This window comes from Pezoporus wallicus, unplaced genomic scaffold (genome assembly GCF_028554395.1).
Source record: "Pezoporus wallicus isolate ANWC-B61680 ecotype Strahan unplaced genomic scaffold, APGP_CSIRO_Pwel_v1 contig_16, whole genome shotgun sequence".
NCBI classification, from domain to species: Eukaryota; Metazoa; Chordata; class Aves; order Psittaciformes; family Psittacidae; genus Pezoporus; species Pezoporus wallicus.
Genome location: NW_026641478.1, coordinates 5,037,025 through 5,109,113, shown reverse-complemented (window position 1 = coordinate 5,109,113; position 72,089 = coordinate 5,037,025). Strand labels below are relative to the sequence as shown.

The window sequence follows — 72,089 nt, the reverse complement described above, 5'->3', positions numbered from 1 at the left end:
GAAATGAAAATGTATACATGTGTGTATATAATTTTGACAACAATCTGCAACCAGATTGTTTGCAGTGGTTTGCACTTCCATTTATTTATTCCAAACAAACATTTTAACTCAATGACATGGATCTATGTAGTATGGTTTTCCTGATTGTTATGCTTTTCAGATTTTTGAAAGAAAGTTGAAATACAGTTGGGATCAAATTAAAATTCCAAAACCAACTAATTCCTTCTCCCTTAGGTTAGCAGGGTTTTCTCAGCATGAACCTAGGCTTGCATTCAATTCTACATTTTGGTGCCATGTAATCAATGGAAAAGGGCAAGCCCCATAATGGGGCCAGGCCTCCACAATGAGCACATCCAAACTTAAAAAAAAAGAGATTTTGAAAGAGTGGCTGGTTGGTTGTAATGCAAGAGCATCTATTTGGAGCTATTCTGCAATACTCTATATATGTGTATACATATATATAAAAATACATACTCTTTGTAAGTATACACTATGCACATATGCATATGTGTATTGTACATATACGTACACACAATATATACTGTAAACTGCTTCTCTACCTGATCGTTAAGATATATTTGTTTGAGCTTAGTGAAGGGAAGTTGGAGCAGTGGAGGACGGAATAAAAAGAGAAGGAAGGGCTGGAATGGTTCAAGGTAAAGCAGACCTCAACAAACATCTGAGGACTGTTCAAAGGCAATGCCTGTACTGTGAGCATGAAAAATACTGTTGCTCCTCCAGCTAACGTACTTACAAAATGGGCTTGAGCAGTACAGGAAGAGCAATGGGAGATCAAAGGAAAAGCAGGTTTGTTTAAAAACTGTCAGCACAGTCATCAATTTGTGTAGGGAAAATCAGGTGAAAGCACAGAGCAAGATTCAGACCACCAAATTCTCCTCATGATTCCCTATATCCAAGTAGCCAAAGGATCCTGAAAGCCTATACTGGCCAGTAGTCTGGGAGTTTTCAGAGCTTCTTACCTAGAGCACACTCCTTTCTGGGATCCAGGGTCCCTTCTGGGAATTGCTCTGGTGCTTCACCTGTGACACAGCCCCACAAAGCTGCAAAGGTAGCAGGAGACACTTCAACCTTTGCTCCTGCCCCACCAAAGAGACATTCAGCCAGGGCATAAGAACAAACAGCAAAAAAAGGTAATGCTCATAGATGCACAGTTATGGAGTTATGAATGCAGTATGTGGGGATTTTTTCAATGTAAAATTGAAAAATTGCTACATTCTGTTTAATCAGATGTGCAAGACCAAAAACCACCCACCTCTCTCAGAGGCTTTTACCTCATAGTTAAATATAGTGGTGAAGCAGTTAACATAGTTATGTATCACCATGTTGGCATGGGTTTTTTATCTTTTATTGGCACCGTTTTACCCCCAGAGACAATAGGAGATTGTTCTTGCCGTGTGTAAAAAGATCTTGTCCTGGCAAGTAGAATTTTCCCAGTCAACAAGTTTGAAACCCTTGGTAAGTGAGCCGTACACCATGTTGGGACCGGCCTGCTAAGCGTCTCCCTGCGGCAGCAATTGCTTTGCCATTAGCTGCTCCTCGGCTACTGCAGCAGGGAGCCCATGCCTGCTGTCAAGTTAGGCAGATGAGAGAGTGACAAACCCACAACCCTCTACTATACTGTTACTACAAATACCAAGGAAGCAAGCTGATTGATCTGCTCTAGACATAACCTATACCATAACTGTTAAAAACTACATGGTGAGAGGAAAATACAAGTGCTTAGAAGCCATTTTGTTTGCTAAAAACCCACACAGTCTATGAGAAAACAAAGGCTTCGATGCTCTGGGTGCTTTTGTGTGCCTCGATATAGATGATGTACAGGATTTCCTTTTTAATTCTTATCTTCCTGGTTGTATAAATAGTGCAATACATAATTACAGCAGTCAGAGGCATTAGGGATAAGAAGGTATTTATATCAGAGATGTACATTCAAGATTATGTGTGCATGGTAAATTTTTATCTTCATCTTTAAATAAATATTATGCTTCACCCACACCCAAAGTCTTGAAAGAAAGCTGTTTTAGTGTAAACAACTAACTTCCTGGCCAATTGTTGAATTATTTGATGACTTGTTGCTGAGAAATTTAGATTCTGTATTGTCGGATACACGTTACAAGTTTTTATGAGACATTAGATAATCCACCCTAGATTCACCTAGACACAGTAGTTTATACGTAGTTATGCCACGGTGTTTGGCTGGTCTAGTATTTCATTGTTCGCATTTGCAGAGGCTACAAAGTGATTTGGTTGCCATCAGGTTTGTCAGCAATTAGAAATACAGGCATGAGTGATGGTAGCCTCTGCTGTATACTTCATGAGAGCCCACAGTTCAACCCTTCTGCAAAACATGCTTCAGATCTCAGATTACATTGAAAAATGAAGTCTTTAGCAGTTGGAGCTGCAAGTCAGCCTTCAAAGTGTTTACTGAGTTTAAGGCGGTGCAAAAGTGGTTACAGATTCAACCAAACCCTCAGGCTCTACAGCGATACAAACTGCCTGGAAGGTCAGAGCTGAACTGCGATCCTATAGCCATGACTGTTTTCCAGATGAAATGAAATTCATCATCTTGCAGCAGACGGAAAATGAAAAGCTATCTCCTTGCCCTGCAGGGATAAACCTGCAGCTGCATTTCCCTCTCTGCCTTTTCTCTGCAAGGCCCAGCTAGCTATAGATGCATCAATAAATTCTTTGGGTTGTTTTGGGGGAGATTTTTTTCATTTTACTTAAGTAAACCACTGGAAAAATTAAGGCTTTTTTTCCCAAAGTAAATGGGACTTGAAGAGGGGTGTCCTCATTGACATTAAACCTGTTGAACAAAATGTTCAAGAGGCTGCGCTTCATCATCGTTTGCAAAGTGAAGGTAGTAGCGCTTTTACTCAACAGCCCATACACAGGATTTGGGAGATACTGGTTCAGCCTCTGTCTTTCCCTACTGGGATGGGAAATCCATCTCTCAGGAGAGGATCCTGCCCACCCTGACAAAGCAGCCCTGCTCTGCCAAGCTCTCCTCCTGGAGCTGTTCCACCCCTTTGTATAAAGTAATTACTTAAATATACATTGAACAAAGAGAGAGGGAAATGACTTTAAGGCCTATCAGTTCGGGCACTCTACTGGGAGATAAAGCAAGCCAGTGAATAATTAGTTAATGATGTTGTTATTTCACTGACCCAATAAATTTTTATTGGGGAAGAAGAAGTCATTATCAGAGATTGCAAAAAGAGCCCTTAGACACCTGTTACTGGGGACACTTTTTTGGGGGTAATTGTCATGGTTCAAATGGATGCAAACTAAAAAAGCCCCTGCAGGTGAAATGAGAATCGAAGACTTCCCAGGTAGGTGCTCTAGTGACAAAATATTTGGACAAAACAGGAAGTGGAGTTTGTTTGGTTGTTTTTTTATTTCAGACCCTTATAAAGCGCACATCTTAAAAGAAAATAACTGCAAGAAAGGCTTTTAAAGAACCGAATCTGCCTACATCTTTAATAAATTAATTGAGCATAGGGCCAAACCACAGAGCTCCTGAGCTAATTGTATTTAAAGCATCTTTCCAGCTTTATTTGGAGGCTCTGGATGCCAGTGGCAGGGTACCTTTGGGTTCCGCCAGTGTCTGGTACAGCTTCTTCACTTGCTGGCACGACAGCTCAGGAAGAGCTGGAGGTGCCGGCTGGGCAGACAGAGAGCAACTTAGATGCCACAAAAATCAATAATAAACACCCACATTTCTTGATATATAAGAAAGGAAGAAGACCAAGGTGCTTGATGGTACTACATTACAGACACTAAGTCTTGCCGAAGAAGGAACTGGAAAATGCAATGTAATACAAATGTCCTCAGGAGTATCTGTCGAGAAACTTTATGCCCATAATGTCTTCAGCTTTGAACCATATAAAGCAAGAGGGTGGCTGGCTACAAAATGTAAGTTATTGCAACAAAAAGCACATTCTTGGCAGAAAGAGGTGACACAGTGCTCCTTGTCCCAACTCCTCCTGGCCATGGAGAAGTCTCCCTTTGCCTTCCAGGGCCTGTAAACTTTGCCATCTGTTCTCACTTGAGGAAAATTCTCATTTTATCTTTTCCATTTGTTTTAAGCTGTTTTTAAACAGGAGAGGCTCAAAATATAGGCTGTGCTATAGCATATGATACAGTTAATTTCTCTCACTATCTAATGTTAACAACATATGGAGACTGGCCTGAGCTGCCAAGGACATAAATCTATCCTTGCCTCCTGGTTTGTTCACTGAATCTCCATTTTTTATTACTGCACATTCCTCCTTAGGACTCACCAAAACACCTGGTGGGGACCTTCCAGAGGAATGAATCTCACTGCACAAAAGAGATCCTCTTCCCTCCACTCCAAAAATAACCCCCCATCTCCCATGGATCTCCTTTCCCTCAGATCCAAATTTCCATTGCCACTGATAAAGCACATTCCATTAATAAAATTGATTAATGTTTACAGTGTTATACAAATGTCTATGAAACACCATGTGTTTTGTTAATGTTGTTGAATTGTGGGTGACTTCAAAGCTCCTGATGGCAAGGGACATTAGCATCAGCTAGAGCAAAACCAACTGCAGGCAGGTATTGCACAAGCTTCCTTCACCACTGTGCCAGCTGACCTCACTCCTGACCCACCAGTTTGCTGCTGTTCCCTTCCCATGCCAAAATATGCAGTGGTTTTGGGATGCACACAAATAAACTTATCTCTTCCAACATGCTGAATTAACCGATGTTTGAATTCAAGTTTCCGGATGAAAATGTTTACACAAACCTTGAATGGCATTGCAACCAAAATTTGGCATTTCAGAGCTGCTTTTTCAAATGGTTATTGCTGTTTTACTTTTTATTAGTTACTGTAGAGAAATAGCAGGTGTAATATTGGGAAGCAAACTGTAATAACTATACTTTATGGAGCTGCAAATGGGCCTACAAGGCAGCTCACTGGAAATCACTAGAAGGAGCAATGCTGCAGACTTGAAATGGGCATTTTTCTTTCACCTTCCAAATCAACTTCAAGACAAATATGAATGTTTTTTCTTTTTATGGTGCCTTTTAGGCACTGTAAACATGAAAGATGGACACTGCTTGCAGTCATGTGCATCTGGTCTCTCGCAGAGCCTGTATGTGAACACTAAAATGGAACAAAGTCCGAGACATGAAGTCCACTTGTGACTCAGCTGAAACCAGATGCTAATTGATGCTCGTTTATTCTTCTATGTATCCTGTCTCTTTACAACATGCGTAATGTACACATTTCATCTTAATTGCTGTGGTACCAGTATCTTTTAAGTCTGTCAGAGATGGAGGACTAAACTGTCACCAGTGCAGCTTATGAGCCCCCTTCTATTAAAGCGAAAGTTAAGTAATTAAAGTTTACTAAAGTCTTAGTTAACTGCCTATGAGACAAATTCTGACCAGAGTTGTCTACAAAAGTTAAATCAGGAATATTTTCACAAAAAACACCTGACTGCATAACCTTGAGCAGTAATTCTGGTTTTCAGTATTTAATGAAATACCATATGAAGAACTGGATTATTAATTAGGAACTTCTTTTGCCATATTTTCTTGCATAGTATGAAGTCACCTGGGTTTTAGAACATGTAATGTCACATTTTAACTTCACATTTTTCAATCACTTTTGTTAATAATTTTGATCCAAGCTTGGGGTTTTCTCCCTTCAGTTCTAGTTCTAAATCCACTTTTCTGGAACACATCAAGGCTAAAGAATATCAACATGCCATAAATATTATTTCAAGAAAGTGTCTTTTCTTTGTATGGAGAAATTAATCACAGAGTTTCCGGTGTTTGGAGGAAAACCCCAACCCTCGGAGGGGCAGGCAGAGGAGGAGGAAGAAGAGGCAAGAACAAGCACAGTTATGACCATCCAGATTGACACCGGGAATCTCTCCTTGTAAAGCATGACATGCCAGATCGAAACCCATCACTTCTGTGGTGCTCAGATGCACTACACCTTTCAAAAGCAGTGACAGAAAGGACGCTATAGGCTGCAAATGTTATTTTTTCACTATGTCACAACAGTGAGAGCCTCAGCGTTTAGGAAGAGCTGTTTACTTAGGCTTGAGAAATCTCTTATCAGCTGGAGCAGGCAGTACACACAACCAGCTTCACTGCAAGGTCCCTATTTTTTTGGTGTTGATACAAGGTGCAGAAATACAGTGTGCAGCCATGGTATTCCTTGGCTAGTGAGTTCAGGTCAAGCTCTTGCTGCCTGAGTTGGGTCCCATAGAGCAGGGAGAAGGAGCGGGCGGCCATGGTGCAGAGGGCATGAGGAACATCCTCTCATCCATGCTATTTGCCAGTGCGGAAAGGAGTCATGCAAATAGGTCACCCATTAAAAATCTATATGGCTGAATTCAGGAAGCCTCCCCTCAATAGAACAATGGCAAAGGGAAAAAAAAAAAAAAGATAAAGGTTTTTATTGAGCCTTCTGGGTAGGGGCAAGCACAAAGCCCAGGTGCAGCATTGCCTTCCAGATACCCATCCACACTCTCAGAGTGACCGGTTATCATTTACCCTTGTGTCCACAGCTCTGCAATCCTTTCTGTGCCTCTTCACAGAAGCCCAAAGGAGGAAAACTTGACTACAATATTAAATGATCCACATTTGCTGTGTCTTCTTTTTAACCAAAACCACTCTTTGAGATTTAAAAAAATGAGACTAAAACCCAGCCCTACAGAGAGCGGCCTCTCTTCTTAACTCCGCCTCTCTTCCAAAGCAAGAGGACCATTTCCAAATGCAAAGCTAAGATTATGTGCTAACATTGGCAGGATTTGAAACCTTACAGCTTGTGAAACTATCCAAAATGTGGTCTCTTTGGCTGGGCAGGGCAAGTGTATTTGGTAACACACCTTTCATACTTGTTGGGACCCAGGGATATTTAAGCTTGCTGCAACTCCCTTTCTTTGTATGAAAGCTGGCCCACCAGAAGATGGGATGTGGAGCACAGTCAGGAGCGGGGAGGCACTCCTGCACTTAACGGGGAGAAAATGAAATATTAACATGCACCGTCTGCTACCTGCCTGGGAGTCACACAGTCACAGCATTTTAATTTGTATAGTGGTCTGTATGGTGGGTATAGGGCAGGTTTGAGCTTTCAAGTGGTGGCAGCCACTCCTGTTCCCCAGTGGCCACAAATGCTCCTCGAGTCCTTTATCTTAACTGCAGCGTTTCAGATTGCTCCTCATTCCATACAACAGACTAAAACGTTCAGGCATAACCTTCCAATTCGCAAAATCCTGCTTAGTTTGTAGCAATTGAATCAGTTTATCAGAGCTGAGAAAGGGAACCTGCACAACTTCTGAAACAGTAGAGGGGCTACATGAGGGTTTTATGTTAGCACCATGATTTGTAATAGGTTTTACGGTTATTCCCATACTGCTCAATGAAGGAGTGAAGGACTGAACATAAGCACCAGAGCCCCAGTCTTCTGCACTGCTTAGCTGTTAGGTCATTCTCTGGCTGTCTCTCCATGTCAGAACTTGGATGCAGTTTTGGCAAGAAATTCCAGAGGACAGGCAGCATGGCTAAGACTACACCAGGTTTGACTCTCTCTCTTTTGCTACTGCCTCGGCCCTCTGAACACTGTCTCAGCAGCCTTGGAACCACAGACCACTGTGGGGTAACGGGGTAACGGGTTAAAACTTAAACAGGGGAAGTTTAGACTGGATATAAGGAAGAAGTTCTTTACTGTTAGGGTGGTGAGACTGGAATGGGTTGCCCAGGGAGGTTGTGAATGCTCCATCCCTGGCAGTGTTCAAGACCAGGTTGGACAAAGCCTTGGGTGACATGGTTTAGTGGGAGGTGTCTCTGCCCACAGCAGGGGGGTTGGAACTTGATGATATTTAGGTCCTTTCCAACCCTAACTATTCTATGATTGGGTTGCCCAGGGAAGTCGTGATGCGCAATCCCTGGTGATGTTCAAAGTCAGGTTGGACAGAGCCTTGGGTGACATCGCTTAGTGGGACAACGTTTAGTATGGTCTAGTGAGAGGCATCCCTGCCCATGGCAGGGGGGTTGCAACTAGATGATATTAAGGTCCTTTCCAACCCTAACTATTCTATGATTCTAAATTGATTCTAGAAAGTGTTGTGTAGCTGCTGAGCAGCACTGCTGCAGCAGGTTTGCCAAGCTACCAAGCTGCAGAACTGGTAGAGTTCTTGCTTTTGAAGGCTGGGATTCAAGAATCTAATGGGGCTATAGGTCTCAGAGCACCTGGGTGACCTCTCAAAATCTCCAGATTACTGAAATAGCAGTTAATTCCAAACCAATAGCTACAAACACTGTTCATAAACTAGCTAAACAAGCTGGGAAGATGACAGATCTTGATTAGCATCTCACTGCATGGTACTCTTGACACACCTGGCCAGCTCTATTGTGAAAACATGCAGCCCTCACAAGAATCCCAAAAGGGATTCTTGCCATGAAAATTGGTTTCTCTGGTCTTTGTAAAGAACTTAGTTGCTCTAATCATGGCAAATGCCAAAATACTGGGGATAGGAGACCCACAGCTCAATGGCATATTTTGTAGAAAAAAAGAGACATTTGCATACTCGCTTCATTATGTCCCCCCAGTCCTTGGATGAGAAGGGAGCAAACAGCTGATCTTTATTTGCTTATGAAACAAAGTCTTTAGGAAAACAGGATTTCACAAAGCCCAAACCATTCCGTTTGAAACACCACAGACTCAAGTCTATTGCCAAATTCAAGGCAGTATCCTGGGAAAACCCAGGGGACTGGTAACTCTGGAAGTTGTGGTGTCCTCAGGCACAAGACAGATGTCCCCAAAGAGCAGAGAACACTGAAAGCTGGGACAAATTGCCCAACTGAACTTCAAAGACAGAAAAGGAATTTTTCCTATAAATGAGGAACTCTTCAGCAAGCGCCAGTGTGACCAAAAGCTATTGTTTGCTTAAGAACCTGCAGGGCATATATTTTAAAAGGTACTTGAAGGTGCAGTCCAAAAGCTTTTCAGTGCTGATCGAGATGACTCCATTTTGGACATATGGCTTTGGGTGGGGAAAAAAACATCATTTGCAGGTGCATCTCTTGATCTGACTACAGAGCAATCCTTGGTGAGTAGCTTAGACTAGAGGACTAAACTTTCAGGCTGATGAAATTAGACAACAGGAGTCCTGCTGCAAGAGATCCAGATATTTAAGCCAGTAATTAGTCTGAAATAGGAATCACCAGGAACACCGAGGTACCATGTATGGAGAAAAAGGCCTCATGGAAGTGTCAGTTTTAGGAACGATTAAGAGACTTCACAGCATCCAGTGCTCTGAGCGCTAAGATGCTTAAACAAGCTGGCAGAAAACAGTGAAAGGCCCACCATCACTTTTCAGTGCTTGAAATGCGGGCAATTTATAAGACTGGACACTTTCTCTCAAAACGCGTTCTCCCCTTTGTCACATGACAGCTGAGCAGTTTCCAGGGCTGCTCAGTAACCCAGAGGCTTGAGTTACCTCCTTCCTCCTGCCAGGATTCACTTGTCAAGAGAGAGCTCAGAGCTCCAGGGTGCTGTGGAAGGAGCCACTGAGCACATTCCTCATCAAAGCTCAGCCAGTGATGATGACAAATGAGGACAATGAAGCACCGGGACAAACTGCTGTGCTCCGGGGGTTTCAAGACCCAGCTGAAAAAGTCTTAAGCAATGCGCTCCAAATTCAGCACTGGCCCTGCTCTGAACAGGAACTTGCACCAGATTAGCTCTTGTGATCCCCTCCAACCTGAATGACTGAATCTGTCATGAGTGTGGAAACTACTGGTCCAAAGGAAAGCTACAGCACACAGATAGGAGCTGGGATACTCAGGGAAGGATATTTTCATTTATGCCAAACAGAAATAATCCTGAGATCAGGAACTCAGCTCCAACTGCTGTACACCCAAATGATATAGCTAAAACTGGGCTCGTAAAGGAACTTAAATGTTATATACATCAGCCTGATACTCATTTCTTACTATTATGAAAAGAAAAATCTATTTAATATGGATACTCCAGATGTGTTTAAGTGCATGTTGCTGATGCTCAGACTGGCCCAAAGGCGTAAGTTTGAGACTGACAAAATCTGTTTTACCCAAGTTGCAGCCAGCCATGTCAGACCCAAGCTGGCTCTATACTGAAATTTCTGCACAATATTTCCCAGTAGTCCAGATACTAGAGACACAGCCTAGGAAACCAAAGACAGCTCTGCATGTACCTAGTTCAGCTGCAAAGGCCTTTCTAGATCAGGATCTGGGACACAGAGTGCCTGTGCTAGCTTTTCCAAACTCAAACCTAAATCAAAGCTCATAGCAGTATAGTAGCTGTGACTGAAGTGAGGAGTACAGAGCTGGGAGCCAAACAAGACCAGTGCAGGTGTCATGCCCATAGCATTCACTGATTCACCATGTAAATATAAGCTACCGCTGGATAGCTGAGAGTTAAGTGTGGCATTTTTCATTTGAAGGGCAAAACTATTCTGCATTAATTAGGAGCACAAACACTACTGGATTGCATTTTATGCATTTCATAAGCCCCAGATCTGGATTAAATCACACGAGCTGTTTAATCCCTTTTGTAACACAGATGCTGTAAAATTAGAAGCTCTATAAAAGATGGGGAGTGTGACTACACTAAACACTGCACAAGCATTAACACAGGCCTCAAAAAAAAAACAAACAGAAAAAACCTCCTAAATAAATGAAGATTAAAAAATCACCATTATCACTGAAATTTACAGTTTATGGCTGAGATGCAGAAGCAGTAAATGGTCTGCAGACACTTCTGAAGCAAACCAAAACCAAACCTCCGTAGATTAAAAAAACCCAAGCAAACAAAAAATATCCAACACCACACCCCATCTTTTCTCTTGATATAAACGGAAACATGTATGCACATAAAATACAGCAAGTCACTTTATAGGCATGGACCACAGAGATCAAATATTACATATAGTACTTATATAACCCAAATATAATTATGAGGAAGACTGCACAAAAGCCACAGGGAAATAGCAACAAACATACATAAGAAGAATGTTTTTTGGATAACATTTGCTGGCAGCATAGGTAGGAATTACTAAGTTCATAGAATCATAGAATAGTTTGGGTTGAGGGAACCTTAAAAATCATGTAGTTCCCACCCCCCCTGCCATGGGCAGGGACACCTTCCACTAGACCAGATTGCTGAAAGCTGCATTCAACCTGACCTTGAACACTGCCAGGGATGGGGCAGCCACAGCTTCTCTTGATGATCTATCACTTCTGAAACCTCCCCAAGTAATTTTCACGTTCACAGTTCAAAGCAGCATGACCCTCTAAGAGCAACCAAATTAAATGACTCAGCCTTTGGGAACTACCATGTTCACCCTTTAGCTGTCTACATCGCCCAAAGGAAAAAAAACTTCAAATGAATTAAATGTAAAAAAAAGTTAAAAAAACCCAAAACACTCCAACATGAAAAATTTAATACGGTACTTGAAATATTTTATTCACTGAAGTAGGAATTAATTTGACACATTTGGGCCTTCTGGGCTACGCTCCTCCTACAGCTGTTGCTGTTGCTGTAGATACGTAACATTTCTAGTCAGCAGTAGTTTCTCTTAAAAAGCACAAATTTTATGAGTAAAATGGTACTTCTTAAGAAGCCAGTCGATAATCTTAGTGACTGTTTTGTACCAGGTAGTTATAAAGAGGTCCATCCAAGACCAGGACCAAGTGTTCATGAACACATCACATCCATCTATGAGATTTTAAAACGCATGCTGGGAGGGATGCGTTTTTCCATCCATAAGTGAAATGGTAAGAAAGCTGCCCAGCATCATGAGATCTGTGACAAAATACAAATTTGAAAACACTAACTTTTTCGTTAATGTACACCTCGGTGCCGTAAAACTTAGGAAAGCTACATGTGCCAGGCAGATTGTGTAATCCAAGACAGCGCTGCAGACTGCATCTCTGCTGGCAAGGCAGGGGAACAGCCAGAGGCATTTCCATGGGGCCAGCTACACTAACAACTGCTGGCCAAGTGCCCTCCTGCCCTGTCCAAGTGGAGGAGAGTTTGCTATTCCAGCTGTCTTCAGGAAGAGAAGAAAACCTAAGGGCCCTTTTCACAGATAACATAGATGCACAAAGCGACTGGTCAACTGGGGAGAAAAGGGATAAGCACTGCACTCAGATGTGCTCCCATCATCTCACCAGAAACATGGACTATGCCAGCTGATGCAAACCCAGAGTTAAAGGTCCAAGCACTCCTCCTCCTCTGTGAAAGTAGTGAATCTCTGCTTAATACACAGCACTCTCATCTTGAAGTCGTGACACAGTCAGGGCCCACAGTGTAGCACCACTCACCATTCTTACATAGGAGGAGTAAGATCAAGCCATACGTAACCTGCCAAGTCCAACACATCACACCAGCTTTCAGTCAGAATTCAGAAACATTTAAGTTTCTGAATGCATAACACAACGTTTTTTAATCACAGGATTATGCTGTCAGGGTTTCTTGCATTTATCATATGCCCATGTTACAACGAAAACCAGCAGAACTAGAATGAGTGTTGTGATTTTCCTACCAAAAAAACCCCAAAACAAAACCTAAACCCCAAAACTTTGACTCCTCAGGAAAAAATAACAAAACTTGAAAATTCAAAGTACAGTAACACTACAACTGGCTGCCAATAATTACTTACAATAAAAATTCCTTGTTTTGCTTAACCATAGTGTTAAGACTATTCTCAAAGTAACAGCTTTTAAGTGGGATGTGGTTCACATTTCAGGTAGAAATAGTAGTATTTCGCTTATCAATTTAATCTGCAGAATTTATTTCCACCAGTCTGTGTATATGGAGAAGTGAACTGACAGGGCTGGCTTCAGAAGATACTTGTTCCAAGAGGCACAGAGGTAGATCTGATGCATCAAAAATTGCTTGGCGTCCTCCAAGATGAAAATTCATATAGAAACTTCCAGTGAAAGTTGCAAGAGATACTGTCAAATTAATTCACTAACTAGAAGTCAGTCAGAGACCAAAGAAGAGCTAAGCAATGGTCCCGCAAGTGCTCATGTTACCAATTACATGATGAATAACACTGGCTTTATTCCAGTAACATTTCTACCAGCAAGACCTGCAGACTTTGCTCAAACACCTGGTCACCACTAATGCAAAAAATACACCTGAGACTTCAGGCTCCAGAAGCAAGCATTCCCCAGCTCCTACAGCAGCAGCCCAGCAACGCTACTGCAATTACATTGAACTACAAGTCTCAATTAATGAACACATCCAAACGAAGTATACCTTATAGTTATTTTATTAATAAACAATTTATAGCAGCAGTCTGTCCATGTGAAACCGGGGATTTGGAAGTCATGGGACTACACCAACCTAGAAAATTAAGAAGGATGGGCATCTGTGCAGCAATGTATAATGATGAATCAATGAACAACTTCTCATATTACACTAAGGATACCCCCACACAGTGTTTCTTTAACCACAAGAAAAATTAAGAGTGAAGACCACAAGAACAGATGTAAAAAACGTGGGGATAACCGTAACCATCCCTCAGGATGAAAGAACCAACGCATTTTAAGATTGTTTAATATATACCTTTCCATTTTACAAACAGAAAAAGAACAACAGCTGGGGAGCCGATACTGTTTGCAATACTTTATGAACAATTATATATCAGAGAAATGTTTCAAGTTGATCATGCAGGCATTTGGGGAGATAAATGAAGATGTACTTAAACCATATTCTGCTGCTGTTTTAATTCCACTTGCATACAAAATACTTATAGCAGGTGTATTTTAAGCATTTTCCAGTTGTCTGAAAGACAAAGATTTAAAAAATTTGGCTTACCTGTAACATAGGGAGGTATGAAAATATAAACCATCATTGCAGAGAAGGAAAAAAAAGCAACTTCATAATTGCCAGGTGGTTTATTTATTAACTGCATACAACATGCAGTAGAGCTGCCCTCTGCCTGTCCTTGTGGGATGCACAGCAAGTGCACAGAGAAAGGAAAAGGGATGTGGAAATGGAAAGAATTTGCCAAGTAAAGACATAGATGGTAAAACTATCCTCAGAATTATCAGAAAAAAAGGTGGAGTCTTGGGACAGTGGAGAACAACATACACAGGACAAACAGTACACTGGGCTCTACTGTTTTGGGGTAGCTTACGCCCAATGCTCTGACTACACCACCCAAGCCTTGGAAGGCAGACACAGGGACTGTGAGAATGAAGACTTTGGGCCAGCTGTAGGACAGGATCTGGCTCAAGATCATCTTAAGAACCTGAATGTTCACAAGTCTGTGGGACATGATGAAATCCATCTGCAGGTCCTCAAGGAGCTGGCAAATGAAGTTGCTAAGCCGCTGGCCATCACATTTGAGAAATCATGGCAGTCAGGTGAAGTTCCCGACAAGCAGAAAAAGGGAAATATAACCCCCATTTTCAAGAAGGGGAAAATGGATGACCCAGGGAATTACAGACCAGTCAGTCTCACCTCTGTGCCTGGCAAAATCTTGGAGCAGATTCTCCTGGAAGGCATGCTAAGGCACATGAAAATCAACAAGGTGCTTGGTGACAGCCAGCATGGCTTCACTAAGGGGAAATCCTGCCTGACCAATTTGGTGGCCTTCTATGATGGGGCTACAGAACTGATGGACAGGGGTAGAGCAGTTGATGTCATCTACCTGGACTTGTGCAAAGCATTCGACACTGTCCCACACAACATCCTTTTCTCTAAATTGGAGGGACATCAGTTGGATAGGTGGACCACTCGGTGGATAAAGAACTGGCTGGATGGCCGCACGCAAAGAGCTGTGGTCAATGGCTCAATGTCCGGCTGCAGACCAGTAACGAGTGGTGTCCCTCAGAGATCGGTGTTGGGACCGGTCTTGTTTAACATCTTTCTCGCTGACATGGACAGTGGGATTGAGTGCACCCTCAGCAAGTTTGCCGATGACACCAAGCTGTGTGGTTTGGTTGATACGCTGGAGGGAAGGAATGCCATCCAGAGGGACCTTGACACACTTGTGAGGTGGGCTGATGCCAACCTCATGAGGTTTAACCATGCCAAGTGCAAGGTCCTACACCTGGGTCGGAGCAATCCCAGGCAGAGCTGCAGGTTGGGCAGAGAAGAGATTCAGAGCAGCCCTGTGGAGAAGGACTTGAGGGTGCTGGTCGATGAGGAAATGAACATGAGCCAGCTTCAGTGTGCGCTCGCAGCCCAGAAAGCCAACCATACCCTGGGCTGCATCAAAAGGAGCATGACCAGCAGGTCGAAGGAGGTGATCCTGCCCCTCCACTCTGCTCTCATGAGACCTCACCTGGAGTATTGTGTGCAGTTCTGGTGTCCTCAACATAAAAAGGACATGGAACTGTTGGAACAAGTCCAGAGAAGGGCCACGAGGATGATCAGGGGACTGGAGCACCTCCTGTATGAAGACAGGCTGAGGAAGTTGGGGCTGTTCAGCCTGGAGAAGACAAGGCTGCGTGGAGACCTCATAGCAGCCTTGCAGTATCTGGAGGGGGCCTATAGGGATGCTGGGGAGGGACTCTTCATTAGGGACTGTAGTGACAGGACAAGGGGTAACGGGTTAAAACACGGAAAGTTTAGACTGGATATAAGGAGGAAGTTCTTTGCTGTGAGGGTGGTGAGGCACTGGAATGGGCTGCCCAGGGGAAGTTGTGAATGCTCCACCCCTGGTGATGTTCAAGGCCAGGTTGGACAGAGCCCTAGGTAACATGGTTTAGTGGGAGGTGTCCCTGCCCATGGCAGGGGGGTTGCAACTAGATGATCTACAGGTCCTTTCTAACCCTATTATATGATTCTATGATATGCTAATCACATTTTAGCATGATTATAGGAATATATTTTTCCTTATTGAGATACATTTATTTCCAAACCAGAGATTCACCTTCCCTTCAGAAGTCAAGAAAGTAATACTAATTTCATGAGATGAGCTTTCTGTTGAAGTGAACAACGCAAGCAGCCACACAGGAGAGACTACGGTGCAGTACTATGGGAAAACATTCTCAGAAAGCGGAAAAGAGATTAAAAGCTTTTTGATGTTATGACAGCATGTTAATAAAACCACTTTTTTCTCACCTGCTGTCATCATTTAAAGGGAGAGAAGCACACCCAGAAAGAGTAGGGTGTTGAAACCAGGTTAAAATGTGTTGCAGGATGAGGGCTGTGTCAGTACTCTAGGTAAGACAGCGAAGTGAGAGCTTGGTCACAACCTCCACTCCATAAGAGGGGTGGAAGTGTGAGCGATGGATCAGTTCTGAAATGCATTAACAGAGTCACAGGCTATTTGAATCATATTCAAGCTGTCCATCTTCCTGTGGTGTCCACATGAATAAAGTAGATGACAAAACTAAAGAAATTATGTACATACCAGTTGCTTGAATAAAATGGCAGTTTCTCTCCCCACCTCCCTTCTCCAACTGTTTTTGCCCCAAACTTCAAAGTCTTATTTGCATTCATACAAAATCTGTTTACAGTCAACTTCATTGCGATACAGGAGTTGCCCATTCCCCCTTCCCCCCCAACTAAGACACAAAGCAACGCTGGCCAGGTGTCTCTAAACCACAGGAAATAGCAAGGAAAATATGCAGCATTTGACACATCTGGAATAGATTGCTGTCTTTGAAAACAGTGTCCCAATTCCCTTCTTCCTGCTGATGAGATTTCAGGCTACCAAACTGCTGCATCAACTACAAAGGATTATATAACATGCATAACTTTTTAACCCTACATATTCTTTCTGTCCAAATAAGGTTTCCCCAGTAGTCCAGAAAAATAACAAAACACAATGAAACCATGAAGCTTTCTGTAAAACAGTGGAGCAAACAATTTCATCAGACGACTGCTACTTAATTTGGGAAAATTGACACAGTTGGGAAATAGCACTGGTTGATATTAGCAAGCATAGAAAATTAATCAATACTGGGTGCTTCACACAGTTGTATCAATTCATTAAGAAGAAATGTCCTTACAGTTGGTTGCATAAAATGAGATGAAAAGTAGAGAGGCTTGGTTAGTACTCATTTGCCAAGTGATTTGTCTAGAATTCCATGTTGACACAAATATTGCAATGTGTATTTTTCAATATGAAATATGAAAATCCCAGAAAATATAAGTCTTAATTAGTAAAACAAAGCAATGTTTTATTATCCACTTCCTTTCTGTATGGACAATGAATGCAAAAGAAAACAGAAATAAACAGATGAGTTTAGAAGGAAATCCCAATCCAATACTGAACATAATGCTAAATTTTATTCTTTCCATAAAAACCTGGGAAGTGGAGATGCCCTTGAAGTTTTAGTCTCCGTCAGTATCTCTGAAAGATCAAGAAAATGAATAATGTGACCAGTTTCTATATGTATATTTTAAACATTCATTATAGATACAAAACTGAATACAGCACTAGCTTAAAACAACATAAACCTCACTGTTCTTAAAGTTAGTAATAAAAAGGCAAAATTCTAAAATAAAAAGAAAAACTGGAGGAAGTATTTGTAATTTTTTCCTCAAAGGTGCAACCAACAGCCAACGTATTTTTGCAACTGAGATTCCAGTTGTGCAAAGGACTGAGAGATGTATTCTCCTACTCAAGGAGAATCCTAAATTTCACAAACTTCAAAGGAAACCACACATGCACGAACAGCAGGCAGTACCCCTTAAAGAGATGATATTTATAAGAAATTAATGGTAAACCTTAAATGAATTTTAAGGAGAGGTGCAACACATTTTCTACTTTCAGAGCTTTAAAAGTAAGATAATTTTTTTTCTACCTTTTTGTAGATTATTTCAAAAATTACCTTACATTTAAATTAGTTTATTCTCAGGAAATGGTGAAGTATTTATTCTAAACAAGCATTGTAAGACAGCTACATGATTTTTCTTTAGAGAAGCCCTCAGTGTGGGCTTTGTATTTATACTAAGCTCAAGACTTCTTAAACAGAACCCGTGTTATACTCTGTCTCAGGAACAAAGGTGCACCTATGGGGATTCAACTGCATGACCAAGGACTAAACATGTAAGGCTGCCCAGCCCTGCTAACACGAACAAAGCAGTGCTAGGTTAGCAGTTGGACTTAATGATCTTAAATGTCTTTCCCAACCTAAACAATTCTATGATTTTAATGGGATCATGCATATGAATAACATACTTCAGGCTCAAGCCCAAACCAGTTAATAACAATGCATGTGAGGAAAGTTAGGATGAGACAAACAACTCAATGCCTTTACCTCCAAAATTACATCTAATAGTAACTATACCCTTAATAGGCCAATTAACAAAAAAAAGTATATAGCTATAAGATTAAACAAAATTTAGAGAATATGCTGTTACAAAATATATTTTGACATATTTCCTAAGAAGCAATTCAAACAGTCATTTATGCAGTTATTTACAGGGGACTCAAAGTGGAGTATTATTTTAAGCAAACCAGTATATTGGTTTGAATTTGATAAAATATTGGCAAATACAAGTTGTGACAACAAGGAATTTTGGGGTTTAGTAAACTTGAAAAGTGTTCTACACGAGCATTAGATGAATCTAAATTATATAAAAAAACCCTGTCTAAATGGGTTAATCTGAATCATTTAATGCAGTTCATTGTATTCAACGTTCAGATCAATAAGTCAGTGGTACATAGACGCTGTGAAACAAGTTACCACTTAAATCTTTCAGACACAACAAGCACAGATCAACCAAGTTTGACTGTACCTAATCTATAGTAACAGATGGTTTGTTCTTACTTGAGTACTTTTTAATAAGCACATATACAAATGTGCTAAAACAAAAGGCAGCAATTATAAATATTTACTAGAATGACCAGAACTGGTATTTGAGCATAAACAATCCCGTCATTTGTTTTTGAAGCCGTATCTTCCCTAATTTGTCTTCTGGTTTTAGTAGTCTTCTATCCTATTAACTTGCAGGGTTATAGATCATCTGGAAGCTTCACACTGGTATAGGAAAGGAATGTCTGTTCGATGCAGTCTGAAGATAAAGAAAGAGCTGTACTTCAGTTCATTGCAGTGATTCACTACAAGGAGCATTGCTAACTGATGTTAAACCTAGAAGCAGCAAAGCAGCAACCTGTTTCCCCCCCTCATTGTCAGAGTTAAGAAAAAGCAATACCTGTTTTTTTTTTTGTCATTTCAAAAGAGCACCTGAAAATATTTTGTACATGTAGAGGTAATATTTGTTATTCATTAAAAATAACAGTCACTGTAGAGGAAGTTACCTGTCTATGCAAGAACAAGGATATCTAAGTGTGACAGCAATTAATCTGAACTTCTTGTTTCAACACTTAAAGATGCCTCAAAAAAGAGGTATGGACACATATTTGTGGGTCCAGCTCTGTCAACCCTCCACAGACCTTATCAGCCCATACATGTCAGTGATGCTTACAGGTAAAGAAAAAATTCAAAGACATTGAACTCAGACAGTACAACTCATTAACTTCAAATAATGCTGAATTAGATAGTGTTTAGTCCCAAAGCAGAATTGTAACCGCAGGAGAGCAGAGTCACACACCTCATTATCCTATACTCTCATTCTCTTCAAGCTACAATTTTCAAATACCAATTAGTCCTAACAATTGCTTTTTAGATAGTACTTTTAAGTTTTACTGTACTGAAAGCTAACAGATATTTTCCATCTAGTCACTAAAACTTTGGTATTCTAAAGAGGTTACCACATTACAAGGAAAAGGAGGAATACGTAACTACTGTAAATAGGAAATGCTGCCATGTAGCAACCAACCTAAATTGGCAACTAAAAGTCATTTTAAGTCCCAGTTATTTAACTTTAACTTATTGTATGATTTTGACCAAACAGCACATTAGAAAAAAATACTATGTTACAGTTACATTAAGAGACTTCTTCTATTATCAAGAACTATACTGTATAGCATAGATATTTACCATCAGCTGTTTCTAAATATCACTGTCTTATATAAAATGAGATTTTTTTTCTAGCCAAATAGCATCTCAAATTTTTTTCAGGCTTCAATAATGTGTTTCTGGTTACTTCATATCAATCCTGTGAGCAATATTGGAGAAAAGCTATGAAAACCTGCTTTATTACAGCAAACATAGCTTCTCAGTTAAGCCAAAATGCAGTATTTAAGCATTTTAAGTAGAGTGCAGAGTAATGTAAATGCTACAATACTAATTTCCAGCCTTAAATTTATTTTGTCATGCAACTTAAATAAAGCTGAACACAGATGGAGACCCCTGGTTTAAATGACATAATGACATAGTGACGTCCAATACGTCCAGCTACAGGATAAAAAGTATTAAAAAAGAAGAAAAAAATTGAGTGGGTATGTGCCAGACTAATTAGTCAGCTACCTAAAGAATATATGAAGCACACTGCTGCATTCACAGTAATCATACTTGTATACAACTGTCTTAATCCAGTCCTGTAAAAACTCATCTATTGTTTGCATGTTCAGAACCATGTCAATCAGATTTAATATGCAGGCAGATTAGCACTTCCCAACTTGCTGACAAAAGGCTGACTACTAAAGCTAGTGTTTCAAGACAAAGGACAGTATTCTGGCAGGCAGCAGATACTGTTTCTTGCTTAGGAAAAACAAGTTTCCTCTTCAGTTTTGTTACTGAATGTTAGTTCCAGGGAGAACTGGAGGCAATGAGGATGCTCTATTTACTTTAAAATTCCATGACTTTAAGAGACTGCAGATATTTCCAAGTCCATGTAGAATATATACGACATTCATGACAGATGTTCAAAAGCCATGCAACTTCTGTTAGGTGACAGAAGTTTGATTATTTATTAAGTATTTCGTTATTGTTTTCCTGGGAAAGACAATATTACCACTAAAAATTGCTTACCTTTAGTACAAGAAAAAAAATCTTGTTCTGTGAGCAGCTGCCATGCTTTCAGACATATTTCTGACTTTGAGATAATTAACAAAGCCTCGAAAGAACAGGAGGAGTCCTAAAAATGTAGAAAATCCACAAAATGAAGAATATCAATCTAAGTACACACTCTCACAGTATTCTTATTTAAGTCATTAAAAATCTAGACTATACAAAGTAAAGCAAGGTCTCTATGAATCATTTACAAATTCAACAGGCAAGTCTCCTGCTTTTATCTTCTGACATAAGGATATCATCTGCTAAAAAGACTCATGAAAATACTTCAAAAGAATGAGGGGGAAAAAAGAATAGATGTTGCACATTCTTTTCAAGTAGAACTTTTAAAACAAGTTACCAGTGTGTTAGAATACCCAAACCACAAAACATATCTTTAAAATGTTTAAGATAAAGGTTTTGAAAGTCAAAGGAGGGGGAGAGAAAAACAAAACCAAAACAGACAGTACAGATTGCTGTAGCAACAAGCCAGTAACAAATTAGGCTAGATTATGGCTTGAGATTTAACTGGTGAGGAAAATGCACCTGTTCAAGAAGAGGAAGAACAACAGTCAATTCAAAGAAAATTAGTAAACACTTTATGATTACATTTTTTTGTCAACTCCACATTTCAAATTATTTTTAAATATTTAAAACTTAATTTGAAAGAATATTTCCATTCTGATGAGAGGAACAATAGATACAGAATAGTCACACAGAAGTTACAGCTGCAACAATGGGACTCACTAACATGATGCTGTCAGCATCATTTTACCAATTCAGAGATTCACTGGACACGTGAACAAACCTAGAAAAACACATTGTTGCATAGCAGATGCAGCTCTCTGGTCCATTTTCCGCGACTAAGTAAACTTCAGAACAATCCATTCATCAGCTGGATCAGGAAGAATTCAACAGAGATAAAACAATCCTCCCAAAGAGTGGGAGGCTGAGATATGAATTCCTCATCCAGTGGAGAGAAACATGAGCATATAGAGCAATTCTCCTCCTTTAATGAACACATATATGATTATATGGATACATACACCTATGTATTAATATTCCAATGTTCAAATGAAAAGCTAAACTTAACAAATTTAGCAAAAGATTTCATCCTTTTCTCTTGCATCTTAATAAGCAATCTCTTTGGTTACACTGATATTTTCTTACCTGATGCACGTTTTGTTCCTGCTGCTCAGTGGCTGAGACACTGACTTTTTCCTATAATCATTTCATCCCTAAATGATTTTTGTGATTTTTTTTTTAACCTTTTGGGTTGTTTTTTTTTTAAACCAAAGCCTCATTAAAACAGACATGCAAATGAAAACAAACAAACAACCCTCCCCAAACCAAAACAAACTAATAAACCCCAACAAACACAAAACAGTGTGCTAATCAGTGGAACTTTGATCTAAGCAAAACAAATTTCTGTGATTAAAGTGAATTCTGTCTGGAGAAGAAGGCAGCAAGATCTGCATCAAAAGTCTGTTACAAAAGCTGCTACCCCAATGCTACCGGAGATAGTCCCATGTCCAACTGAAAAGCAGCTGAAACAGCATAAGGTGGGTAGGCAGCTCTTAACAGTACTTGAAAGCATATTTTCTGCATTACACACATTGGAAAACCAGTCCAAGTTCAACCCATATTTTATATTTCTGTAGTTGGGAGAAAAAAAAAAAACAAAACACAAAACCAACAACAACACAAAAACACCACCCCATTTTCCATTGTGCTCCTCAAAAGAAACACTGGCTAACGTTTAAATTTTAAAGTTAGAATTGTCTCTCTCCAATTTATTAACTGTACATGACAGCTCCTTGGAAGCAGACCACTTCACTTTGCCATGAAGTACAAGCAGATTTTTCCAGATGCTGACAGAAGAGAGGAGAAGATGGCAATAGGTGGGCTCAAGTATGTCAAAGGACTACGAAAAGGAAAGAATCCAACTCAATTAATTCACCTCTAAAAAGACACAGGACATGCTACTTTCTAATGGGAAAGTTACCCGAAACAACGAAATACAGATCTGGCTGGCAGTGCTCCCATGACTTGACAATACTCCTCCATGTTCTGCTAAGTAGCTCTGTTGGGTTAAATCCTTCTATGGTGTTCTAGCAATCTCGTTATATCCATTTTATCAGTTTAAAAACACTGCTGGCTTTATTTTCCACGCAAAACATTTGGAAGAGAAGCGAACTTTGACTGTTGGATGCATACTGCATGCCTCACAATGCCTTTTATTCCATGATATATTACAAATTTGTGAGTTAAACTAAACTAAATTAAAAAATCTTCAGTTAAGACTGAAAAGAAGGCTTTCCCAAATCTAAGAGAGCTACCTTCTGAAAAAGTGATGCAAAAGACAGTAGAAAGAGGAATTACAAATGCACAGGTTTTGCCACAGACACAGTGGAGGAAAATGTTAGGGGAAGAACACACTATTTTCATCCAAGTGAAAAAAGTGTCAAATCTCAATCTCAGGCATCAGAAGGTTTGTACCTGAAGAGTTATTTCACCTCTGACTTAAATACAATCACCTCAGAGTATGAAAGCATTCAAGGGACTGATGCTGTAATGTGTCAAACTGTGCTCAACAGTACAGCAAGCTGAGTATCACGAAGTCTGATGAATGCCCCTGAACTTTACTAAAGGGCAGACAGAGAAAGTTTTAAACATAGTTTAAGATTTCAGGCATTTCTTGTGAGATAAATAATGTTTGTGACTCACTATGTCAGGTTTTTTTCTTAGTTTGTTTTTTAAATTTACTCAACATTTTATTCTAACATTTGCTGCTAGCCACGAGTCAACTGACTCAAAGGAAAGAGTGCCACCTACTGAACTATGCTTCAGAGCTAGAAAATAAAATGGATAGTAGCATTCACTTCTGTGAAACAAATTTACTCCAGATTCCATATTCAAATTATAAAATCCACAGTAAAAAAAAAAGGTACAGTGGCTGGGGTTTGGTATATCCTAAGTAAAAACAGACAGAAGAGCAGATTTTGAGGTATATAAGAACATGGGCAGACAGACCTCTTAGAAGAAAGCTGACATGACAGGAGCACTGTGATCAGGAAGCATGAAGCCATTCTCTTGTCTGGCTGAGAAACTACTGACACAGTATGCATTTCAAAGGACTAGAAAAGGACATTTTGTGACTTAGGTACAAGTCAGCAGACTGCCTTCGTAGGATCACTCACGTTTCTTAATATTGAATACTTGCCATTCAGGTTTATACATGCAAGTATTAGAGAACACTCACTTTTTAATATGTTCTCTACATGAAGCTGAAGTTTCATTATACAGTTCTGCAACCCCAGAGCAGTAGAAGAAGCTTAAAAAGCACAAACTACAAGTCTCAGTTATGCTCATAATTACATATGAACAAAAAAATTTTTGAGCTGTAGGTTATTTGAATACTCCGCAGTTCACACAATAACACCACTATGGTAATCAATAACCTCGTGAATACTATGGAAATAAAAGTAACACACAAAACTATCAGCAGCTTCAGAAAAGCACACAGCTAAACATGATACAGAACTCTTACTTACAATGACATGATTCATCTTTAAATACCTCTACATCAAAAAACAAATGTTTTCAACCACCACTTACCAAGTACAAGAAATATCCACCAGAGCCAGTACTGCCCATTGAAATATCCAGTAAAATAATCTGAAAACTGAAATTCATACACAAAGCTTAGCTGCAGTATGAGATATGATTAAGACATATTTAATGCATTATGCAAATACAGGAAGCACAGAGGAAAAAGCAAATTTAAATACAAGTAATATATTCAACTAAAATGCAAAACGGGTATTTCTGCAGCAATTTAACATACAAGTAACGCTTCCAGTGTCAGCTGGTCTGTGGCAGTCATTTTAAAACTTCTAAAAAAAGTATGCATATGTGTATATACATGTATTAAAAACTTTGTATTACTGGCGAGTAATCTGACATTTTCTACTATAATGAATCACCACTTGTTTTCCTTTTTTCCCCCCAGTGTCTGCATCCCAAACACATTACAGCAGCCTGCTGCTTTAGATATTAACACGAAAAGCCACATTAGTTTAATCTTATCAGACAGGGATGTTCTGCTGACCCCTCAAAAGAAGAGCTTTTGACCTTCTGTATACCCCCTACTGTTAATAGCTGCCAAGAATACCAGCCCCATAAAGACCCCCAACTCATTAAAGTCTTTTCATTTTCAAACCAGCATTCAGTTCCCAGCAGTGAGCTGAACGCAACTAAATGAACCTTGAAGTGGCATTTCAACTGTTCCTGCTAGTGACCATGGTAGACAGTTTTGTCCTCCCTGTGATGTGGGAGGCAGCTGGAGGGCAGGGTGTGATGGCATTGGAGACAGGTATCTGTGCCTTTACCAGACTCCAGACTGCATGCTTCACTGATAAAAAGGCTAATCAAATGTCTCCAAAACTCACATAAGAAGTAGAAATGGGGAGATGTGTGAAAACTTGCCAAAAGGAATAACATAACTATTTAATAGCTTTGCACACTTTTCATATGCTTCCTGTCCTGCTATCACTCAGTATATTTACTGCATCCTGCCACAGTGCTTCCCGCTTGCCATTTCTAGGACATTACAGTAGTATCAACCAAGAAATCAAGTAATCAAGGCATGTAATTCAGTTTAAATAAAAGAGAGAGAAAAGAAAAAAAAAAAGAGAAGGAGAGAGAGAAGAGACTGGGCCACACATGCAACCAGATAAAAATCCAAGACATTTAGAGAACTCTAGGTATAGCTTGATTTTATTTCAAGTAACTGTGCACCAAGATCCACATGTTTTTGCCAGATCATGTGAATTCTTTAGAGGTTTAATCTTGCGGTGTTTTCATTTATATGAGCAATCCAAGAAAAAAAAGTAGCAAGAAACAGAATTCCCAAGTTGAACTGAAAAACTGGTACTTGCATTATCCCTATATAAATACTGGCACTTCTATATTTAGCAGAGTAAGCATTTTAATTTTGACTCTTCATTACAGTATTAAATGAATACTCAATTCCCAGGAAGTTGACAACATTATTAATCCCATCTGGCTTGATAGCCAGTATTTTTAATTCTCTAAACATATATCTGTTCTGGGTTCAGCAGTAGCAGTCATTTTTCTCCTTCTCGGTAGCTGGTGCAGTGCTGTGTTTTGACATTCAGCTCGGGAACAGAGCTGATAACAATGATGTTTTGGTTTGGCCAAGGACTTTGTGAGCCTCATGCTCTGCCAGGGAGGAGGGGAAGCCGGGAGGAAGCAGAAACAGGACACCTGACCTAAGCTAGCCAAAGAGGTATTCCATACCACAGCACATCATGCCCAGGAGGTAACTGAGAGTTACCTGGAAGGACAGGGGCCTTTCTTGGCCAGTGGTATTGTTTCTTGGCCAGTGGTATTGTTTCTCTGCCCTTGTTATTTTCTCTTATTATGGTTATCGTTGGTGGTAGCGGTGGCAATTTGTGTTGTACATTGGTTGCTGGACTGTTCTTGTCTCAACCCGTGGGAGTTGCACTCATTCAATCCTCCTCCCCATCCCTCAGGGGAGCGGGGAAGGGGAGAGCCCCAGGGCGGAGGGTGGAGGGTGTGCCCTCGATTGCTCTCAGCCCAGGACCACTCACTGGGAGTGAGTGAACAAGCTGTCTGGCTAGGGTTTAAACTACAACAATATCTCAATATGCTTTTTTTTTTTTTAAAGTTGTAATTTTATTTAACTGGAAAGAAGATTTACTAAAACCAGCAATCCAACACTGGCACATGTGCATTACTCCTACACTTCCTTTAGGCAGAAGCAGCCACAGCTGCAAAACCTCCCTGAGGGCAAAATTGTGCTTTTGCTCTCTCCCCAGCTCTACACCCCACCCCAAAGTAAAAACTGGCACAGAGAGCATATATGAACTCAGGCTGCTTAAACACTATAACGTTTTGTACTACTGATCCTGAGTGAGAAAGGGTAGCACAAGCCTTTGGAGGAGCTTGAAACAAAGGAACAGAACGATTTTGTGCACACACGTGTGCTTGTGTATCACCATAAAAACAAAATTGTTGTTACACACCTTTATGAGCTTTCTGCTAGTGTCTCTAGAAAGAGAGACAACACAGGAATGTCATAAATCTTCACTGTAACAACTAAGTGATCCAAGATTTCTTTCTTCATCAAACAGGAAGAGTTTTTAAATTATGTGACTCACAGACATATAGACTTGAAGTTCAGAAAGAATCATTGTGATTCATCTAGCATTCACATAATCATGCTAAGTAACTTCCATCTGGCTAACCTACCTTTCTGAAAAGCATCTAGTCTTTCAGTGAAAATATCAGAAACTCAGCATCTTGGATGGTAAAAATGTAACAAAGTTAATATTCAATTTTGACTTGATTCTGTATGCATCTTACAAGGAATAAAAGAATCAGATACAAGGAAGACATTTTTTTTCTGAACCACTCCCTCCCCCAGATAAGTCATTTATAAATCTTTCATACAGAACACCAAAATAACAGTGACATTTTAGGTACTTGCTCCACTTCTTCTGTAGGCCTTAAGTAGTTATGCAAAGAATGAGTCATTCTGCATTTTATTTTAGTGGAAACATGAATTTAAAATGCAGATAAAAATAGATTAACTTCATCTTTAGTAAGCATATATAAAAAAGTAAATTTTCTGCTAAAGTAGAATTTGGCAAAATTCTAGGCACTCTGTTAAGCACTGGAATATACTGGAATTATTATATATCCCTGAATAAACTGTTATGGTTTTGTTCTACAAACAGAGTCTGTACAGCGTGAATCATGAAACTTACCCGAACAATGAGAATCCATTTGATCAGGGAGAGACCAAATCCACAGATTGCACCATACCTTCCAGCTATGGTATTTGTTATACAGAAGGATAAACAAAATCCAATCCAGTTGAAAATAAACGCCACTATAAAATAAAAGAAAAACAGTAGCTTCTGTTAACCTGTATAGCTAAGCAAACAGACTTAACATTAATTTTACTTTTAAACTAATAAGGACATGCTTACACAGTCAGTAATTCCCTTCCGGTAATTCAGGCTTGGAGAGACTGACTTTGAACCCAGACATCCCCCATGGTATAGTCACTTAATAACAAAGTAAATGGTAAACAGGCTGGAACCTACTACTTTAAACAAGAGAAAATTCCAACATAAAAGGAAATATTACACTGCTACAAAAATCTAACCAGTTGACAGTAGACATGAAGGGTAAATGCAAACAAAGGACTGTAACATAAAAGACTTGGATTAAAACAAAGAAAAAAAAACCTTGCTACATTTTTATAACCAAAAATATAGTTATATGCACACATACGTGCATGTATCAAGGCTGCATATTCAGCTTTATCCAGTTTGGATCGAACAGAATAAAAGTATCCGCTCTTGCTCTGTAAACATAGTACAGAAATTACGGTAAGTTGAGAAGCTGATGGTTCATTGGTTACTGTCTTCTCTTTTAGATCTATATTTAAGCATAAGACATAAGAAGCCCTGGAAATTTTACACAGAAGCTTAAGAAATCAAGAAACAAAAAAGGACATTTAGCAGGACTACCACCGTTCCTTCAATTAACACTTTTATACTCCCAGTAGTTTTACAAGTTAAAGTTTCATATGTACTTGCCAGTCAACAAGATCATGTGTATTGACTTCAGTCTGCGTGCACTAGGTCAAAGTACGGGAATTCCCAACTCTAGTGATATCCTAGCTTTGGAAGTAGGTGAGGGCAACTAGAAATAAACACACACACACACCCCACACACAGAGACACACACCCTGCTCCAAACAAAAGCACTGGGAGAAGACAACAATTCAAGAGCTCTGGAAAGAGCAAGATAGTGGAAAACTGAAAACATTAGGGAAGCCCACAGTAAACACAAAAAACACTGCCAAGGCAAGGAGGAATGGAAGGGTGGCAGAGGAAAAAAACCCTGCACACAAATCCTGAATGTTTTCAAGCCCCCAAATCAGGGAAAAAACAAAACCCACATCAAATTCAGGCATTAAATCACCATATAAAAAAATAGTTTGTCTTTTCACTAAAAGTTTGAACACTTACAGCAAAACATTAGGAACAGAAAACTGATCAAGAGGTTTCTTAAGTAAAAGTAAATTTCGGAGGATTATCTATAAACCACCTCTTTTTCTTAATTTAAAACCTTGTTATAATTCCTTCAGCAATCCACATGAAGATGTAATGATTTGCCCACCAACGCAAAATTTGTCTGTAAAACTGCAGTGGGATTCCATGAACTGTAAAGAAATGAAACTTTCAGGAAAGGTTTTGGAAGAGCTTACATCAACACAGTCATTTTGTAGAAGTGAGAAAACGTCTTACTTTAGACAGAGCCAATAGTAACAGATGGTGGCAATGAGAAAGCCTTCTTTTATCCTAGTTACTAATCTTAACAAAAAACAATGCCCCCAAAAAACAACCCAACAACAACAAAGGCCCACAGCAAACAACTTTGAATAAATGCTGATCAAATTTGGCATATAATAGAATCATACAACAGTCTGGGTTGTAATGGGCCTTAATGATCATCTAATTCCAAACCTCCTGCCATGGGAAGGGGACCTTCCACTAGACAACGCTGCTCATGTAAGAGCTACAGAATGACACGGTGACCCTAACATTTACCTATCTTTCCAAAATACAAGTAATGTATTTGATAAATTCTTTTTAATACAGGATTTCACTATCTCAAGCAAGCTCTCAAAATCCACCATCCTTTTAAGAGTAGTATTTCAGAAGCCATTCTTTATTTCATATCTGTTCTTGTCTCAGCATAACAGCTACCGCTCTCCCCCTTTCTCCCCACTATGCCAAGCTATGAAGAGTGACTTTATGACTCCAGTAACAGGCATGCTAAAAAATACAGAAAACAGACATGTTTCTAATGGACTACACAAACTAATGGAATTGCCAGAATACTTAAAAATAGTTATATATATATATGAAAAAAAATTATATAATATATATTTTTATATATAATATAAAAATAGATTTCCCCATCATAACTATAGGAGGGGAAATCAAAGTTGAACACAATTGCAGTTTTACCCTTCCTCTAAAGGAATATTCAAAATAGAATCTACAGTCACTGCAGAAGTATTAGATGGACGTTTAACACTGAATTATTTGCCCAACTCTTGAAAGAAAAGGCGTTGGCATGTTCTAACACTGTTCACAACAAGTTTCTCCATCAAGCTAAGGTTAAAAATAGCATGGGTGGGGGGAGAGACTAGTAAGAGGAAGTATCTACTATCTTCTCTAGAAGTATCAACATCCACTATTTGTACGCATCCACTCACTTTGTGAAATATAAATGGCACTGCTCAGGAGTTAAAGAGATGACCTCGTCCTTCATAAGACTTCAGCTTCCCATAACATTCTCATACAGACAATGCTCCTGGTCTGACACTAATACAGGCTTTCATGAAGAAGAAAGCCATACCTAAAAGTGAGATAGAAAGACAAACAAGCTGCTACAGTCACATTATTATCATAAAATAGTTAGGGTTGGAAAGGACCTGAAGATCATCTAGTTCCAACCCCCCTGCCGTGGGCAGGGACACCTCCCACTAAACCATGTCACCCAAGGCTCTGTCCAACCTGGCCTTGAACATCACCAGGGGTGGAGCATTCACAACTTCCCCTGGGCAGCCCATTCCAGTGCCTCACCACCCTCACAGCAAAGAACTTCTTCCTTATATCCAATCTAAACTTCCCCTGTTTAAGTTTGAACCCATCACCCCTTGTCCTATCACTACAGTCCCTAATGAAGAGTCCCTCCCCAGCATCCCTATAGGCCCCCTCCAGATACTGCAAGGCTACTATGAGGTCTCTGCGCAGCCTTCTCTTCTCCAGGCTGAACAGCCCCAACTTCCTCAGCCTGTCTTCATACAGGAGGTGCTCCAGTCCCCTGATCATCCTCGTGGCCCTTCTCTGGACTTGTTCCAACAGTTCCATGTCCTTTTTATGTTGAGGACACCAGAACTGCACACAATACTCCAGGTGAGGTCTCATGAGAGCAGAGTAGAGGGGCAGGATCACCTCTTTTAACCTGCTGGTCACACTCCTTTTGATGCAGCCCAGGATACGGTTGGCTTTCTGGGCTGCGAGCGCACACTGCGGCTCATGTTCATTTTCTCATCGACCAGCACCCTCAAGTCCTTCTCCACAGGGCTGCTCTGAATCTCTTCTCTGCCCAACCTGCAGCTCTGCCTGGGATTGCTCCGACCCAGGTGTAGGACCTTGCACTTGGCATGGTTAAACTTTATAAGGCTGGCATCAGCCCACCTCACAAGCGTGTCGAGGTCCCTCTGGATGGCATTCCTTCCCTCCAGGGTATCATCCGAACCACACAGCTTGGTATCATCGGCAAACTTGCTGAGGGTGCACTCAATCCCACTGTCCATGTCACCGACAAAGATGTTGAACAAGACCGGTCCCAACACCAATTCTTGTTTAAAATAAAAAAGCATTCTTAACTTTAGTTTGACCATCCTCTCCGTGCAGCCGGGTTCTGTGTTCATCTTCTGGACTCCTATTGCAAGACTAACCTCTCTGTAACAACAATCATTTCCTATGCCAGAGATCGCTAGCATTTAGATTCATACTTCAGCCCAGCTTTCAACTATTGTCCTCTTTTCTTTCACAAGTTTCACACATTTAGATGAAACTCACAGTGACTGCCACTGACATCATGATCTTGGTATCTTTCTTTGCTATTCTAACACCATACAGACAAGTGGTACTGAAAAACATAAGATTTTTGAGTTTATACATTCCTGAAGACAGCAAGAGGAGAAAGTAGGTCTATATTAATGTAATTCACATAAAGAGAACATAACCACTAGAGTTACTGCCTTATAACAACACAACTCAGTGAAAAACAGATACGATAGTTGCTTTTTGGGAGAAGGAGGGTTGGACTAAAGGGTCTTTTTTAATAAAGTCTTCCTGATAGCCAACATAGCATTCACAACAACTACACTGTACTTGTATTTCTCCTTAGATTTTGCAGTAAAATAATCCCAGCCAAAATACAAAGCATGGGATGTTCTAAACCCGATATGCAAAATGAGGCTATCCATCAGCTATATACACAGCAAAAGCCCTCTTCGAAGGGGCAGCAACCAGCATTGGATTTTTCATATCAAAAAATAAAGTTAGAAATCAGAAGTCTTTTGTCTAACAGCAATTCCAAAGAAGCTGGAGTAAAATAATTCTACTTGGTTTTGACAAACAAGCCATTGCCATTCTTCATTCTCAAATAACTGCAGAGTTAAGGCAAAGATTATGTAGAAAGCTGTACTTAGTCATTAATAATTTATTAATCCATGCTAGCTTTTTGTCAGTTCTCATTCAGTTGCAAAGCAATATAGACACATCCTTTCATTACACTCCCACAATGTACAGTAAACAAAAATCGCTTAGTTTGCCAAGTTATTAAGCAATCTTGTGCAAGGTTTTAAGAAATACATATTGCAATACATCAGAAGATGTAACAATAATGACAAGCATACTAAAACAAATCTGTTTTCCTCAACTGCTGTTGCACTTCATTTGCTGATTTGTTTTACTTAGCTTTCCACAGCTACACATTAATCACCTGTTTTAAGTTTATATCCAGTATCATGAAAAGAAGCCAATAAAATTGAAGATTAAGGTTGGTTCCAAATTTTAACAGTGGCTGTGATCAGCCTGTGATAAGCTTATAATGGCAACTATATAAATATATATAAAAATAAATAAAAGCATGCTAAGTTACATCCTTTATTCCCCAATTTGCTTGTCCAATGACTTATTATTTTAATATACACCAAACACCAAAGAGCTTAGTATTTCCTACCTGGCCTAGGTTTACTAAGCATACGGCAATAAACTAATACTTACACATCTTCATGCACCACTAGAAATTATTCTTTCCATTCCTTCAAAGAATTTACTCCATTTTTAAAGTGGTACACATTTTTTGCTCCTTTCTGAAGAGCTCACCTTAAGTCTGAAGATGATCACTAGAAGCATTTGCTATCAACTTCCAACAATTTTTTTTTCTACTCTGTGATGAATGTTCAAAAACTTCCCTAGGCAATTTATTTCTACTGCTCCATTACCCTTGTTGGTAACCTCTTCTTAATGCCCATCTAGAAGCTTCCTTGTTCCAATTATTTTGCATTATATTCAATATGTACGGAGCAACCACGCAAGTAAAATTTTTTCTACGTTAAGAAATGTTAAGTGATGGTGTACGAAAGTCAGCCAGGCACCCCTGATAACCAAAGGGAAAAAAGCATGCCCAAACCAGCTCCTTCATCTCCTACCACCATTTGCAATTTCAAATTACTTCCCTTCCCCTTCTCCTACATGACTGAGGGAAACCTGCGTAACATTCGTGATGTGGATATACAGAAGTCAGGTTTCCTACATCTGCAAGAAGGACCCACCCACCAGAAATTTAGACCATGCTTACCACTCCTGAGGAAGCATACAACCAAGGCTGTGCTAACCCTGAGCCTGTGCTACAACTCTGCCTTCCAACTTGTGCCTGCTTGAAACCCCCTAAGTGGGTATCCTAACTTGTGTGCAGTTTACTGACTGTTTAAAGAATCTTATAGCTTTGAAAACTGTATGAACATTTATGAAATTTTCATATAGCTATTGTATGTTCTAATACAGCATCTAAGATAGTATGTACATTTTTTTCCACATCATGAGATTTATTGGTGAGAGTTGTATATAGTGTTTAAATTGTCCAGATGTTGTTCAAAGAGAACAAATCAGATCTCTGTATGATAACTTAAACTTTGGCTGTATCATCAAGCACTTTTATCCACTTCTTCCTCCTTATTAACCTATGAGGTTCAAACTAATATCCATTATTTCCAAGTTGTAAGGACAACCCAAAACTCCTTTCCATGGTTTCAGAGAATCCAGATGAGGCCTGTAATTCCTTCTGGGACCCACAGGTGAAAAAGCTGGTTGATATTTCTCAAGCTCTCCTTATGTTTAAGGGAAAACCATACCTTTTATCACTACACAGAAAACCTCTTTCACATAATGAACCAGGATAAGACAATCAGATGACTTCCACTACAGGCAGATTCAGCATGAAAATCAAACCCTTTGAGTCACGAATTACTTGCTTTATAACAATTATAGCCATGTTCAAAATGAAGAAAAAGCACAGAATTTCCTCCTTTTTGTTGTGCATATCAATCAAAAAATCATTCTGAGAAACTCGCCTATTGACAAATTCCTCTGACATTCTGGAAAGAGTCTACTATGCTGTATAAAGCACAGCAGAGCTAAACATACATAACAGAAAAACATATTAAGTTATCCAATAGCAATATTTGCTGCATTTCACATTCAATGCAAAATTAATATAGTCACTGATATATTAACTAATGAATATATTCATTTACCTCAAAATCAGAAATGGACAAGCAGCAGCCCTGACCATTACAGAGCAGATTCTTTGCTTATCAACATAATCACGGATTTCATGAGCAACAATTTCTTAAATATGTGATTTTACCATATATAAGAAATAAAATAGGTTGTTTTCTAATCTTTTCTGAAGTTTCTGAATCAAATGCTAAAGGAAAAACTCCACTTGTTCATATGAAGGACTTTTGATTCCTTATATTGGCTCATTCTATTTAGTTATGCTCAACAGAACAGTACTTTATAACTTAGATGGGAAATATGTTTGTAACTCTCATGCACTCAGCTCCTAATGCAAACAAAACCCCCAAACAAACACACGTGGCCACTAGATGGCCTCAAGACAGCAATTTTATGCAAGTTGGGCAGCTACCACTAGATGGTAGCTACATATCACGAGTACATTGCAACAGACTCATAGAATAGTTTGGGTTAGAAAGGACCTTACAGGTCATCTAGTTCCAACACCCCTGCCATGGGCAGGGGCACTTCCCATTAGACCAGGCTGCAATATACAGGTAAGCTCAGCAAAAGGTTTTATTTTATTATACTTCAACTGAATAAAATGTAATTGAAAAATGCTAACTTCACTATGTTATATTTAAAACAAAGGCAGCCTGCCCCTGCCAGCCCTCCCCCCAAAATCTTTCTACCAATACTGTACATAACAGTCACTCACAGGAGGAGGTGGGAGAGCACATCTGGAACAAGTCATTCATTCCACGCTTTTCTCACTAGACAACAGTTTCTGACACTGTTCTCCTGCACTTTAACTAAGGGAGCTTACTCTAGGCTATCTGTGATGTGCCACTTCTACTTGCAGCATTTAAACATATCCCACCATGAAAAAGCAACCCAAAAGATAGCATACTGTAAATTTCATTTTAATTCTTGCTCTCTTAATTTTACATACATCAACTTGACAAAGGCTTTTATCTCCTTATTAGAGGAGAAGATCTCCTTTATTAGAGAGACAGGAATATATCACCCATTAGTTACGATCTACCCTGGTGAAGTTAACCTCATTTTTCAATTAGTTCTGAAGTTTCCCTATGAGAAGCTACTAAAAATTAGTAGTACAGCTAAGTGCTCCGTTTTTTTGTGAACTCATACCATGAACACAAACAAGTACATTTTCTCACAGCAGGTAACACAGATCCCAATTACACATACACGTGCATAAGTATCTTACAATGTGTAAGCATTCATTTTATACATTTCATTCATAGGCAAGCAAAGTTTGCAGTAACAATTTCAGAATAATAAAAAAAATATGATCTACAAAGTATTTTGTCAAATGTATAAGAGCAGTGCTCTGCATAGTCTCAGCTAAACAGCTATTTGAAGAGAAAGTTATCAGTTTATCCAAGTAAATGCCTGCACTCTTGAAGGTGGACACAATGTTTTGCACTCATAGTTTTGGAAAACTGATTTTATGAACTTAAAACACGTTAGAGCCAACAATGCACCTGACCTCCAAGCACAGTGCTAATGCAGAACCTAAATAGGTTAAACACAAAAAGTTATAGCACATAGGGACGGTGAAAAAAGGGAAAAAGAAATGAAGCCATACCTGCCTTTGACACAAGAATATATCCACTTTCTATGCTCCAACTACACAAAGAAGTCAAACTACAGAACTCATTTGTTACCCTATACATGTATTTATGTATTTGTTACGAGAGGTAGACACATATTTTTATCCAAGGATGCAAACACCCGTTGTCCCAGTACATCATAGGCCAATATGAAAAAAAGGATTCTGCTAAAGTTCTGTAACCTGCACCTGTAACAGTTAAATAAAGAGGCTGTGAAAGACAATAAAGAAAGAAGAACTAAGGCGAGATCTATGCTGAAGGACATAAAGGAGATTTCAGTGCATCTCAATCAGCTTTCATTCTGATGAATACTTAAAAGCTACATCCCTGACACCATCCCTGGCTTCCATCCAAGTTGCCAAACACATTTATTTCAGAAAGGGAAAATATCCTCAGAAATTCGGAAGAAATACGCAATTAGCAAAACAGAAGCAGCTTCTTTCTAGAAGCAACTCATAGCAGCTAAATTTAACTTTGCTCAAGGCAGTACATAACTTACAAAACATGCACAGTGCACACACGGTACCTGAAGAAGTGTTATATGTAGTGCTGGTTGTAATCTGACATTACCAAAGACATTTTCATATGATAGTGGTTAGTTCAACCTGAAAATGGGCATGGCTGGATTTGTTCCAAATATCCACCCACAGCTACTTAATTCTCTACACTAGCACCAGCAACTTTATATGGCACATCTCTTTTTTTTTCCCCCCACTCAAAAAATCAATTGCCAGATTTCTGTGAACCAGAGTTTAACGGCTTAATTGGTAGTCCAACTAGAAGATGCAAGAAATCTCCAACTCACAGGTAACAGTGCAGCCTTGGTATGCCTCAAAACATTTATATGATTTTACTTTCTTCCCTTATCTGTGGCAGATACCACAGAAAAAAAAGTGCAATATATTTGCTAAATCTGGAACAGGAAGCATTTATATCTGTGTACAGGTAAAAAATAAATCCATTCATTACAGTACATTAATGCAATTTATCGCAGCTATCTTTCACATTCCATAGAAAAAAAGGTACAATTAAGATATACCTCAGTAGGTCTGGGATACAAGATAACTTACTGAAAAATGCCAACATGAAGATGCCATCATTGCCCACTCTAAGCTGATCTGCATCACTGAAATCATCCCGCGGTGGATACTCTTCTTCCTGGATTTACAGGTTAGTGATAATTTAGTGAAAAGTTTATTTTAGAATAACTATCTGTAGGATTAAAGTATTAATTATGTTTCTAAAGCTAAAAGAAGAAAATTGACATTTCTGTAACACATCCACATCAAGAAAGTTTAAAGGAAAAATAATTCGTATTGATAAAACAAGTCTTATTTGTTGTTTATCAGAGCCAAATTTTTCTGTATATGTTTCTGTAGAAGATATGTACATATTGCCTATTCATTTTCAAATTAAGCTAGAAATTATTTCATATGAGCACTTTGACAATCAAAACCAAAAGAAACCTCTTCTTACTGTAGCTATCTTTACATGCAGCCAAACTATTTTTTTTTTTTTAAGTCACTGCATAGGAAGTTTTATTTTTTTCCTGCCAGAAAAGTCTTTTAATGTTTCCCAAAATACAGAGTAAGGTTAGTATCTTAAAATAAACTGCTGATGCAACAGCGCTGCACCAAACAATTTGACTATCCTGTAACACACACACACACACAAAAAAAAAAAAAGGCAAAAAAAAAGAAAACCGCTAGGGACACTAGAGGGCGCGAAAAGATTGAAAGCATTTAAAAGTCTTCTAAAGTACAGTGCGCTTTTTGAGTTAAGGTCAAACAAAAGCAAACAAAGATGTCAGCCAAAACGATCCAGAGATTTCACCCATCATGTCAAAATACTAGATCTTAAAATACTGACAGTATGAGGGGTTTATCCTTCTCAGTACTTGTTTTTTCAAAAGAACTTGGCAGATCTTAGGTATGCAGTTACATGCATAACTATAGATTGCTGCAACTGCAAACTGGCAAATGTAAAGGTTTTCATAATGACAGCACCTACTAAAGAGAGCTTGATGGAAACTGTAAAACCAGTGAAACACGCCATCTTTATGCTTAAATGAAGAACATCAAAACAATGTAGGATGATACAAATTAAGTAATACTGTCAGTAGCAGCAGTAATCTGGTCTTTAAAAAAGAAACCCAAAAAACAACAAAACAAACCTTGAGTAACATTCCTGAGTAACATTCTTTTCCTGTTTTTCTCCAATAAATCATAATGTATGAGAATTAAGAGAAGAAATGTCATATTAATAAAAATCAAATCAAGGGAAATCAGTTCACGTGAGATTTATCTAGTTATTTTACCCATCACAAACAATTACTACTGAAATGATGTAATTCTGATTTTAACACATTATTTAGTCACTATGGCAAATGTTATCATAGAATCATAGAATGGTTATGGTTGGAAAGAACCATAAGATCACCTAGCTTCAACCCCCCTGCCATGGGCAGAGACGCCCTGTATATTAAGCTCGTAACTAAATGGGCATTAAACAGTCACAGTGATCTAAAGCTCTGTCATATAACTGACATGTTCACCTTTGTCAACACAGCAAAATAATTTACCAGGGTATAGCAATTATGCTAGAACGAGCTATACCAACTCAAGGCAGCCAACTTTGTAACATGCCGTGAAATTCCAGCTGTGCTTTTACTTCAGACTAATTAGCCAAGACTCTGTACTGGATAACTTACTTTAAAAATACTGCTATTAACATACACAATTCCAAGGAAAGCACAAAAAGCTAGCTGAACAACAATCTTGAGGGGCTATAATTCAACTCCACATAATTCCAGATCTCCCAAAACGGTCATCTTAAGTCACTATGAAAGCATTAGTTTATTTAATCAAACGCTGCTGCAGCTACAAGCCGGGGTGCAGGAAGAGGGGGCAGAAGAAAAGGGGGAGCTGAATATGCATTAAACAAAAAGCTGCATTTTAATGTGCTTATCTCTAAAATACGTCACAAACATTCCTTTTTCAAGTCAGGACAACAACAAAAAAATACTGAATTTCAACTTCAGAAGGTCTGTGAAAACCCATAACTCCATTTAAAATAATTTTTGGATTTTTTTTTTAATTGCTAACTACTGAACTGTTCATACTGGCATTTCAAAACCAATTAGTGAACTATGCTCTATGCAAAATGTTGCTTCAGAAAATTTTGCTTAACTACAGTAACAAGTTTAGCAGGTTTCTCTATATGCACAGGTTTCTTTAAGGCTCACACATGTGAGGAATACAGGTCAATGTACATCCCACAGACATGAGAGCAGACATTTGCAAGTAGGCACTAGTGTAGTAAGTGTGAGCAAGTTGTAATTTATCACAGTCCACGTCAAAAGGAAATTGTATTAAACTGAGTTCTATTTACTGTCTCCAAAAACTGGCATATGAAAAGTATCATAAATTGTTTCCTGTGCTTAAATCCCGTTCAACCTCTATCTATATGATTTAGTATTATATAGTTTTATGATCAGTCCTTGTAGATTGAAGACACTAACTGGCCACTGCTCAAGCGCCTCTAATATTGCCTGTCTTTCACAGTGCTCTCATATGATCTAGCTGGTGTCAACTGCCCCAGTCTTTCTTCAAAACATAACTGTTTGCCACCATTCATAGAGGAAAATAGACAGTGAAGAATGACTGCCCTCTCTGCTGATGCTCAGAACTAAGTGTAATTCCATAGTAATAATTTTATTAGGGATATTTTTATCAATAAGAATAATTATATCTTTATATTTCTTTTTAATTAGAAGAATGTCATATAACAAAACACAAATTCATAAAATACATGATATTGTTTCAGTACCTCATATTGATTTTTGACAAATTTAGCCAGGTTAAGGATCATAGACAGTATTTCTTATTTGCTAAATATGCTGAGATCTGTATAAAAAGAAAACTTGCTGTTTCTATGACCAGAGAAAGATCGAAACATGAAAATACATTATCAACATAAATGGCATGTCACACAGAGTAACTGCTCTAAGGAAAAGAACATCAAATGATACACATCATCTCCTGAAGTTACACCTATTAACTCTTCTGAAACTATAGTGCTCTCCCTGTAGTATTCTGAAAAAAAGAGGACTCTCTTTTCCCTCAAATGCTTTTTAACTTCTTTCAAATTGAAACCTAGCATGGTGTACAGTGAGACAAAACTATTTTTAATTAAGTAAAGAACCCAAGTTTTCAGGAACCCCTGGGATAACTAGACTGACATAACTCTTTTCAATGGAGTGGATTTACAGAGAAAAACTTGTGAGAAAAGGGTCAAATTACTCAATAAACCCCATTCAGCATACAAAACAATATAGATTTAATAGTGGTGGGGGAAAGGCACAATGAAACCCAGAAGCATTTGTTTGCCAGCAGAAAAATTCATAGTTAAGTCTAAACTAGAGAGAACTATACCATACCTCTGGACGACTGAGGAATCAAACAGACTCCTAGACTCCCTAAACTGGGCGTGCTAAGCATGTAAAAACAGAGAAACATAAGACAAATGCAACTGAAAAGCATTAAGTAAAAGCCATCCATTGAAACATACAAACAAGTCCTTTAACTGTTAGCAATACTTTTGCCCATGTTAACTGACCTTTCATAATTGACCTTGAGAATTTGAAGGAAAACACCGAAAGCCAAGGTAACTAACTGATGACATAAGACTGCTACAATTTCTTTGATGCACCGAGCTATCTGGGAGCATTTGAAATAAATGCTTATATACAATCTATTCTTGTAAGACAAGCTACACAAAGAACTACAAAAACAAGTACTAGAAGTTTTGGTAAATGTTAAGTTTAGATTGTTCATAAAATCTGTAATATAGGGCTTATGATGAAGAGATATCTTTAATATGATCACATTGATGCTTTTTAAGATCCCTACTTGATCCAAGGGGAAAAAAAAAAAAGAATGCTGTTTATTAAACATCTGCCTTTTTATATCATTTTCCTCTCTTTTGCTCAATGAGGTTTTTGCCTTCTTTACTGCACACTTTGGATTATACCATGAAACAATTATCAGCTTCATGTATTACTCAAGGTAACATAAGGACAATTAACCTTTTCCAGCTGTTCACATTATTGTAGTGAAGAGGTAAGCACAGCAGAGTTCACATTCTTAAGAGCAATGGTTTCAAGAGGCTGAAAATAAAAACTCAAAATATTATAAACTTTATGTTTTGCAATGTAGATAACATACAAGTCAGATACTGCCTGCAGCTGTCACTGCTTGTGATCTTCATGACAATGAAAGTGAGAAAACAATCAACTGCATACCAGTAGGGCAAAGTTTAAGTCACTTAACTGCTCCTCCACAGGTATTCAGAGCTAAGGATCAAAATTCTTCTGCTCAAGATGGCAAAACACCACTCTAACCATAATATGACCCTTTTTTTAATCCAGTCATCTGCCAGATGAAGACAGTCTTATTATACACAGCCTTAATCCACCCTAGTGGATTCCTCCATCAGAGGAATTAAATAAGGCAGAGATTTTATGGCAGCATCATGTAGTACGGTAATTAAAATGGCATTAATTAAAACTATGTTGGCACATAATTTTAATATAATTTATGAAACTGGAACTCAACTTCAGCGTTTCTTTTTTCCCAAATCTCAGCTTTGCAACCTTAACTACAATTCTATTTCTTTACTACAATTTATGTGTGTGCATCCATGCGCTTAAAAAAAAACAACACAAAAAACAACAGCAACAACAACAACAAAAAAAAATGCACAGAAGCAAACTGAGCAGAAACTCTCTCAAACTTGAGATCTTTAGCTGCCAGCTGGATGTGGCTGTTTGGTACACTGAGTGGACTTTTGATACTAACTTAGTACTGCCGTAAGTCTGTAACTTCTTAGCCAACCTCTGCTTTGGGGGAATGATGGTGTGTTCCTACTGATTTTTCTCAAGTGAGCAAAATCCCTGTGGTGTCAGCACCTAGCACTTGGATGTCAAGTTCTACCACGTTTTGGAAAAGCAGATCATAAAAAAGTTTATTTCTCACTTTGTCACCATATTCAACTCTCTTAACTCCACATTCCCCTCCTTCCCTAAATCTCTTTTCTCACATACCAGTTTCCCAGCAAGTAACCCATTTTGTCCCCACTTGGGTTTCTTTCTCCACCAGTCGCAGTCCCCTCTCTCCCGCTTCCCATTTAAATCTCTATGCACTCCCTTCATAACATTGCTCTCCGTTCACCTTTGTCTTTTCTTATTTTGACTTACACCCATCCTCTCTGACCTCTGCATTCACTTTGAGCCAGTTGCCTTCTTGCACAACCAAACCCAGATTGTCGTCCCACAACACAAACTGTAGAGGTTCAGAGTTACTGTCCTTTTTTGGTTTGTTTTGTTTTTTTTTCAAATTGTCCTTGATTTTGGTTTTCCCCACAAAATTCAGGTCAAGGAAGACTGCTTGCATGTCTGAGACTTCCATCTCATAGGGTTCTAGATGCACAAAGTTTAAAGCAACAAGAATCTTGCGAGGGAGTTGCACATGACCTGTCTGAAGCATCACAGGACTGGTAATGGTGCCCTTGAAGTTAAGGTTTAGGTTGCTATGTTCCAAGTAAGTTTCAAGGTTTATCATTTCAGGTTAAATGTTCCATTCAGACCAGCATTTCAGCAGAGTTTTTTATATGATAAGCAGTAAAGACAGACTACACAGAACCCATGCTCCTATTAAAACAGTTAAAAGGTTACATTTGGATATCATCACCTCATAGCAGAAACTTGGCAAGTAACCATTTAAATGTCTCTGGTTCCCTACTGCATTCAGTAAACACATTTGCCTTCACTGACGGTGATACACAAATCCAATTTAACTTTAGCTGTGCATACCTTACAGTGACTGCTGGGCACTGTGATTACTGCACAGCAGCCAAGGAAGGAACAGCCTCCCACTGAGTGAGCAGAATTTTTTTCCACAGTCACAAGCACACTGTAATCAATAAGATTTTAAATGCATCTCAAATGCAGTCACATTTGATCTCAAGGTGGAGAATTTTAGTGAAAGCACTGGATGCCTAATTTGGGTGTAGTACATTATATCCAGTACTACCAAACAGCAGGATTTCCACATTCCAAAACTTGGGAGAAAAAAGGGAAGAACTTTGCCTACAAAGCTAATGTTTGCCACTAACTGCAATATCGATTTCCTATTTTGAAAACTGTATTCTTTATAATGTTCATTCTTATAAAACTATAAACACTGAATATATACCTATTACTTAATTTAGTGTTTAGTGTAATTCATAGCATGTGGGGGGGAGGGTGTTGGTTTTTTTAAGTACTTGGAACATTTCTCTGAACTTCAGTGTCAATGCCTTTATGGATCCTTTTAAGAAGATCTACATTATCTGGGGCTTTGCCCCTCCCAGACTGTTATACTTCTCCTTCCTTTCTAATTCGGGGTGGTTTTGGTTTGTGGAGGGATTTTTTTGTTTTTGTTTGTTTAGTTTTTGGCTTTTTTTTTTTTTTAACATCTGAAACCCGAAATATGAGCAATAAGTCAACAAAGTAACATTAGCAATGACTACTTAAAAGATGACGAAATACTGGACAAACTATTAAAACGAGGGAAAAAATTGGCTTTTAAAGCTGTTTAGACACCAGGTATGCTTCAGAAAGGAGTGAAACTATACACTTTTCATAACACTTTACAACTAATTTGCACTATCTATACAAAACTTAAGCATCCAAAACATTTAAATCACCAGCCAACTATTATTTTAATAAATAGGTTATTTATTAGAAATAGATTAGCCTAACGTTTCACAAAACTGAAATAAAGCAGAACTTTATCACTTACTCGCTGGGCAACTTCTGCTGCAGCAGCAGCCATTGCTGCAGCTTTGGCCTTCTCTGCTTCATCGTAAGTAGGAAGAGAGGTAGCTACACTGTATGGAGGTGGTACAGGATAAAATTCATTGTGTGTTTCTGTTCAAAATAAAGAAGTAATGCATTTTTAAGCCAGAAAGATGTCAAGAATATTAAATTTTATATGCCCATAATTACTGAGCTTTAACAAATTTTTCAACAGAGGCTGAAATTGAGATTTGTATTTCAAGTTACTGTAAATTAAAAAAAAAAACAACAAATTTTAATGAAATAAAATAGTGAATGGTTTTATGGTGCTTTTAGTTGCTAGGTTAAGGCAGAAACCTTAACCTAGATGCTGGAAGGAGCCAACAAATTTATGGAAAAAAGAATTCATATTATCTGAGTTACATCCCTAGGCATTCCAACTGACGGCTTTTTACCAAATCATATAAAAGACATGCACAGAAATATCCTAGAAAATGCTTTCAATTGTCAACATCAACTAGTTACTTAAGTCCAGTAATAATCATGCTGTATAAAAATGGCTTTGTTAGTAACTCCAGTTCTGTGAAAAACCAGTTTTTCCAAGATTTCAATTTCACCACACTCTTTTAGAAAAGCTCCTTTTATCAAAATGGACCACAGAATTCATTCTTATATATTGAAATAGGAGAACATCATCACAGAGAATAGAATTATTAACAAAATATAAAAACTATTTAAAATACACCTTGAGCTTTCTCCTACAACTAGCAGTAGTCTGTAACAAGACTGCTTACATGATAAAGATATGTCAGCAGAGGTCATTTCGTAAAAGATTTGTCAGCACACCAACACAAGGACATTATATATAGAAATAGTTCTGCATAGCTATGCTTTAAACTTGCAAACACTGTCTCAAAGAACAGGGGTAGGAAATTGCTTCTTTAATCAACATGAAAAAAATTACGTTGACGATTACTTCTAAAATATTTATCTGGCACATGGGAGAGGCAAATTTAAGCAATTTTCCTGAACAGGGACTTTGATGTTGCGTGATGTAAAGTCTCAACCTCATGACAAAGGAAGCGGTGAATAAATGGAGAAAAACTCCTGTTACTCATTTTCCACAAGAAGTTTTATCAAGAACCTTTAAAGCAAAATGAATCTTTTCATTGCAATATTTTCAACAACCGATGGCACGCACTTAGAAAGTTTGAGTTTTGACAATTCAGTGCTTTGCTGGTTTGGGGGTTTGCTGGTAATTGCTACTGAGGTCTAATAATGGACCACTAATCAAAGATGTAGATTAAATGTGGAACTGAACTACTCGAAGACTTAAATAAAACCTATTACATTAATTAATGAACATCCATTTAGCCTACTAATTTGGAACAATCACCGTAATTTAGTAGTGTGCTTCTTTTGAAATAACCAGACAAAGGACTGTGCATGAAAGCAGAGCTTTTTGCTGCAACTGTGTGAATATAGGGAAAAAAAGAAAACACCCCACCAAAAACCATACCGCAGCATCACACCACTTTGAACCAAGCTCTGATTCATACACACTCCTCCCTGACAAGCTGCTATGTAAAAAAATACCTGAGGTTGCAGCTGCTTCTACAGCTATGCTACAGTACGGTGGAGGGGAAGTATCTGCTTCAGATAAGGCTGCTGTCTGGGGTGTCTGCACAGTCTCTGTTGTAGACGTGGAGGGCTGCTCAGCTGCTGAAGGCTCTGGGGGGTCATCCTCATTGTGGAGCTTAGAAGAAAAACACACAAATTTCAGACATATTCAGGGAATACTTTCCATGACAACCCAGTATGTGCAGAAACATCTTCAAAAGGGGAGAAGCTTACTCTTCAAAAAACAAACATTTACAAAACAGCAGGTGACTACTTTAAGTAGCCCAGTTAAATCCCTTTAAGTAAACAACTTAAGATTATCTTAACTTTCCCACCTCCCTTCCCACTTCCACCCCCAACTAAATATCTTCTCACCAGTGATTTCAGTGTCTTCAAAATTTGGGGGGCTTAACGTTTACTACATGGAAAAAATGCTGCCTATAAAATACTTTCTATTATGTTAGTATTTTAACACCCCTGCATTTTTTTCTAAAATATGTTCATAAAATGTGTATTGATGTTGCCTGCTGTTAAGTCTCCAACACCCCAAAGAAAAGGCACAACCTCATGACAAAGGAAGCAGTGAATAAATGGAGAAAAAAGAAAAGACTCCTGTTACGCATTTGCCACAAGAAGTTTTATCAAGAACCTTTAAAGCAAAATGAATAACAAAATATTAAGGATAACAGCAACAATTACATGCATAGAAAACATTGAAATAGTAGTCAGGAAAACTAAAAAGACAGTACAAGAAAACAGAAAATGCTTCAAAAGAAGTTAGCAATAGGACAACTTTATGTAATTTTTATATGGCTTCTACGACACTCTCCTCTTTAAGTGTGTCAAATTAGACTGAGTAATAAAGCTACTTGCTAAAGAATTTTTTGTCTTTTTCAGGACTCCCTCCAAGCACAGTATTCAAAGAGCTACAGTTTAAAGATTAAAGGGTTTATCTCTAAACTACGCATATATGCATACACATACATAAGCATATATATACGCAGAAGCACAATGCACACACATACATTATTAAGAAGATGTCACCTTCAGTGGAACTGATAGGGGCTATTGAGGAGTTCTGGGTACTGAGCAATCAGGTCATGCAACGGCTAATCAATTTCCAGAAGAAATAGTGACACGAGAAATACGTATAGCCATTTAGAGCAGTTAAGACCAAAGAACACAAAACCACTTCAAAATAACCTAATATATTTAGGGACACAGAAAGCAAGTGAAAATACAAAACACTAGAAAGGTTGAGCAGGTCAGAAAAACAACTTCAGAGCTATCAATGTTATGGTTCTAAATTAAGTACAATCACACACAAGAAAATATCTAGCATTGCAATGGATATGGCCAAAATCAAACCACTTTCAAATAAAACGGTCAACTGAGTAGCAAAGAGACAGCAGAACATTGCTGCTGTACTTGTACACTAATGGCTGGTAAACCCACCCTCATTTCGGATGTGTGGGTTGCTTTGGCAAACCCACCACAGTGATCTGGTCTGTGAGTATGGGAAGTAAAGCCTAGTTAGTGGATTTCTGTCTGTTAACTCCATTCTTCCTCTCCTTCTGCCCTCCACTTCAATCCTGTCTTTTACTGTACAGACCTTTTGAAAATTCTGAAAGGCATCAAGGTTATCCTAACGCAGCAAGTTAAAAATGTGGCTTCTTACAGAATATCCCATTGTAAAGATCACAAGAAATGGATTAAGCAGCTTTATTGTTTACAGTTGGAATTAACACACAGGTAGTTCCATTAATATACACCAGCTTAATAGTTCTCACTCAAGTGCCCTGTTCTCTCCTAAAGGTCCAAACCAAAACAACAAAACCCCACAACCACAGCAAAACTTGCCCGGAAAACTGGAAATTGTGCCTGTGCCAGCAAGGCAGACAGCAGTGGTTACATCCTTTTGTCTTATCACAACTCGGCCTTGTCTTCACAGGGCACTGACTTTCCTCTGAGCAGTCACCAGTTTGCTGTAAACCAGCAGGAATCCAACTACCTTTGAGCCTCCCCCTTCCCATTTAATTTTGGCTTATACTGGCTGGTAAATTTAGAAGTTATTTTTAGAGACAGGGGAAGAAGCAGACTGACACTCTGCACAGGCTTCACTGCCATAGAAACCAAGCTAAAAACACTCAAAAGAGAAAACGTCTGTTTCAAGGAATTACTTATGCTATATACATAAATGTTACCTGAAACAGCACTTAAGATACTATTTCTATATTTTTAATGTTTTTAATGTTAAAATTTCCCCCCCCCCCCCACTTACTATTTTGCCCACTTTTTAAATTAAAGGACTAACAAGAATTCGCAGTTTATCCTTCCAGCCCCCAATGAACCATTACACAGCAGCAAGTAATACAGATGCTTTTGCCCAGATTACAGTCAAAACAACTGCCAGGACCTATTAAACTTGAAACAACTGTAAGTTAGTGCCTTTCCCTGACCCACCCTCACATTTTAATAGCAGGACACAAAGACATCTTCTGCCTTCACATCTTACTCTGCACTCAGGGTATCTGGCTGACTATATGGAGCTTTACAATTAAAAAAAAAAAAGGAACATTTCATTAACAGAGTACACTTAAACTGTTTATACATTTTGGTTCCGGCTTTCACAGCCCGCAAACTACAGCACATTCAGGCTCAAAAGTCATGATGCTCATATTCAAGATACATCTATGTTTGGACACTTAAAATTCAAAGTTCAATCAAGGAAGATGGCCCTCTGCCACCAATGACTCAAAATCTCATCATGGTAACTACTAAAGAGCATACAGTAAAGGAAAGAAATATTCGTTTCCTTCATATGATTTCCACCCTATATTATCTTCAGTTTCTTTCCAAGGAAAAGCTCCATAAAACAAGGATTCACTTCCATTCCAGAAGTTAAAATAATGTCAGACCTTTTGGCATCAAAATATTATGGAGAATACAGCTACCTTTATTCTTATATATATATAAGAAATAAATTATTAATAATTTCTTTAAAGAAGTACTGCACCTCCTCCTGCAATTTATTTCCTTAAGTCTGTTATTTTGTTTGTGCAATTATTTCCAAAGTAATCTGATGCAATGCCTTAAACCAGCTGGTACCACACAAAGAACATGAACCACAGGAAAGGCCTTAGTACAGAAGCCTTTGCTGAGGGGACTGATGCAGATGCTTTTACTGTTTCAGCTTTTCAAAATGAAAACTTAAACTGAGCAGACAATTTCTTTCTCTACTTCACATTTTTCATTTACCTGCAGATAGTAATTTTGTCTGACCTAATTGTTCAAGAGTGGCAATAAAGGCAAGTTACTGAAATATGCCAATAAAGTAAAAAAAAAAAAAAACAGGGGAGAATGGCATAAGTCTTACGTCACCTGCCCCATACATATACAAGGCTAAAACAACTTTTTCTGATATAAAGTGCATTAAGGCAGCACACGCTGTAGTTATAATGTAACACAAACAGTACTATTTGTGTTACCTCATTTTATGAACATTTCAAAAGCTGCTCTTTTCCCATTTCATGATTCACACAAATCAATACATTATAAAATCACTGGAATAGAATTAACTTCAACAGCACACTGAAAGCATTTTAAAAGGCTTTCTTTATAAACATACACTATTTTCATGCTATTTATATAATTTATTTAAGTGAAACATAAAATTATGCAGAAGATACTGCCACATGGGGAAAAAAACTCCAAACAACTAGCCAGCTTTCTTTTTGTGTTTTCTTTTATACCTTAATTACTAGTTCACCTTGATGATGCCTGACTTTTACATAAGCTTTTATGTACGTTTTAGTAGTGACAGTCCTGCCCGGGGCTTCATGTAAATTATAAGTAAAGTGTCCTCCTATCCAGCCTTTGCAATGATATTACTTTTCTCAAGAAGTTTGGCTCCTCCAGTTTTGACCTCATGCCGATCAGTTCATGGGTTCTTCCAAACAACATTAAACAAATACAATGCACAGAAACTCTGTAGTTGGACTTAATATCCTGCCTTGCGTAAAAGTGAGGAGACAACTATGCAGATCATGAAAGTTTAACCTTTGTATGCAAACCAGTCAGTTGATACACTCCCTCCGCAAAAAGCAATGCTCTGAGCAACAGAGGTTCATCATCTTACTTTGTAGAAGTTACCACTTTGGTCTTCTACAGTCAGTTTTTCAGACTATGCCAAAAGGTCAACCAAAATACCTACTTACTGCAGCTTCCAGTGCCAGAGGGACTGAAGACAGACTCATCTCAAAACTGCCAGTGTAGCGCACAAAAAGCATTCTAACATTTCTGCAGCAGATCCATGACACCTTCCATACTGGTACAGGGGTATTTATTCCACAGAAATTCTGGTGTTGTAAGTACCACAGGTGTAACCAACAGTAGGTTAAAAAGAAAATTGCCATCACATTAATTAAGCTTTCAGGAAGCTTCTCACCCCTCTGTGTCACATCCAATATTTTTATTTGCTGAAAAATTCAAAGGCCTTTTATACCTGCCAATTGGTAGCGATTTGTACACCTGTACTAAACTGTTCCCTACAAACAAGGCTTGAGATTGAGACTTGAAAGCAGAATTCTCTACCTACATTAAAAAAAAAAAAAAAAATCAACTGAACAAATACAAGCTGTGTATTAAATGCTTGTTTTGTAACCACATTTTGCATTTGTCCAGATTTAGTAGGCTAAAAATAGGTTTATTCATCTGTAAATAGCAAAAGAGTAATCTTGGGATTTTCAAGGGAAAAAACATAAGGAAATCTGGAAATAAAATTTAATTCTGCACCCGATATAAAAACACTTCATGTTAGTGTCAGCTTTGACCTCTGTTTACCCCTCTCTATTGTTTCTGAATTAGACTTCATAGTCTAAACAGCTCAGGCTATGGATTACTACATTTTGTTTTTAGAAAACCCCCTAATGCCCATACCATTAACCTATAAACACCATTCAAGTGCTAAAATCAATCACCCCTAATTTAGGTCACTAGTAGGCACTGAATAATCAGAATCAATAATCTGAAGTTACTCTCAAGCAAGATTTACAAGAACAGAAGAGATAAATAAATCCTTATGCGAAGTAATTGTTTTAATTTTCTTGTTTATCAGGAAAAACACATCTCCACAATGGCCTTTGAAAGAAGTATTTCACAATTTTGTAAAATAAAAGAATTCTTGAGGGGAACAAAAAAAAAAAAAATCCAAACAAATACACAAACAAAACCCTCAAACCACACTGTATTTTAACTTACTAGCTTTCTCCTATCAGTTCTTATGCTCTGTCACTAAGGTAGTTTACAAAATCATCAAGCCTTTTTCTTCAGATGTCTGCTGTAAAACCAACCTACCACAAGTCCGTGCAGATCAGCTAGTAGGAAGGCAGCTATTTTCACCAAATGCATTCTCTCCCAAAACAGTCCTGGCCACAGCCGCAACACTCCAGAGAAACATCATCCTCAAGATTAATAAATACTCTACTGAAGATCTAAGTAATCAACCTTATAAAGCACTGAAGTACATTCCAGTAAACCACAAATGTCTAGCAACTGATACTTTTTGCTTTCATGTATTTAAAACTATGCAATCAAATTTGATCAGAATTCCTGACTGTATAGACAAGATCCACATCATTTTTTTCCCCACCATCCCATCACTTGGCAAGCATCAGCTATAATGTACCGAGATCTAGCATTAGCCCTTCATGACACAGGAGTGGGTTGGGTTTTTTTTTCTTAATGCATCTCTGCACAAAGTTTTCAAGAGTAGTCAGTATGTTAGAAGGTCAAAGGTGTTAAAGCTGCACAAGAAGCTGGAAAGCAGAACAAAAGTAGGCTGCTGCCATTCCACAGCTGTGTAGAAATACCAAGTGTCTGCTAAATAAGGATTAGGTACTATGGAAACCCACAACCTCTGGAGGCAAATTTCTGTGTTGCGGTAGAACAGCCCTTCTGCCAAAGTGAGGCTCCTCATACATAAACGATCCATAGCAAGTGACAGCGTTTTACATGTGCTTCATAAATCACTCCAGTCAGTTTTCTTCAACTACGGATCTTTAACCTATTGGATTTTCTTTTTCTTATTACTAAGTTATTCAGAAATAATGCTGAATACTGGAATTCTGACATGATCCAAAAAGAGTCTTCATATTTACTGTAAAATTATGAACCTGGCATAGTTTCCAAGAGTTTTTCCTATTACATTGCTATAGGAATTAATCATGAAATTTGTCAACAAAAAAAAAGCTACGCCTATAAATACTAATAAAGACTATGTCCGAGACCAGTATTTTTCAAATCTTCAAGCATGAGTATAAAAAAATATTTCTAGAGAAAGAGCTAGTAAAAGCTTACTTTAAAGCTTGTACACAATGAGGTACTGCAACCCTGACCTACTCTAGAATGCAGAAATTACTCAAAAGATTACCCTATACCATGTAGCCTTCTGTTTGTCAAATGGTAACTTGAGAACAGGTTGAGGAACTTGTGTAAATTCTGTAAACAAAGTACAAATTTTCTGAATCCTTGAATGCTTTCTGCTTAGAAGTGAGAGATCCATTAATAAAAAGAAAGTACATTACTGAGACCAGCAGTCGTCTATGGAAGTGTTCTGTCTCCATCAGGAGGTACATGGACAGCACATGAGCCTCAGTCACGTATTTCCCATCTATTTTCCCCAGACTCCCCTGATATTCACAGCTGTTATGACCGGTAAAGTGTACATCTCTACCGACCCCATTTGTATCTATTACAAATCTGATGTGCTTCAATTTGTGTTCCTGAAACTGCTAGTACTATCTGCCTCAATGATCTTGTGTATTAACAAACCACATATGTTAGCTTCCCCTTGTGTACTTTCTTTTCCGTTACTTAAACCAAGCTTCACTAAGCACTCTCCAGTTTTAATATTGCACAATTTGGTGAACAGCTCCACAACTGCTTTATCCACTGCTTGGTAACTCTGTAAATGATGATCACATCCAACACCCACCACATATTTGAGACATCATTTTTTGGAAGTCTGCTTCTCTTTACCTTCTGTAGCTCCTCCTGTAAGAGGCCAAAACTGCATATAGTGCCCAAAATGCAGGCAGGTCCCAGGTTTCATACTGTGATGCTTCATGTCCATTCTCACTATCTTCCTGAGGACAGATAATGTTTCATCAGGATTTGCTTGGCAGCTGCCACTAACCAACAGCTTCAGCTAACCACCAGTGACAGCTCCAAGAACTTCAAGTCAAAAGATCATGTCTTTACTTACCAGCAGATTTAGAGAATCAGCACAGAACATAGACCCCAGTCACTCTAAAGTTGCACAGAACATGCAAAACATGTAAACTTTAAAAATAGGAGGATAGGAAAACCTGTAAAATTAGGAAATGGAAAAGAGCAACTCAATATTCAACAGTCAGTTCCAGCTTCCATTTCAGTCTACACTGATCTGGGCCGAAAAATTCAATGTTGATTGGAAGGGCTGAATATTTCTCTAAATACATTATGCATGTTTCACTTAAAGGCCCAAGTACAGCAGGAGGGCTCATGCACAGAACTCCCTAACAAAGACAATGCAGGAGGATGCTAAAAATAGCAAATTCATTTTACAGGGGGAGGGATACAGAAAAAAAAATGAGTTTCTTCCTGGAGAAATATCACGGAAACTGAACTGCAGAAGCAACATACAGTTTTCACCTTAAGTCCCTGACTTGAGAGAAGCAGATAGAAAAGGACTCGAGTTTGTGCCTCCCGTGTCAGATGTAAGTAAATGTCCTTAAAAATTCTGCAGGAAAACTCCAAGAAAAACTTCAAATATCTCAACTTTGTTGACAACACGAAGCTTTATTGCTTGTGTCTGTGAATAAAGCTACTCAAGAACAGTTTCCTACTTCACAGTACAGAGGAGCCCAAGATGAAACATTAAATAAATCAGTAGATATTATTAATCAATAAGAGCAAATACACTCTTATTAGTAGGTCAATCATGCCTGACTTTCTCAGCATAACTCATTTTCTTCATAGCTGGAAACAGAGTACTCAAGCTCTTCAATTTACAGAGATAGCACAGACAGAAATTTCAAAGGCTTAAAAAACCCACACACATACACAACACCAGCTGAACACACTTACTGTGCATCACAAGCAGAAGAACAGGCTCTGCTGGAAAGAATTCTCATTTTGATTTGCCTTCTTTCTCTTCCTTCCACTATGGGACTCACAGCTTTAACAAAGTTTAGTTGCAAAGACAAATACAACTCGCGCAACAGCAATGAACATTAAGGGCCCTTTCTTTAAAGAATGTATGTGTATGTCTCAACAGATAGTATCAACTTTTTCCAAGCCTATTGTTAAAGACTGCCAACTAAGTATTTTAAAGCAAACCTACAAAATATGTGGCCCAAAAGACAACCCTCTGAACCTCTCAGTTGCTAGACAGATGATGCACACTTTTGGAAGAAGGCACTTTCCAGCAGGTAGCTAAACAAAACCAAAACAACAGAAAAAGCAGCAGTCCAGGAAGGTCACCTCTTTGGAACAGTGCACAAAGTGACCCACCAGCGCTACCTCTAAACCATAGGGAGTATTTAAAAACACAAGCAGAAGCACGAATTGACTTACATGAGAAAGGAACATGGGCCACACCACTCACCATCAGCTGAGGCCCAGCACTGCATAGCTTCAGCTCATTTGTTCAAATTATGCATTCTCACTCTAGAATTTGGAACAGTTCTTTAGGCTTGTGCAAGTCTTTTTCCTAATAATATATTCTACACATTTGATGGAAGTCAATTTTATGACCGCAAGTCCAGAGTTTCAATTAAGAGCCTTAATGCTTCAGTACATGCCTTAAAAATACCTTAAGTACTGTTTCCCTTAAATTACAAAATATGACAATTGATTCAAAGTACTGCGATCAAAATGGGCAACTGGCCTCAGTACCAATCAGGACTGTTTGTCCCAGTTGTCTCATGCTTTACCATAGGCATCACTCACTCCTCAAAGATGGTAAGTGTTAACTACACTAACCATTACCAAAGCAATGCTTAAACATGAGCTTGCGCTACTTCACACAAAAACAACCCAAAACCCGCAAACAAACAACACACAAAGAAGACCCATCTTATTTTCTGCAATAAGCAGATAAGTGATACTGTCAGCATCCTTTTATCAATATTTCCTCAAGGCTGCCCTAACACAACACTGGGGATTGCAACCAGATGATCTTTAAGGTCCCTTCAAACCAAACTGTTCTAGGATTCAATGATCTTTTCAGATTAATCAGGGAAAAGCAAAAACCACATTCAATAATTCAAATATACATCTTTAGCAAGGACATGATTCTTACCCCTCCCACAATGAGTCAACATTAATAGAATTACTATCTAAAGGAAGGTAAAATATTATTCAAGGCTAAAATGGACAAACTACGGTTGTGAATATGTTAAGTTACCATACAATAGGTGGGAGGATTTTTTTTTCCTTTTTTTTTTTTCTTACTAGAAAGCCACATTTTACAAGAAGGAAGGTGACGAAGCTCAGCCAAGCACCTTGATCAGTAACTCAATAAACAGAAAAATGGGATTACAAACAGAAATAAAGTAATACACATGTTATTGACCAGATTTTTTCATGTCTACCACCCAAAGTTTGGAGGATTGTTTTCTAAATCATTCTGTCTGTTCCAAGCACAGTCAGAGGCACAGCCTGACACGGGGCTGAGGAGTGACTCGGTATCTAATATTTTGGCTACAGAGTGAACAAGCAATAAATTAGACTATATCAGTTTTGGGCTAATCTTAGCCTGCGATAATGGAAATTATGCTTAAGTGGAATAAACAGTTAAATGTTAAAATGGAAATGTACTTTCCGCTTTCACTGTAAAACTCAAAGCTGCAACGCATCCACATCCTGACATGTACTGCGAGCCCTGGCTTTGCAAGTCTGAAACTACTTCAGCACAAAACAGAAGTTAATCGTTTTCACTAAAAACACAGCTGGCCAAAGGGGTGCCCATTTTACTAAAACCAGGTAGCTATGACAGTACTTGTCCAGGAAGTGGGAGACCTAAGCCTGAGGCAGCTCAAGCCCACAGCCTTGGCTGTGCAATAGCTCAGTTTCAGTAGGAAGAGTTGGCAGTGCCTCTCCAACCTAACAACCTGCCAATTTTTTCATTGCTTTCTTAACCATAATTTCTCAGCATTATTTTTCTTCTCTGTCTGAAAAGGGTTTACCTAGTGTAGGTGTACTGGTACACATCCATTTGTTCATTCCCCTTTCCAAGGCAGCTGATGCACATGAAGTACAGAAGGAGGTTTGAGGCTATGAAACTCAACACAACATTCAAATCTACAACTGTAAACTGAGCACTGAGGTCTCACAGTGTTAGGTGAGATGACATTACCAGTTGTCACATTTTCCTTGTTTTGTCAACACTGTCACTGGGAAGCAAGTTTCAAAATAAGCCTATAATCAGTCATTTTGTCAAAAGTACCTTATTTTCCCCATCAGTAAGACTGCTACTAACATTTTGTATTAACACAGACTTCATTTCTGAGGTTATCCTAAAGTGGTTCCTACCACAATTTTCAGATACGAACAAGCTAAGTGCTCAGAATTTCTCTTTTTTTCCAAGTAGCATGAAAGCCACATCTAGCTTGGCCACATCACAGATGACTTCTGCTAAGAACCCTGCTATTTGAAGGTATTTTATTCCTGTTACTAAACTTCAGCCCTTTTTAATAGGATTAGAAGACTTACTAGGTGTGGCATGTATGCGTGCCACAGCCTGAAGCTGTCCTTTTACGAGTTAGTGCTGCTGCATACATCAGGTAACTCTTTCATCTGGTTTTGCGCCTCTTTCTGAGAGCCTAAAAATCCCAGTTTCACAAGATAGGCTCAACCACAACAACAGCCTGCTGCCACCAGAAAAGACAGTCCTGTTCCTACCCTGTCCTCCTCCAATACCTTCACAAAGAGTCAACCTTAAATTTTGTCTTACCAAGACATTTGGAGAAATACCCAAGTGCAGCAACACAGGTACATTTTGCTGGGTTTCACTACTCATTTTATTTTGTTCAGAATGGTAGAACTGGTGCCCTACGTAACCAGTTTGTGTGTAAACTATCTCAGGTCCCTCTGTGCCCACACCTAAAAAAACTGCCCACATGTCACAACGTGTGCCCGCATAGAGAACCGGAAAGCTTATGCAGCTGCTGTTACTCATCTGATACTAGTGAGCCAGCATTTCTCCCTGTAAATCAGTTGCAGATCTGGGTGTTATATCTATGGCCCCCCAAAACAGATCCAAAACTGAGACAGTGATGGCAATACATGAAGTTAAATGAGCAATTTACAATGGACTGGAATAGACAGAAAGGATAGTATCTGATCACGCTGACTTAGGAGACACATAAAAAGAGATTTGAGGTTTATTTCTTTGTTTGCATAAAATGTGAAAGTGCTTTGAAACTTAACTAAAAAGTGAAAAAAAAAGAAAGTAAAATATACCAGCTTTTAAGCACTAACTGCATTACTACTGTATATGCAAACATACCTCAACATTTATAATCTGTCTTCCTCATTTGTGGCAAGATTCTTCATAAAAAATAGGGAAAAGCATTTATAAAACTAGTAAAGCTACTCTGGCAAGAGTAAATCCACTATGTTTAATAGAAAAATTTGTCACAGATGAAAATGTTACAGAAACACAAAATTTTAAATGCTTATCGTTAGATTAAAAGAAATCAATTAAGCTGCAAAGAGAGCCTGTTATTTTAAAGCATCATTTACCTCATTTCAGAAGACCCTCATTTGCCCTTCTAAACTAATAAAGGCCTGTGCTAGGTGTTTCACATGCAAAAAGTCAGTGCACAAAGAAATTTTATCTTCAACAATTAAGAACTTCATATCACTAGATATATCAGTGCAATGTTACAAACAGGCAACAGGAACACTTATCACTTCATGCATCTTTACACAGTACTTTTCAGCATTATAAACATAGTCCCCTAGATGCTGATTTTATCTTCCAGTTACAGCATCACCACTGCATCTGTGTAAAGCGACAGAATTTCCCTAATGTATGCTAGCTCGATCTGTTTAGTAACACAGATTACATAAGAGTTCTCCAAAGACAATAATTACTATATAAAATCTGGTAGATATTTTCTATGGGGCTCTTATATCAAGGGTGTACAATAAACAGTATTTATTTTATTTGCCAATCACTATTAAGGTCAGTCCCATGAAAAGAAAGAAGGAGGAAGAGATTGTCCTTTGTGCACGTTTCCTGTGTAGGCTGACGTTCATGTTTTTGAGACCTACAAAGGCAACTTGACATCGATGAAGGTTTCTAACCAGGTAACACTGCGAGAGTAAAGAGTCAATGACAACGGAGTTCAGAGATACGGAAAATTAAGCCTTTTTTAATTGTAAAACTATTCACAACACACAGCATGCAGGCAAATTGACTGGAATAAAGTGTTTACAGTGCCAATTTTCACCTCTCAATCCCAGCAACACAAGTTATGTTTACACAAGACTGCACATCACACATCACTTACAAATCACACCAAAACCAGCTGCTACACTAGCATGGCAAGTTCAGTGACAGCTAAATTGACATCTGTGTGGACTGCTGTCTTCAGCTTCATCTGTCCCAGTTTGCTACCTACCCATTCTATCACTTACCTACCTAGCTCTGACCACCCTGTAAATCAAAGAATGATGCCTACCTGACCCCACACTGATAACCCAAATCTTTAATCAGGAAAATCTGGGAGGAGCAGCAAGTTAACTATAATTCTTAAGCAGTTCAGCATGTAAATCCTGCAGCATTCAATGTGATTTCTGTGTCTAAATCACTCATATGCACGTGAAGCCTTTCCTCGTGACTCAGTTAACTGGAAAATCACATTTCACAGAAGAAAAAAAAAAAAAAAGGCAATCTTGACTTCTAATACTTGGTTGCTTACCAAGTTTTATGCACTGCAGAAAACAGCTGCGGTTTTTTTTTTGTTCCCAGTATAGATTCACAAAGCATGATTTAAAACACTATTTCTGCAAACAAAGTGGACTAGGAGCAGACATTTTAGACAAGATAATAATGCACAAATGAAGGTCAGATGACAAAAAGCTGGAAGCTAAAAAGAATAAGAGGAACGAGCACTGAAGAATTTTTATGTGAATTTTTCTAAAGTTCACGCCTCAGCTCCCTTACCCAAAAAGCAGAACAGGGGAAGAAAAAAAATACAATAAGGAAATGACACAACTGAACTGACTACACCTGGAACAAATGTAAAATTTAAGACATGTTTACCAACAGGACTGCAGCATGTAAGTGACTAAGGGCAAAAAAAAAAAGGGAAGTAAAGCAAGAGAACAAAGGCTGGCTAATTTACTTGTGATGTCATATTCCTTCAGGGAAGCATGACAAATTCTTACCCAACAATTAGCTGGGGTTTTTTGCCTTATGAAGAGAGGACGAGGAAGGAGGCGCGGAAAGCAGTACAGATCACATGCACCCGTGGCAGGCAGTTACCTAATGCTGATGTACCGCCTGCTCTCTGCTCACACTTTGCTGCAGTCCCAAGTACCAGCCCCCCAACAGTTGCCTGGTTTCAACACTTTTATACTGCTCTTTAAATAAATCACAGGCACGCAAGGAAGAGTAAGATGCAGAACAAAGCTTTAGAGCTATTTCTGACAGAGATAAAACCCAAGAGAAGCTGAGCGTTAGCTTTATGATTATAGACATTTTCTGTTTCATAAGAAGCCATAAAACTGGCTAGTTGTGCTAAAGCTCAAAGCTAAATTGCCTGCTGTTCTGAAAAGTCTTTCAATTTCAGTTGCTTGAAGAAACCACAAATAAAAAGAGGAGCAGTGAGATGGCTCTTCAACCCCGCTGAAGTGCTACTGTCACTGCCAGGAACAGATATGCAAGTCAGTAAGTAATTCTTTTGATAATAACATACTATTGCCTATAATTCCATTTAGAAGAGGACTTGCCCTGAATAGAGTAAAACAGACCAATGGGAAGTAAAGGCAAAACTGCAGGGGAAGGGGTGGGTGGGGGGGTGGTGATGGAGAGGGAAAGGCATTTGTTATCATTAATGAGAAAACAACCAAAAAAAAGACACACAGTGAGCATAACAGCACCCAGATTTTGTAAACTTAGCACTAGGGGGGTGGACCATTAACAACACCAGTATTAACCACATTAAGTCCTATTTTTCTTCTATATTTTGTCCTTAAAAATTAGGACACTTCCATAAAAATCTGCAATAACCTATTACTTACTACCTATCACAGCCATTATGGAAACAAATACATCATAACACTTAATATCACACACTTGAATAATCAGGTGCTAATCAACTATATCTGCAATTGCCTTACTCCTTCCATTCTCTGACCCAACACACAAAGTCAGTAACTTCACAAAAATCTCAATGTCTGCAAGCCAGCTATGACAGAAGATTAAACACCATACTCTTTCCTATGGAACAGGAATCAGTAATATGGTATTTTAAACTCTGGAGTAAATCAGAGGCTAAGACAGCACTTTCACTGTGATTTAAAACAAATTCAATGGAAATTAACATAGTGTAATTACTAAGCCTTTAGAGAACACTTCTGTAACAAAATCCAGTGACACAAATTGACCACAAAGTTTAACATTCACAGGCAACTGACTAGGCCAACTTCTATCTTAAAATACGAAGATAAACCCTTTTGGAAGGCCACACCAAAAAGCATGTACCCAAACTGGGCACCAGCACCACCGCTAGATGTCCCAAATGAAATGTAACATAAAAACAGTACACAGGCAAGTTATTTATTTGCTTCATCTTACCATCTTTTTTTCCTACTCCTTTGGGTAACGTAATTAAAATTTCCCTTGTATCTGCCTGAAGTGTAATAGTATATAGTCTTAAGGCCTTCTAAGCCATACGCAGGTTACTTCAGGCCTCAGGGAAGATAGCATTTGTAAGCTCTTAAGAAAAGGCTCTGCCAGCATTTATCATTCTCCGCTGCAAAGGAGGAGAAGTGACTTCAGGACTTCTGCTGATTCCTAGTCATGGCAGCATGGTGCAGGAAGAGTACCATGCTGAAAAGCACTGACCCATAAAACACTTGGAGACTGACTACTATGCTCAAATCATACGTCACGCCTGAGAAGCTGTAGGGTGCTCATCAGCTACACAACAGTCTCAGTGTATCATCATGCAAAAGCACAAAGATTTACCACACTGTAATGCTATCAAAATAAATATTCCAAACCCATTACAAGGTGTTTACTTTTTTGTATTTTTTTAGATCATAACCTAGGAAAAATCTGAATATAAAAAACAGTATTTAGCTCTATACACGCATAGAAGTAAATGTGATTACTTCCATGGACAGCTTCCCCGGTCAAGCTGTAAAAATGTAAGCAAGATAAAAACTTCAGGATTTAGCAGAAGACTGTAGTAGCAATCTGAATTACAGACATCAGCAGAGATTTCAGACATCTACTGTACACCCTTACGCACACAGCAAAGCCACGAAGCACAAGGGACTGAAGTATAAAACTGAAACCTCTAAGGAGTCTGACTGCACCCAAGTCATTTTTTGTGACCAGTAATCAAAAAAGCTTACATATTTTGAGTATAACTGACATTAAGTTAATGACTGTAAGATTAAAATAACCAAAGTCAAATCAATGGCTGTTAGAAACAAGCAATACACTCAATTCGGGCAGGAGGACAACCTTTGCATCCTAAATAATTATTACTGTACCAAAATTCAGGAAGGAAATCACAGACATTGAAATTGGACGCAATGGACTGCAAAGCACTGAGGACTGTTCTTTACAGCAAGACTCGTGTCTGTGCGTGTGCATATACACGCACAAAGCGGGTTACTGAAGGCCAGTCTCCTGCATTTCACAGCCCCTCCACTTAACCTAAAGTAAATCAATGTACACGTGTTTGTGTACACAAACACACACCGGCTTAAAGATAACAACATACGTACACGCATCGCCCTCTGTCCCTGTGCCAGGCACCCAGGAGCTATGAAGAGTAACCAGGTCTCAGAGCAGAACCGCCGCTCGGCTCGCAGGCAAACACTGGCTCACCGGCAGAGCGAACCCTGCCCTTCCCCGGCTGCGCAGGGGGGCAAACGCGACCCGTTGTCCTGCTCGGGCTGCGCTTCCCCAGAGGCCCGCCGCTCCCCCGACACCGTCGGGGCAAAACCCACCGCCCCCAGACCGGGACTACCCGCCGAGGGGCAGCCACAAGAAGGGGGAGAGAGCGGGAGAAGCCAGTTTCTCGCGCAGGCCCGCGGCGGGGCCGGGGCTGGCCCGACGCCCCCTCAGAGGCCGGGAGCCTCGGGAGGACGGTGGAGAGGAAAGGCCACCAGGGCCGCGCCACCCGGGCAAGGCCCGGCTGTCAGCGCCCCGCCGCCCGAGGAGGGGACTGGGCCGCTCTCGGGCTGGGGCGTCGCTGGAGAAGCGCCAAGGGTCCCCGAGAAAGCCCCACGCCTAAGAGCGAGGAACCGGGGGGTGGCGGAAGGCCACTCCGATCTCCCTCTCCCGTGCCACCCTCCCCAGCCCGACCCGAGGAGGCGGGGGAAGGCCAGCGGGGCCTTGCCAGGGACACCGCACTCACCACTTGGTAACGGCTGGCGGGCTGGTGATGATCCATCCTCTCCGCCCGCCGACACGCACCGTCACGACCGCAGCTGCTCCCACCGACCCCGCGGCCCGTCGCGTTCCTCGGCCCCTCCCCCGCCCGCTCCACCGGAGCTGCCACCGCCCCGGCCCGGCCCGACCCTGCCCCGCCCCGCCCCGCTGCGACCGCCCCTCTGCCCGCCCCGGGGGCGGAGCCGGCGCATAGCCCACCCCCAGACAGGGGAGCTGCCTGCCGATTCACGCCGCAGGTGTGACGTCACGACGCTGCCTCTCGCACATGCGCGGAGGTGGCTCTGAGCGCGGCCTTGACGTGTGGGCAGGGGGTAGTAGGAGTTATGTTCTTGTTGGTAGCGCTCTTGCTCCATTGTCTGCCGTCCCAGGCTCACTTCTCTACCCGTGTTACCTTCGATCGCCCGCTTCTGAGAATCGCCGTCTTCACTGCCCCTGCTGAGGGCACTGGGGCTTTGTGCCTCCTGTCGATCCCCTAGGCCGGGGGCTACTAGAGGCTCTGGCTCTGCCGCGGGCCTGCACACTGTGCTGTGCTGAGGTGTGAGGCGCTGAGCGCACTGGCCACGGTGGCGGCTGCCCTCGGCCTCTTCCCAGGTGGTGTACGTGCTGCCTAGCTCATGACTGAGTGTGTGTCAGCCCTTTCACTTTCGTGTGCAGCACTATCCCGTGAGGCTGTTGTGTCTCAAAACCCATGCCTTGCCTAGACACTTGCCTCCCTGGGACAAGAAGTAGGATAATGCCACAGAAGACATCTTGGGGACAGGGAGTATTGATAGTATTGATTTTAAATGGGTATCTACCTAAAGTAATTACGAGTCATGAGCCCTTTTGCTGTCCCGTTGAAGATAAAACACCACTGTATGACAAGAATGTGTGACTTCTCGCTTCTTCCATAAAACCATAAATGCTTATATGTTTATGACCTGGGCTAAATCAGTGAAAAACACCACCTATAGTGGCATATCATGTGAAATTGACTTGTCCCTAGGTTCCCAAACTGTCAGACATGCAACTGTGGTATGAAACAATTCAGCAATAGCTGTAGCTGCAGTTCCTGCTGTTTGTGCTGGAGTATAACGGATCTACAAGGTAAATGCTTGCACAAAAGCAGTTCCTGCTGTCACTAGCGTCTCGCATGCAAAACTTTATCCCACGGCCCAGATAAGCACCTTCATGCAGGCTGTTTGCCAGTATGGAGGCTGACCTGTGCAGCAGGGTGTTTTTGTGTAGGCAGTCATTACAGGTAATCTGGGTGAGGACTCAGGGTTGTGGAGTCAAGTTCCAGTGTGTGCGAGTAGGAGGGCAGAGAACTGGGGAGCCAGTTTGCACTTTTGTTTCCAGACAGGGTGGGAGTGTATGCATGCAGGATTCTGAGGGAGGAGGAGGAGGTAGAAACGTGGGGCTTTCTGCATGTGCTTGCAGCCCGTATCTGGCTAATGCAGCAGTTACTGAAACTACCCAAACAAAACAAGTTTGGGAAGTTCAGGCCTACTGTGTTGCTGCTTGTATTTATTATGTTCCTAATACAAGAACTCTGCTACACATCAAAAGCCCTATCATTTAGGAATCAAAGTTGGCAGAGAAATACAGGTTAGAAATGGATTAATGTTATTATTTTCCTATCAGGATTTCCTCCTTTTTCCTCTTTACCGCTCCACATAATTAAAGTTTCTGTGTTTAATTATTCTGGTTTAAAAGGAACAGTTATTAGTAGAGGTCATACTGAGGTTAAGAATAGTTTGTAGAGTACTGCACTGTGCTTCACTTACCAAATAGAAGGAAATTATATGACCAGATTTCATGGGAAATGGAATTTGGACCATTTGTGTAATAGGTTTAACTTCTGTTATCTCCTATATTGTTAGAAACAAACTTCCCCAAAGTAAAATATTTCTGAAGTGTTGCATGCAACATCTGAGCCCAGGAAAGTGGTGTTCAAATCATAAATGGACTGTTGATCTCAAAGTCTGAAGATGTTGCCTGTCCTCCATGGTTTTTGCAAGTGTTTTTTTGTTTCTCAGCTCTGTGGAACACACTGTCCTATAAAGTCCAGTTTGGGCCAAATAGCACTGCAGTCTGTAAATGTTAGAATACAATTGAGCAAGCATTTATTGAGGTGTAACTTTCGGTTTTGAGCTTGTGCAAATCACTTTTAATGGAAGAAGAAGCAATAGGCAAGAACCAGAGTATCTGTAACAGGGAAAATAGAAAATACTCTGTAGAGCTTAGGAAAAGAGTCACTTGAGGCAGGGGTAGATTTAGTACAGGTAATAAAGGGGGGGGGGGAAGGAGTTCCTTATCTGGGGACAAATTTTGGATTGGTGATACAGCTTAGGAGATACTCAGAGACCCAACTTCTTTTTCTTCAGGAATGTTATCTTCAGGAAGTGTACTTACGAGACATCCTTCAAACAGACAATGTGACTAATTTAGGCTTTAAGTATGCCCATCTTTTAATTCTTATTCTTTCTGGAACATTGTACTTTTTTTTTTTTTTTTTAACTAGGTAGAAGGCTGTGTCATTGTGATGGTAGAAGGCTGAAAAAGGATGACCTGAATTTCTGCCAGATCTTTGTATTTTCAAAATAGTGCTATTTCTATATTTTAATTTAACTGTCCGGTTCCAGAGGTTGTGACTATGGCACAATATTAACCTATCATGCAAAGTAATGGTCAAGCACTAAGGCATCTTTGAATTATAAAAAAATTGAGGTTAGAAGTGACTTCTTGATGTCCTCTGGCCTAATTTCCAAGGATGGAGACATGAGAAGCTCTCTGGGCAACCTGTGCCAGTGCTCAATCATTCTCACAGTAAAAAAAAACAAAACACTTTTCCTGATGTTCAGAGGGAACCTCCTATGTTTCAGGTTTTGTCCATTGCCTTTGCTCCTGTCTCTGAGCACCACTGAGAAGTGCCTGGCTGCACCCTCTTTGCACTCTCCCTTCATGTGTTTATATACATTGATAAGACCCCCCCAGAGCCTTCTCTTCTCAAAGCTAAGAGTCCCAGGTCTCGGAGACTTTCCTCACAGGAGAGGTGCTCTGGTCCCTTTATTGCCTTGGTGACCCTTTGTTGGACACTCTCCAGTGTGTCTGTGTCTCTCTTGTACTCACGTGTACAAAATATATATTTAACGTGAGAACTGAATGTGTATTTCAGAACTGTTAGGACTTGTTGAAAGAATAGCCCATGTTGACTAAAACACTTCAATACTAGTTTTAATTTTCCAGTTCAACCTTCTTAAACCGTAAAGGCCTGCAGTGACAGTAATGGTTAGCACTGTAATCACACAGTAAATTGTTTATTGTAAAATACCTGTATTTAAGGAAATATAAATAGTGTTCTAAATAGCCTGTAAACAAAGAAGTATCAAAATGGCATTTAAAAGAAAGTATTGCTTCAGATTTGTTTTACAAAAGAAGAAACTTAATTGCTGTTGGTCAGCAAGTTTCCAACAGTGTCAACTTTGCTCCACCACGAAAAAAAGCCAAGAAGAGAATCTTGGTAGTAACAGCTGTTGCAACTCAGATCTGTGAAAAGTTGACTTGAAGGATGTGATCTGAACTCAGACAAGTCTGAACATAAGCACACACAAGCAAGCAGTACAAGACCTAAGAGATTTTAAACTTGCTTTTCATTCATTATTGAGACAAAGGCCAGCAAATAAGAACTATATTGAACTTTACAATTCTTTGCCTCTATAAGCCTATTCAATTTTTTAAGGTTTCTGATGGAACTTACTTAGATTCCAGAACTAGGTTCATTTTATCATAATAAACACACAAAAAAAAAAACATACTGCATATTTCTGTTATTCTACGGTTCTGCACTATCTTAAGTAAATATTACGCTTACTGCCCTACTCTGCTGTCTTTGTAAGTCATTTAGAATAAAAGCTTCTATATAATGTCTATTCAAATACTTGAATAGTTTTCTTCAGGATTTGTTTTGTATCTTAAGCTTTGGTTTTCAAACCTCAAATACAGGTAATTTGGTGGTAAATAAATTTTTCCAAATGTGTATCTTAATGTAATTGATGTACCTAAATTATTCACTGACTGACATGAAACCAGGCTCTGAATTTATTGACTCTGTTTGTTTACCTCACTGTTTTCAAACTCAGTTTATAAACTCTTTAATTCCATGTTCTTGGTTATGTAAACTGCACAAGATACCTGATCTCTGTATGGGTTTACATAGCTACTTTAAGCAGGAAGTTGGCTTAAAGAAACCACTGGGACTGAACTTTTAGAAAGAAACAGCAGGAGGTTGGCATGCTTTGCTTCATCTTTTTCTTTCCTTTTTTAGGCAACATAGGCAATGCCAGAGGCATCATTAATAGGAATACGGGGCTACTTTTAAGATTTCATAGCTGAATACAGATTTTCATAGAATCATAGAATAGTTAGGGTTGGAAAGGACCTGAAGATCATCAGTTCCAACCCCCCTGCCATAGGCAGGGACACCTCACACTAAACCATATCACCCAAGGCCTCGTCCAACCTGGTCTTGAATACTGCCAGGGATGGAGCATTCACAACTTCCCCTGGGCAACCCATTCCAGTGCCTCACCACCCTAACAGGAAAGAATTTCCTCCTTATATCCAACCTAAACTTCCCCTGTTTAAGTTTTAACCCATTACCCCTTGTCCTGTCACTACAGTCCCTAATGGAGAGTCCCTCCCCAGCATCCCTATAGGCCCCCTCCAGATACTGCAAGGCTACTATGAGGTCTCCATGCAGCCTTCTCTTCTCCAGGCTAAACAGCCCCAACTTCCTCAGCCTGTCTTCATACAGGAGGTGCTCCAGTCCCCTGATCATCCCCACGGCTCTTCTCTGCACTTATTCCAACAGTTCCATGTCCTTTTTATGTTGAGGACACCAGAACTGCGCACAATACTCCAGGTGAGGTCTCACAAGAGAAGAGTAGAGGGGCAGGATCACCTCCTTCGACCTGCTGGTCACACTCCTTTTGATGCAGCCCAGGATACGGTTGGCTTTCTGGGCTGCAAGCGCACACTGCTGGCCCATGTTCATTTTCTCATCGACCAGCACCCTCAAGGCCTTCTCTGCAGGGCTGCTCTGAATCTCTTCTTTGCCCAACTTGTAGCTGTGCATGGGATTGCTCTGACCTAGGTGTAGGACCTTGCACTTGTCATGGTTAAACTTCATGAGGTTGGCATCAGCCCACCTCACAAGCGTGTCAAGGTCCCTCTGGATGGCATTCCTTCCCTCCAGCGTATCAACCGAACCACACAGCTTGGTGTCATTGGCAAATTTGCTGAGGGCACACTGAATTACAATTTTCAATTACATTGTCATCAGATATTTCTGTTCAGTGTGTATGTACATGTGTATAGTCTTAATAAATCTGGTCCTTGGATATGCCCAAATACCATGCTGATATACCTGAACCAGCTTTAAATATCATTCATTGCTGCAACACAGAGCTCAGGGTGGGAAACCTCTCAAATATTTGCCTTGGTCCTCATTTGATTTTGCAGTCTGCATGGATTTCTGTACTGCCATGGCTATTTCCTGTTAGTCACAGAGACAGTTTGAAACTAGTTCAGGTATATTCTGACAAGCCTGTCATAGTGTGTGGCTGCACTTTGTCTAAATTAGTAGCATGGTCAGATCCCTGTGTCTCCGTTGTCTCTCTTACAACCTACATTAATAACTTTTGCTGTAAAGCAGGAGACCAGGGACGTGAAGGCACATTATCTGGCAGACATAGCTACACTTCAGACAAATTCAGGGAGCTAGTGGTCACATTAGCAGCAGCATAGCTTCTTCAGTGTAGCTTGGTGGTTTTGCAGAAAAAAAAAAAGAGCATAGTGAGCTGCCACTGGAAGACAAGTGCTTAGCCAGCATTGCAGAGTAAGCTGTGAATCTAGAGGAAATGGTATAGAGTCCATAAATAAATGCTGAGGCAGCATGTGCTTGTCTCTCAGAGTAGATTTTTCTTAAAAACTCATATTTCCACATAATGCGATCCAGACTGGATGTCGCTGTGAAGACTGGATGCAACGGCTGACACCATTTCACACAGGTGACAGGGAAGTGTCTGATGCTAAGTAGGAAAGACCTTCTAAATCCTACCTCTTTGGAGAGGCATGTGGTCTTTTAGAGAATTCAGTGCAAAGCAGGAGAATCCCAGGCGTAAACACAAGTGTGTGCCAGTTTGAAGTTGTTCTCTTTAAAACTATCTATCTCCTTTCTTTAAAATCTGTAAGTTTATAGCTTATTTTTTTGAAAATGCCTTGTAATAAAGCATAATAATTTGAATACTTGTATGTAACAAACACCAATGTTGGGCACTACCTGAAAAAAACAACAAACAACAAAACCAAGAAGCAATTGCAGTTCTGTAAAACTTACATGGTGTAGTTTTTCAGTGGTTTTTTTTTCAGATAGAGAACTGATGTTAAAACATAGTCTTGACAATAGCCAACGTGCTGCTGTGGAAATAAACAGTGTTTAACAAACAAAAAAAAATCCCCATCTTGCTTTGAAATTTCCATTTAACAAATGGGGTAGAATGGAATGTGCAGGAGTAAGGCAGAGTCGATAAAACTGATGACAGTAGAGCAGAAATGCGGCTATAGAATGTAAATACACACCAAACTGTGAAGGAATGTGGGAAATTTGTGAGAAAATACTTTCAGTTAGAAAACAATAACAAAAAATCCGCAAACCCTTGAGATCTTTTGGAAAAAATACATAAACTGAGGAAATGGTAGAAAATACCAGTAGCAATATGGTCTGTGCATGGAAAGCCAATACAGATGGATGATGCAAGAAGAAATACGTTGCTGTTATGAAGTCCTATTTGGACAAGACATTTCCACTCTGATCTTGGCAATAATTGTTTGGGTTTTGTTTTTTTTTTTGATTATCAATAAGAGATGATTAAGCAGAAATATTACTGTGTATTTCTTAGGAAAAAGATTATTCAAACATTTGTTCAGCCATTAATCTGAAAGTGACTTTTTTTTTAAACTGGTTGTACACAAAAAAAACGAACAGTTAAGGACTGGATGTCATCTGAAAATAATTTTTTTAATCAACTAGAAGAGGAAAGACCAAGTAATAGATGCAGAAGTAATTCCGTGCTCTCGTAGTGCCAGTATTGCTTTAATAGTAACTGTAATGCATGGTCTCTGTCCTACAGGAACAGAGAGAAGCTGAGTGTATGTTTATGGTAAATTACTGCTAGGTCAGTAAGTCTGATGTATTGGCATTTCTCCTAACGCTTATAACACAATACAAAAATCTATTTGAGAAAGCTATAAAATAAAAATTATCTTTTCAGTATCAAAATTATGCTGATCATTCAACGTAGATGTCCTTTGACACTGTTTTGCAGAGCACTGATAATGGTTTTGTTCTAAATAACTTTCAGTCTGCTCATCATTATATATGTTTTCCGTATATACAGCTCCTGAGCAGGCTTTATGCCCAAATTGATTTTCTTATATCTAAAATAAAGCTCTGCATAAATAATAACCCCCTTGGATTAGGAACCACCCTTTTGTTCTGTGTTTGCAATACAACTGCGTTAAAAACCACAGTGTCGCACTGTTGCAGTGGTGCCTTGTAATGCTAGCTTAGTTGCCTTTGAACTTAAGTCAGAATATAAACAAAAGCAGAGCATTGCTATGCCATTAACTACCATATTGTCAACCAGACCTAGCCAGCTGCAGTACTAACTCAGCCTAAATCACGTCTAAGGTGCTGTGCCTCAGGTTTCCCATTGAGTAAGCATTCTGTATCTTGCAAAGCCCTTGAGATGACTTCTAGAGGATTTCTGACATGCATCATTTCTACCTATTAGCTAGACACATGAGATTATGTTTCTGAATATGATCGCGCACCACAACTTGTTAAACATGGAGAAAAATGTTGTTTTTCACTGGTCTAGCATGCTGACAGTCAAACAACATGTCCCACTGTCAGAATGCACTGTAATATGTCAGCTAGAGGCAGCTGTCTGAATTTTATCCAGACACACCTCAGGAACTAGTGATATGCAAACACACAGTCACAATAATTAAAATTGTTCAAGTCTTTCCCATACTGTCGTTTTCAAAAGCACGTAAGTTTTTGGAACAATGCCTAGTTTGCTGAATCTGAGTGGACATATCTGTCAACATCTGAGTTGAGCTAGGACTGCAGTGGCAGAAAGTGATCTTCGGATATGAACAAGAGATCACCTCCTTCAAGCTGAAGAAAGGACCATTCCAAAAAGTAGCAGATAGAAGGCAACAGGAGTCCTACAAGGAGCTCCTAAATGAATTCAGATGTAAAAAGGAAGCGCACAAGATGAGGAAGCTGGCAGGTGGCCTGTAGAGTGTGCAGGATATAGTAGCAGAAGGCCTGTAACTAGTGGAGTGCCTCAAGGGTCAGTACTGGGACCAGTATTATTTAATATATTCATCAACGATTTAGATGAGGGAATTGAATGTACTATCAGCAAGTTTGCTGATGACACTAAGCTGGGAGGAGTGGCTGACACGCCAGAAGGCTGTGCTGCCATCCAGCGAGACCTGGACAGGCTGGAGAGTTGGGCAGGGAGTAACTTGATGAAATATAACAAGGGAAAGTGTAGAGTCCTGCATCTGGGCAGGAACAACCCCAGGTTCCAGTATAGGTTGGGGAACGACCTGTTAGAGAGCAGTGTAGGGGAGAGGGACCTGGGGGTCCTAGTGGACGACAGGATGACCATGAGCCAACACTGTGCCCTTGTGGCTAAGAAGGCCAATGGCATCCTGGGGTGTATTAGAAGGGCGGTGGTTAGTAGGTCGAGAGAGGTCCTCCTTCCCCTCTACTCTGCCCTGGTGAGACCGCATCTGGAGTATTGTGTCCAGTTCTGGGCCCCTCAGATCAAGAAGGACAGGGAGGTGCTGGAGAGAGTCCAGCGCAGGGCAACGAAGATGATTAAGGGAGTGGAGCATCTCCCTTATGAGGAAAGACTGAGGGAGCTGGGTCTCTATAGTTTGGAGAAGAGGAGACTGAGGGGGGACCTTATAAGTGTCTATAAATATATAAAGGGGGAGTGTCACGAGGATGGAGCCAGGCTCTACTCAGTGGCAAACAATGATAGGACAAGGGGTAATGGGTACAAACTGAAACACAAGAGGTTCCACTTAAACTTGAGAAGAAACTTCTTCTCACTGAGGGTGACGGAACACTGGAACAGGCTGCCCAGGGAGGTTGTGGAGTCTCCTTCCCTGGAGACATTCAAAACCCGCCTGGACGCATTCCTGTGTAACATTATCTAGGTGTTCCTGCTCCGGCAGGGGGATTGGACTAGATGATCTTTCGAGGTCCCTTCCAATCTCTAACATACTGTGATACTGTGATACTGTGATAAGATATTGGTATTTGCATTTCAAAACAGTTTTGCCAAATATGTGCTTTTCAGGATGACTTTTTGAATTGTTTGATCTTAGCATTATCAGAACTAGGCAAAGAAAATGTTCATAATTCACTGTCCTCGAAGATCAAGGATGCATTGCCATGATTCAGAACACATTCAGGACACTATAAGCATGACTGAACTCTTCAGATGCAGACATCTGTTACACAGTGAGCTGATTAGCTCTCCAAACTCTTCAGCCTTACAGCATAGTGCATACTGTGCTACCACTACAAGGAGCAGGCTGCAGGCTCTGTGTTAAGATGACAACACAGTCAAGACAGTCAGGATTCAACTGGCCTTGACCTGTCTGGAGGTTGGGTTTAGTTTGTTTAGATGTAACAGCCGTTGTCTGATAACCATGTGACTGTTACCTGATTTGTTTCAGCCTTTGCTTAGCTTTGTACAGTCAAATGGTGTAAGGGTTATTGTAATACGCATTTTTATAAGTAGTTGATACACCATGTATTTTTTCTGTAGCTAGTTATCTGTTTATCACATAGAATAAAAATGCAGTGTACAGAAGTACAT

The 72,089-nt window shown here is 39.5% G+C and overlaps 1 protein-coding gene across 1 annotated transcript; it reads right to left on the bottom strand.

Annotated features, from left to right (window-relative positions):
* Positions 1–17,169: 17,169 nt before the first annotated feature.
* NDFIP2 (Nedd4 family interacting protein 2) lies at positions 17,170–62,258 on the bottom strand. The gene is made up of 8 exons (XM_057424028.1): positions 62,105–62,258; positions 45,432–45,591; positions 43,840–43,967; positions 37,069–37,156; positions 27,729–27,853; positions 24,532–24,598; positions 20,893–20,998; positions 17,170–19,030 (listed from the first exon to the last, which is right to left on the bottom strand). The coding sequence occupies exons 1-7, from the start codon at positions 62,138–62,140 to the stop codon at positions 20,895–20,897; spliced, it is 708 nt and encodes a 235-aa protein (XP_057280011.1). The 5' UTR covers positions 62,141–62,258; the 3' UTR covers positions 17,170–19,030; positions 20,893–20,894.
* Between the last annotated feature and the right edge of the window lie 9,831 nt (positions 62,259–72,089).

Bases quoted from the DNA above. Each gene is read 5' to 3' on its own strand.
- NDFIP2 (XM_057424028.1), bottom strand. From the start codon at position 62,140: ATGGATCATCACCAGCCCGCCAGCCGTTACCAAGTG. The intron at 45,592-62,104 runs GTGAGTGCGGTG...TTTTCTTCTAAG, and splicing joins CCGCCAGCCGTTACCAAGTG to CTCCACAATGAGGATGACCC. The intron at 37,157-43,839 runs GTAAGTGATAAA...CTGTAAATCCAG, and splicing joins CAGCAGAAGTTGCCCAGCGA to GAAGAAGAGTATCCACCGCG.